This window comes from Nelumbo lutea, chromosome 1, assembly GCF_056320005.1.
Source record: "Nelumbo lutea isolate HS-2025 chromosome 1, American lotus-T2T, whole genome shotgun sequence".
NCBI lineage: Eukaryota > Viridiplantae > Streptophyta > Magnoliopsida > Proteales > Nelumbonaceae > Nelumbo > Nelumbo lutea.
The window spans coordinates 115,598,051-115,670,139 of record NC_142684.1 but is presented as its reverse complement, the minus strand read 5'-3'; the positions used below and the strand labels follow the sequence as shown (position 1 = coordinate 115,670,139).

The following is a 72,089-nucleotide window of genomic DNA, read 5'->3' as shown; positions in this document are numbered from 1 at the left end:
TCAACTTCAGAAAAACAGCTAATTTGAGGGGCTTAGTAAAAACACCAGCAACTTGGTCCTCACTTCTACAATAAACGAGATCAATGACTCCATCCTTTGTGAGATCACGCAAGAAGTGATACCTCACGTCTATGTACTTGCATCTTCCATGAAGAACAGGAGTTTTGGAGAGCTTAATTGCTGAATTATTGTCACAACAAATCTGGGTAGAACCTGGTTGCTCAAACTGCATCTCCTTGAGAATTTTTCTCAACCAAAGTGCTTGACAAGCACAAGAAGCTTCTGCTACAAACTCGACTTCTGTTGTTGACAAAGTAACTAATGGCTGCTTCTTTGATGACCACAAAACAACTGCAGAACCCAACATAAAAACATATTCAGATGTAATTTTTCTATCATCCAAATCTCCAGCATAGTCATTGTCTGTGAATCCAATCAAGCATGATTGTTCACCCTTCTTGTATAAAAGCCCGAGTTCAATAGTACCATGCAAATATTGAAGAATCCTCTTTGCAGCTAGAAGATGAATTTCCTTTGGTTGCTCCATATACCTGCTAATAAGACTTACAACATACATTAAATCAGGTTGTGTTGCTGTCAAGTACATTAAACTTCCAACCATTTGCTTGTAAAGAGTGTTGTCAACTCCTTTTCCTACTAGATTTTTCACAAGCTTCAATCATGTCTCAACTGGTGTAGTGGCTGAGTTATAGTTCTTCATATCAAACCTGTTCAAAATTTCTTGGGCATATTTCTTTTGAGACACAAAAATTCCAGCATTAGATTGTACTACTTCTATGCAAAGAAAGTAATGCATTATCCCAAGATCATACATTTCAAACTCAACCATCATGGATTGTTTAAAGTTTTCAAACATTGCTCTATCATTTCCAGAGTATATCAAATCGTCTACATATAAGCACACAATAAGCATTTTTCCTCAATTTTCATTTTTTTTGTATAAAGTGTATGCTCGTATGGGCATTTTTTGAAACATTCCTATAAAAAACAAGAATCTATACGACAGTACCAAGCTCAAGGTGCTTGTTTTAGTCCGTATAGAGCATTTTTTTAATTTGTAAACTTTATGTTCGCTGTCAAGTTTCACATAACCATGTAAAAATGTAGATTTCACGTCCAATTGGAAAATGGGCCATGAGTTTTGTGCTGCTAATGCAATCATCAATCTGATTGTATCATGTCTAGCTACAGGAGCAAATACTTCTTTGTAGTCCACACCAAACTCTTGCTTATAACCTTTGACCACCAAATGCACCTTATATTTGTCAACTTTGCCATTCTCCTTCAACTTCGTCTTGTAAATCCACTTAACACCAATCATCTTTTATCCCTTTGGAATGTCTGTCAATTCCCAGGTTTTATTTCTTTCAATAGCTGCAATCTCTTCATCCATGGCTTTCTGCCATTTTTCTTCTTTGACAGCAACTTCAAAAGGATCACAATCTGAAAATAGGGCAAAATGTGTAAGTGGATCATCAATATCATTTACGTTGGGTACCTCATAGTCTGACATCCATGCTAGTCTTCTTCTGATACATTGAGAACGAGAACCTATTGTTCATCACAATTTGGAGCATTTTGTTGTTGCTGCTACTGTGTTTCATCTGCATCTCCCTCATCAAAATCTACTGGAAGTTGTTGTCCACCTGTATTGTTGCTCCATAACCATGTCTTTTCTTCATAAAAAATGACGTCATGACTAATAACAATTTTCTTGGTGATAGGATTATATAATTTGTAGGCCTTTGGATGATCACTAAAACCAAGATAAATGCATTTTTTCACCTTTGTCATCTAACTTTCTTCTTCTTTGATTTGGAACATAGGCGTATGCTATACACCCGAACACACGCAGATGATCTAAAGCTCTAACAACACATTCCTCACAGATTTCTGAAGGAGACTCAAATTTGGGAAGGCCTGCCACCATGTTTTTCTACTACAAGGTCTTCAAACCACCAAAACTGAGATGACCAAATCGAAAATGCCATAGCCATTCTGTGTCTTTTAGTTTTACAGCGAGACATTTGTGGGTAATGTGATGGAGATACAAAGGAAACATCCGATTTGCTATCATCTATACTTGGGCAATTAAACCCAACTTGTCATCTTGGATTCGACAAACTCCATCCTTAATTGAGATCTCATATCCCTTTTCTTGAAGCTGGCCAACACTAAGCAGATTAGTTTTTAGATTTGGAACAAATAACACATTGGAAATAGAATGAGACTTTCCTTTGGTTTGAATTATAACACTTCCTTTTCCCAAAACAGATACTCTAGAGTTATCACCAAATTTAACAGTATCTCGGAATGATTCATCCAAATTAGAGAAACTTGATTTGTCTCCACACATATGGTTGTTGCAACCCATATCCAAGTACCATAAATTTGGGTGAGTTTCCTCCATAGTATGACACACCATTAGGAAAGAAACTTCTTCTTCTTTTTCCTTTTCTGCAAAGTTATGCCTTTCTCCTCGATGTTTATTTAAATTTGTACGGCATTCTGAGCGATAGTGACCATACCTGTGACAACGATAACATTCCACCTTGGATTTTTCAGTTGACTTTGGTTTAGAGCCTGTTGAACTCTGAGCATCACGAGCCTTCCAGTTTCCTTGAGAGATTCAACACCTTTCTTGTCTCCTTGTCTTTGGTGTGTATTCTTGCCTTTCCATGTCCTCTTGAGCTTGTTGCTGCCTGTAGAGCTTGTTCTTCATTGTCTTGCTGGGTTATTTTCTGCTCATGAACCAGTAAAGAGTTTTGCAGTTCATCTATTGAAAGAGTATCAATGTCTTTAGACTCTTCAATAGAACAAATCACAAAATTAAACTTGAGTGTCATTGAACGAAGGATCTTTTCAACAATGGTCACATCCTCTAGCTTTTCTCCATGAATCCACATCTTATTTGCAATTGCCATTGTCCTCGAAAAGTACTCTGAAACTGGCTCCCCTGATTTCATTTGAAGAACCTCAAACTCTCTACGAAGAGCTTGGAGTTGCACATGCTTCGCCCTTGCGTTCCCTTGATACTTCTTCTTCATGGAGTCCCATATTTGCTTGGAGGTGTCCTTGCAAAGAATTGTTCCAAGATTGAACGATCAATAGTTTGAAAGAGATGATTTTTTGCCTTCAAATCTTTCAGCTTTTATGCCTCCTGTTTTATCTTTTGTGCATCTGTCAAAACAACTCCAGCTGCTACCTCTTTTATGCCACTTTCAACGACCTGCCAATATTCTTTGGACCTCAAGAAATTCTCCATCAGCAAGCTTCAATGATCATAATGACCATCAAAGCGTGGGATTGCAAGTTGAACAAAATTTTCAGAAGCCATAGAAATTGCTGCTACAATGAAAGAAAGAATTGTTGCTGCACTCTTCCTGTTTCACTCTTCGGCTTTGATACCACTGTTGCAAAAATATAGAGACAATACAGTAGGAAATATTTGGTGAATAAAAACAACTCCACTGCTTAATTTCATTAAGGAATGGCCTTTAAATAGGCACCTACATCAATAGATAGAAGCATAAAAATAAGAACCAGTAACCACTAATAAGCTAAAGATTTGGTAAAATCACAACCACTTAACAAACTTGCTGAAGACTAATTCAGCAATGCTCAAACTAATAACTATCTTCCTAAAAACTAGGACAGCTGACCAACAAATAACAAAATAAAGATTTTTTTTTTTTAACACTTTCCCCCTCTCTTGTTCTTATGCTCTTTCATTCTATTTGCTCCCTTTCCGTTCAATGGCTGCAGGAACCACCAGATTCTTCATCCAACCTCTGTTCACACATTGATTCTTCGGCCGAATTTGAAACACCCCTGTGCAAGCTAGCCTAAACCAATACCTCTGCTATCGACTCTCCATCACCATCACCAGCTCCATCAAACGTGCTGTTGAGGAGCATCGAACAAGTTACAACAGTGTTGGATACTTTTGGTTTTTCAACTTTATAAAGGGGTATTGGTGAAAAGCAAATTTCGTGTACTACATCCGAATGTGCTCGGAAGTAGTTCCATGTCTGAAAAAGCTCTAATATTTTCAACATTCAGATGTCTGTCCAGCTATCGAATGCCACCTAAGTGCTTGGAAGCAGCCACCCAACTTAGCTGAATTTCAGCTCGCATTAGGCATTAGCATTTCGGGATCCAATTCCAAACAACTTTCTACAAACCTAAAATCCAACACGCCAAAACCAAAATATGCAATTAGTGGCTTTTTTCTTTGCGCTTATAAATATCCACCGTTCACTACAAAGTACATACCATACCACACGTCTGCTAAACAATAACCGTCAGTACAATTGGGTCCCACATATTTGATAACAATACTTCAGACGAACGGTATAAGATGTATTTATTTTCTAATGCAATGCTTAAAAGAAAGATTTGTGTTTTCGTTCTTGTGAGTTTATGCTACTCTGGAATTCTTCGCTTTCCCGACAACGACAAGGTGGGATCTGTCTACAAAAAGAGAACCATCATAAAAATGAGACTTATCTATTATGTATGAGATGTGGGGAGAGGGTGTGGGAAGTTTGGAACGTTTTTTTATTGGCAGGTGATCTCGATTCCTACCAAAAGCAATTAGGATCTTCTCTTCATATAGGGCGTCTCACAACAACTTCATAGATGCATTTCACTGGAGACGGGACCTGTTCCTCACAGAGAGTGTTTTACACGCACATTCTACTATGTATTGGAAACATCTCCCCTACTTTTAGGTTATTATTCACGGGAGATGTTTTTAATGCACGGTGGATGTGCATGCAAAGCGCCCAAGTGTGAGGAGCAGATCCTATCTCATTTAACTGTGTATTAAAATTATATATTTCAAATAAATTGTAAATCAGTGTGAGGCATCATACGTGAGGTACAGATCTGATCTCTACCAAAAGATATAGTGATGAAATCTGCTCTCACAAATGGGCACCTCACAGCCACATCCACCATGCATTGAGAACATCTCCCATGAATAATAACTAATAAATAGGAGAGATGTTCTCAGTGCATGATAGGATGTGCGTGTGAAAAGAAGATCTGGTCTCAAAGGCATTTCTGTATGTTTTTTTCTTGGATCCGATCATGTTTGTAGGGCAAAGAGCCCAGAGAATAGAGACTGGATCTCTTGCCCACGCCTACCCATAATACATTATCCCCAGGGGATGAGATGTTCTCCGTATATAATTTTAATAAACGTCCACACGATTCTCATTGTCGTGGGCAGGAGTTCCGATCGATGTCCAGAGAGAATGCATATTTATCAAACCAACTCTACGTTACGCTATTTTACTCACGTCCGGATCGGTTAAGATCCAACTTCCTAAAGTCTTAGGCTTACGGATACAGTTCTGTTGGGCTACCTCCCATTATTCATATAATCGGATCGGGCGGTTTAGGCAGCAATGGGGGAAGAATAAACTACTATTACATCAGTCAATAATCGTAAGTGGTAGTGGTAGACTGAAAATAGAATATAATAATGGTGGGAAAGTGGTCCCCTCAAAATTATGCGGTGGGACCTACAACTTCCGTAGCGAGGCGGCAAACGGTATCGTTAACGAAGACGAGGGGGGCCCCACACGTTACTTTAATTTGGTTTTTATCCTATGGACTCATGGTTCCCTGATTCCAAGGGAAAGCGACATCTAATCAGAAATATCAAAAAAGAAAAAGAAAAAGAAAAAACCGAAAATGGGCTCCTCCTTATTCCTTAAACCAGTAGTACGAGTGCTTGGCTGCTTGCTCGTGCCGTGGAATCGGATCGGATGGGTCATGGGGTGGTCTTTATTATTACAAGGTTGCTCCAACGCTAAAAGGGAAACAAACGGCTCACACTCATTTGCAACGTGGCAGCACTTTGGCCTCTTGACAAGTCTACCTTGAAAAGTCTTCGTCTAGACTCTAGAAGAGCTCTCTCTGTGAACATAATATGATAATAATGCAACTGAATGATAGAGCGCCACCTACGACAGCCACGCGTGTGGCAGTTTTCACCTATCACCCTTTGGTCGACTCACACCCTCTCTCTCTCTCTCTCGCTCATCTATTTATTATTTATTTATCTTTTTAGATGGTGTTTCAGATTTAATTATCTGACTTTTGTTCTTTTCTTATGTTATACACTTATACTGAAACGAATTTTCTCATTTATTAGCAAAGGTGAATCGGATACAAGTTCTGCGTGGTTTACTTTTGGTCAGGTGTGTCTGTCTATATATCCAGCCAATCTGTACAGGTGGAGTGGAGTTTGTTTGGTCCAAACCCTCTCAACTGGAAAAGCCGAGCTTGCAGCGGATGCATGCTTATTTTTGCTGCAACGACATTTTAGCCCAAGTGTCTTGTTTAAGTGTTGCTTTTTTGCATGGTCATAGGGAAGGAAAGCAGATCTGTTACTCATTTAGGGGCCGGGTCTAAATGAATATGGGTTTTTCATTGATGATGAGTATATCCATCCTGGATACATTCTCTTGTGGCCCAACACTCGAATAGACCCCTAAATTAGTGTTCTATTCCATCTGTTTAATCTATTTTTACTTATCAAACAGAAAAAAAATGTGCTGGGAACTTTTTTTATTAACCCATATTTTAATGGTTACGAAACCTGTTTGTTTTGTTTTTTAACTTCTGATCGAGAAGAGATAAATTTCATTGTAATCTTGTGATCATTTCCGTTTTCCTATGAGTTTCTTAGAAATATATCATTTACTAAAAAGAAATATAACTTCATTTACAATCTGTAGCTTCCGACATATTTGTATTTGTATTTGTAGTCTTCCCTCAGTCTGGGAAGAAGACGAATACAAATATATACAATGTAAATACATGGTTTAGAAATTTTGTACTGAATATATTCGTATTGCTACTCTTACCAAAGGGGAATAGTACAAATACAAATACATATTCAATGAAGCCAAAAGAATCAAATAGGGCCATCAGGGTAGAAACTGATGAGAGATAATTTGGCATGTCCAATGATATGATGATATGATGAGCGACGGAATGATGTGGTGACACTTCAACGATCCCAGCTACCTCGGACACCTTGGGTAATCCAGTTAGACTGAGGCTCGAGTAGTTCAGCTATATGCACTGACTTATCGAGGTGCCACATAACCTCCTAGAAGCAAGTCAGTTGTCTCCGATCTCTTCAGGATCACGACATACGTTAACAGATCTTATCTTTCCCCCGCACGATTTGGTCGGACCTGGATAAACCTTATCAGCTTACATGAAGCCCATCTTCGGGTTCAAAAACTAACTCCGAACTAGATGGGCCAACAATATCACACATGCATCATGAGGCCTATGGCAACTTGCCTATATAAAGGCCTTGCCTCCAACCTCACAAGGTACGCACGATTTAGCTATTGAATTCCCTTACAACTACGCTCTCGGCTCTTTGAAATCTCCAAATCGCTAACTTGCCTATATTGAATTCCCTAGATACTCTCATAGCCTTATTTTGCAGCTCGACCAGGCGACATCACTAGTCCGACATCTGAGTTGTCCTCCAGTAGAGAGCTATCAAATCACGCTACATCAATTGGTGATGTCTGTGGAAACACGCAACAAAAAGTCGTATTCTCACTCTACTCTATTACTACAAATTTAATGGCATCATCAAGCAACCAACCCACCACCACCACCACCACCACCAACAACAACCAGATCACAGGGGGGCAAGACAAGCCTGTAGCACATCTTGAAGTCCCCTCTATAACCATTGGGCAGTTCATAGTGCCCCTGACCTTGCTAGGCGTACTAGTAATGCCGAATCCAACCTTTCCCCTACACCAAGTGAATGCGCCTCTCCCACCAATCGAGCCATCGATGGTTCCTGCTGGGATTGATATGTGCCAGTTCAACGGATTGGTGTAGTACGTGCATGGCATGAACTTGCAGAAGAGGATGTGGGAGAAGAGATTTGCCGCCCTGGTAGGAATGCAACAACAGTCACAACAAAACAACAACGGAATCAAAACTAGCAACCATGTAACCAACAATGCGACAACTAGAACTAGGACAAGGTTTCAGACCCTCCTCGTCACACTAACGACTGGAACCAAGTCCCAGTCGAAGAGCACAGCCAATTCACGACACCTATCATAACTGAAGGAAATAGCTCAATCGAGGTGTCGAGGAGAAGGCGTCGTTGAAGTGTACGCTGCAACACTGGAAGAATCCACCCCGCTCCCACCAGCAATGTGGAGGCAGAGAGAAAAGGAGAGGTGATCCATGATCTAAGGACTTTAAAGCCCCGAGCCTAAAATCTTATGATGGAACCACATAGACAGTTCCCAAGTCCTGATGCAGTTACATGGGGCAAATGACGTGAGCATGTGTATGGCCTTCCCGACCATTTTCTGAGGTACAACTCGGATGTGGTACTTGGGGCTGGCCACAGGCTCCATAAAAAGCTAGAACTAGTCGCGAACCTCTTCACGACACACTTCACCACCATTAAGAGATGTCCGAAGTTTGCGACCTGACTTCTGAACGTGGTCCAACAACTAGATGAGACGCTCCAAGACTACATCAAGCGATTCAACTTGAAGTGCCTCCAGATCCCAAATCTCAACCCAACAGTTCAGCTCACTACAATAGTCAACGACATTGCCAACCCGACTTGCGTTGGAAAGTTGAGTTGAACCATCCGTCTTCTATGGAAGAGTTCCTCCACTAGGCCGACAAGTTCACCAAGGTGGAGGAGGTGCTGGGGTCTCGGTTAGAGCAAAGCGGGAAGAGGAAGTGAGCAGAAGAAGAAGCAGGGAGCAGCAAATAGAGGCGCAAGAGTAAGTCATTGAAGAGAAGTAGGTCACCCTACAACGGGCGAAGAAGGTCGCCTAGAAGGAGAAGTAGATCCCCTCACTGGAGTTCTAGATCATCAGGTTGGCATTCAAGGACCCCTCCAATCCAAAACTGGAGTTATACCTCCCTTAATGCAAAGAAAGGGGAAATAATAATGCACATCATGATGACCAAGTATGTTAAGTGGTCACCCAAGATGAGAAGCGACCCTGCCAACAGAAATCCAAACAAATATTGCCACTTCCATCATGACATCGGCCATGATACATAGAACTATCATAACCATAAGGATGAGATCGAAGAGCTAATTTGTCGTGGCTGCCTGAAGTAGTTCGTTAAGCGGGATGATCGGAGCTAACCTGTTGACCAGCCAAGAGAAGTGCCAAAGTCGAGTAGGAACCAGGATCGATATCAACCACCTCAGGACCAACCACCACTAGAGCGGCCCATTTGCGAAGTGATCAATATGATCGCTAGAGGATTGATTGTGGTAGGATGCACCAGTGTGACAGGGAAGAACTCAGTTTGGGCGCTTGAGGACGAGGACGAGAACCCACCAAAGTGCCCTCGTGTGGAGAAAATGCAGCTCAAGAGGAAGGATCTATAGCTAGTCAATGTCCCCTTCATCGGCTTCAGCGGAGATGTGTTGAGACCTCTAGGCCGGAATAAAGTCCCAGTCACAACAAACTCGGAGCTAAACTCAATCCATTTTGAGCATAGCTTCCTAGTGGTCGCGATTCCGTCCCCCAACAATGCCATCTTAGGTCGGCCTTTTCCTACATGCACTTCGGGTGGTAGTGTCGACCTACTACTTGTCGATGAAATTCCCAACAAGGTACAAAGTAGGGAAAATACGAAGTGACCAGCTACGTAATGGTGCTAATTTGAGAAGTAGACAAGGTGCAATGACCTATCTACTATATAAGTAAAATTTTGCATGTAGTTGAGACTAGGTACCTCGACATAGAAAAGTTGGCCTTTACCTTTGTATTGGCAGCTCAGAAGTTGCACCATACTTTCAAGCCCATACTATCGTAGTCCTAACTGATCGACCTCTAAAGTGGAGAATGGGGCGTTAATAGTCGGACTAACATTGACAAAGGAGGTCGGCGCAAAGCACCTCATGATATGTAGTGGTTCTCAACTGGCGATGAACCGAGTGAATGGGCAGTATGAGGCCCGGGAGCCCACCATGTCGTCTTATTTGGACAAGGTGAGAGAGCTCCTACCCAATTTCCATTCCTAGTATATTCAACAAATTCCAAGGATTGAGAACACAGAGTTCGACACTCTTTCAAAGCTGGCCAGTGCAACAAAAGTTACAAGAACAGTCTACATTGAAGACCTGCAGTGACCTAGCTTAGAAAGGGCGACAGAAAAGGTTGCTCCTATTCTGGTAACAGAGCCAAGACGGATGGATCCCCTCATTGACTATTTGCTCCATAGGACCCTACCAATAGACCGCAACGTAGCTCGAATGGTAGACTGGTAGTTAGCGCGCTACATCATTATCGACGAGCAGCTATACTATAGGTCTTTTACGCTCCCCTACCTACGTTGCTTGCATCCTACAAAGGCAAGCCAAGTGTTACATGAGATTCACAAGGGTCTCTGTGGAGGGCATATTGGGGGAGGGCACTTGCCTAGAAAGCGTTAAGGAAAGGATACTACTGGCCTACGATGAAGGAAGATGCACTTGAGCTCATTCGGAGGCGTGATAACTGCCAGAGGCACGCTAACATACCACACTAGCCCGTTATTGACCTATGGTACCTGACCAGCCCATGGCCGTTTGCTTAGTAGGGGATAGACATCCTCGGTCTTGGTCGTGGTAGTTGACTATTTCATAAAGTGGGTTGAAGCCGAGCAACTGGTGTTAATCATAGCCCAAAATGTGTAAATTCTTTTTTGGAGGAATATAGTTTGCAGATTTATACTCCCCAAAGTGCTGATATCGGACAAAAGAAGTAGTTGGAGGACATCGAATTCCAGAATTGGTGTGCTAAGATGGGGATTTAATAGAATTTCTTCTCGGTAGATCATCCCCAAGCAAACGGGCTGGCCAAGGTAATGAATAGGACAATCCTCCGTAGACTTAAAACTCGGCTTTCCCGAGATAAGGCTTTTGGGTAGACGGCTGCCCAACGTTCTTTGGACCTAGTGGACTACAATCAAAATGGCAACTCGAGAGACCCCTTTTAATTTGACGTATGGAATGGAGGCTATCATCCCTACCAAGATCGAGGTGCCCACCTTATGGTTTGAAGCATACGACGAGGAGACCAATGATGATGAGTTACGGACCAACCTCGACCTGGTAGAAGAAGTCCGTGACCTGGTCTATATCTGGACTATAATGCCTGAGTCAAGAGACACCACTTCCGACTTGGCGACATAGTACTTCAAAATGTTATGGTACCTGAGCTCGGTGTAGGTAGGCTAGGACCGAACTAGGAAGTCCCTATAGAGTATAGGGTATTCTGTGAAGAAATGTATGAGCTCGAGACTTTGGAGGGGAGGCAGGTACCCCGTGCCTGGAACATGGATAATCTATGGAGATACTACATTTGAGCTCGAGAATTCATTGTGTGCAACTTCAAAAGTTTTGCCATGTATAAAAAGAGACCACCCGCCTGGGCGACCTAGTCGAGTCGACCCGCACTATGGAGCATATCGGCTAAAATACATCTAAATGGGGACGTTAAGTGACTCTCAGCCTAAAGGGCCCCTGTTCCGACCTGGCGATGACATTAGCAATTCGATATGCCTAGTCGCTTTGGTCCCTAGGCACTTCGAGTCATTATCGCATACTATGCCTACTCGATTTGACACTTAGGAACCTCAGGTTATAATCTTATACTTAGTATATTTTTGTGAAGTTTCAGGTTTAAAAGAAGAAAAACACGAGATATGCAAAAGGGAAATTTCATTGAAGATAAACAATAGTTACGTCGTCATAAAAAAAGAGTTTTCTTAGACTGAGCATGAAGGCTTGGCACTTTACATAGGTATAGGGAGTCCAAGAAAAGAGGCAAAGATGATTCATACGTCTCGGGGCTTCTCGCCCCCATCACCAACCACGTTGGCAACATCCACATTGGATCCAACTGCAGCTCCCTTGCCGACCTCGTCTTCTTCGTCCTCGGAGTTAGGCTCCCGATCAACCCAATCTGTCATCTCATTTGTATAGACCGAGGACTTTATTGGAGAAAGATTGAGCTCGGGGTACACCGACCCCACCAACATCTGGCAGAGTTTGAATCCTTGTGTTCGGCGAAGTGAGTTGTGCCTTGTGTTCGGCGAAGTGAGTGTCCTCCTGCAGTTCTTGCTTGAGCTTCTTGATGTGAAGCTCCAACTCGCCGTTTCAGTTATGCTCAGTGACCAACTTGTCTTTTAGCTCATCGATGAAAGCCACGGCCCGTTCAACTTGAGACTAATACTCGCTTGCCGCCGCCTTGACAGTTTTAGCCCTCGCTAGATGCCGCTCAGATTGGTTAAGGGAGTGGATTACGATGTTCGCCTACAAAGGAAAGCAGGATCTAAATATAGAACACAGATCGGGAATAGCATGACGAAGAGATTGGGAACTTACTATCATGAGGAAGCAGATGACCTTGCCACCATGCTCGCTAGTATACGACTTAGAAAGATCAGCGACCTCATCAAGGAAGATGACCTCCTTGCTCTTGATGAGGGCGGTTCAAAAGTCTATGATGGTCTACCTTCCCTCAAGGATGTCCTCCGCACCCAAACTACCGGTCGTCGGGCCCCTGGGTGGTAGATGTGTGACTCGGATGTCCAGGCTGCCTCAGTCTCAAGTGAGGTCCTCTCCGCTTGATCTTCACTGACTAGGTTGACCACATGGACCTCCTTGGTGGTAGCTGGTGTTGCAAGCTTAGGAGTTGGTGTCCGAGGTGCCTCCTCGTGGACTACCTTTCTTTTATTCCTATTCCTCATGCTTTGAAGAAATCCGGTAGTTGGAATACTTGACATGTCCCCTACACAAGAAGCCCGATATTTAGTTAAATTAAAACAAAGTAAAGAAAGAAAACACCCGAACCAGAGACGACCTACTTGGAAGACTCAGCCCGGCCTAGATTAGCTTTTCCTTGGCCAAGAAGTCACTCAGCATCAGTTGGCGGTACACAAGATTCCACACTCTGGCCTGCACTTGCTCATTCAGATCTTCCCTAATGTCTTTCACCCCCTCTCTCTAGTGCGTCGGGAAGGCAACCACCAGACAACTCAAGGAAGAAGTACTAACTCTCCAGGCCGAGACTTTAGAAGGAAAAACATCCAAGAGCTTGTACCTGGGTCGGTAAGATAGATAGTAGCTAACCTTGCCTAGGGTGCTAGCAGGGTTTTGCTTTATTTGGCAAAGGCCAACAAAGGTCTTAATATCTAAAGGAAGACCTATACGGAAGCAAAGGGAGATTGTATCGACCAAGGTACAGATGGAGTTCAGGTGCAACTGATCAAGGTTGACATTATAATATTTCAAGACCTCGGGAATGAAAGGATGGAGTGGGAACCGGAGACCTGCCTTCAGAGCCTTCTCAAAGATGGCAACCTCATCCTCGTCATGCTCCCAAGGGGACCCCCAATAGGAAAGGAGTAGCCAAAGTGGTCAGGAATCCTATATCTTACCATGAGACCGTGGATCTCATCGGCAGCAAGTTCAGAAGGACCAAAGCGGTTTAACACTCTAGCCCTAGGTGGTCATCGGGAAGACAGAGCCCCTTTGTGGGAACCTCATCAGTCTTGGACCGAGGACCCCTCCTTGGCTTGATCGAGCTACACTCTCTCCTCACCGGACTCACTACTCGACATAATTGAAAAGAAGAAGGGAAAAAGCAAAGGAAGACAACTCACTTAAGGGACAAAATGACCGACCTCGCCAACCTTATTGAAGACACCAATGACATTGTGCTCCGCAAACTCAATATGCACTAAAGCTTAGAAGGGACAAAGGAAATGGGTCCCCAAAGGCCCTATTTATAACCACCTAAGTTGAGCACGGACGATCCAAATCTAACAGATTCGACAATTCCCAGAGGTGCGACTGTTTGTATTTCGAGGCAAAAATAGTTGTGTGTTTTTTATGTTCGTGGAACTTAATCTTCACGTGACGCTTGTGCGTGCCCGAGACGCGACCTTACCCCCCATGGTAAAGCCAGTTGAGTTGATCAGGTCTGAACCGTTGGTTGAATCATGAATGAACCCAAGACATGGCCAAATCTATTCAGCACGACGATACTCCTAACCCGAGTTGACCACGTCGGGCTTCAGAGTGGGGGGCAATTGATGAGGGATAATTTGGCCCGTGCAATGATTTAATGACACATTGAGCGTCGGAATGATGTGGTGACACCTTAGCATCCTCGAACACCTCAGCGATCCCAGTCACCTCGGGCACCTTGAGTAACCCAGTTAGACTGAGGCCCAGGTAGTTTAGCTACATGCACCATCCTGTCGAGGTGCCACGTAACCTCCTAGAATCACGTCAGTTGTTTTTGATCTCCTTGGCATCACGGCATACGTCGATCTTATCTTTCCCCTGCCCAATTCAGATGGACCTGGATAAGCCTTATCAACTTACACGGAATCAATGTTTGGGTGCGAAACTAACTCTGGACTAGACGGGCCGATGAACTCGGACTTGCATCGTGAGGCCCATGGTAACTTGCCTATATAAAGGCCTCGTCTCCAACATCACAAGGTATGTGCGATTTAGCTCTTGAATTCCCTTATAATTACACTCTCGGCTCTCTCAAATCTCCACATTGCTAACTTAAGTATTGGAGTTCCTACACCAGGTAAAGCACCCCAAACACTCTGACAGTCTTGTTTTGCAAGTCGACCAGGCAACATCACTAGCCCAATGCACGAGCTATCATCTAGCAAAGAGATACCAGATTGCGCTACATCAGAAACAAAAGCTCAATTTAAAAGAATTACAAATACAAAAATGTGCGGTGCAAATACATAAAAAATAATATAAAATACAAGGTTTTACACTTATACTCCTTCCAAACTGAACGAAAGAGTCATACTAATTGGGCCTGGGTTGAACCACCTTGTGGAAGTCCGGTGAAGTGGCAGTTGTCAAGTAGAGACAGCATTGCATGTGTAGAGCCGGATGAGCCTGTGAACGATGTGGTGCGACTCCATATGGCTCGAGGGAGAATGTTGGTATATGCCACAACACTCGAACGAAGTGGTGATACGTGGCAAACACTGGAGGAAGTTATCCACGCAACCGAGGTCGGCACCAAAGCCGTTGAGTTCCTTGTGTGGAATGTATGGTGGACACCCCACGGACCTCAGTAATTTACCGCTTCAAAAGCTAACGCATGTCGTATTCGCGAGGAGCACAGCTCCCCAATAAGGCAATGGGTATTTATTATTCAAGGCAATGCTGCCCAAGATGATTTTCTTCCTCTCACTCCTTGACTTTGGAGTTTTCTTCTCTCGGCTACCATAAATTCATCTTAAATAACTTGAATGTTAGAGTCCTTCTCCTTCTGTCAGTGTGCATATATCATCGGATCCAATGTAGCTAGTCAAATTCATTTGCTGCTCGTCCACCTCAACTTACTTGGACATCATCATATGTAAAACATCAAAGATAGGCCTAAGCCACTCATGCCCCCAATCAAAAGAAACAAAGGAATGAAAAACCAATACTAACTAGCTTGAATGAGAATGAACAACGTCCTCAACATCATCATTTAATTTAATTGGTCCTAATTTTTAGTATTGTGATTATCATCAATAGCCAAGTTATTGTAATTTTTTAACTGTAGTTGTTCCCAAGAGAAATCTAGCAGCAAAGCATAATATCGATAAGAATGTCCATACATCGAAGCTACATGACATGGATGACAGATCATGGTCAACAACATGCATGCCAATCCAAAATGTTGTGGTTGTGAATGGAGAATTATATTAAGACATCATACATCACACAAAATGGACTTAACAATAAGGGAATGCTAATTTGAAAATATGTAAACTAATTGATCAGTGGCACGTGCAATAAGAGAAGAGAGAATATAATAGAGACGAAAATAAATGGAGCAAAGTAATTGTGGTCTAGATGTGATCGATGCCAAGGCAAAGCCAAGTATAGCTAGCCTAGCTAGCAGCTTGGGTACAGTCTTTAGTTTGACAGGTCTTATCTAAGGTGTACATGTACAGTCTTTAGGCGACATTGTCGCTATTACAATAACTGAGGATTTTCCTTGGTTGGCAATAAGTTAGGTTAGATTAATAATATATAACGGACGAGTATTGATGCTGAGAACAATTTGATATTCTTGGTTTATTTGGTATAACTTCTTTAGCGTATAAGTCTAATTAATACTCCATCTGAAAATTGAAATTTCATTCATGTTCATGCCTAGCTTCTTGTTCCTTCCATATTAACAATCCTTCCTTACCTTGTACTTATCATTCTGTCTGCAAAGAATGAAATACAAATATGTACAATCTAAATACAAAATTTAGAAATATCGTATACAAAACTGAGGATAGGGTTCTTCAGTTGTGATTGCCACCACGCCCAATCGTTTTCCATTGTAAACATATATAGCATTCATCATAAAGACGGGCATGGGTGATAGTGCTATGAACTGATATATGTTTCAATCTATAATAATTCCAATGTTTGTTTTTGCTTTATAGATGCTGCATTTGCTAGGGGTTTCAAGTCTGTTTGCTAAGAGAAATAATTATAAAGAGAAACAAAAAGAAACAGTAGTAATGCATGAATTGTTTAGGGCAATAAGCATGAAATCTATGAGCACCCTTAAAAGAACCATGAAGGTTTCTGTGCTTTAATTTAGGTTCTATTTGGTATGTTTTTTTGTGCCGTCTGCCAGTTATTTATGAGCTTGGCAGACCATATTTCTGTTTGGTCTGTAGCAGATCTAGCCACTAAAAGTCGATGCAAGAAGTATAAAATGGGCAATTTTTTCTATTCATCTCCATGCGGAAAGACACACCTTAACAAAACTGACTTTAGGCTACTCAGATCTTAATACAAAAGCTTAATATGTCTTTTGATCGTCAGAACTATGAGAATATCTTCCCAAAAAGACTTGCCAAATGGCACTTTAGTGAATACTACAATTCAAACCTATTTTAATTTGCTTCAAATTAATCTGTGTTGCATTTTGCTATAAAGAATGGAGGGTTCCAGTTTTATTTCCTGTTAATTAACTAGTGATTCTCTTTTTTTCCCAAAACTAAACTCCCTTGTTATGGTTGATTTCACTCATGAATGGAACCTAATCTATCCTAACAGTGCCGAGATTCTTAAAAGTTTCTATTTTAAGCTTATGTCATTTCAGCTTCACGAACACTATGCATATGGACTGGTTATTTGCAGGAAGTAAAGATTCTGCACTTTCAATACCCAAAAAAAAGATGTGATCCGTTTCAGTAGATCAATCCTATCTTTCCTTGAAATGAAGGATCATGAGCTCTTCATCTCAGTGCTGAAAGTAATTACCTTTAAAAAACACAATAATTCTTTTTTTTTCCAATTTTTGTGTCTTACCTTTTTTTTTTTGTACAATTTTTTGTTTATCTTATAGGTCATTTCATAACTTAAAGCTGATAATGACGCGATGACTATGGTTCAACTAATCTTGATAATTTGTCATTAATATGTGAGGCTAATTTAATTGCATAAATGGTGAATAAAGTTAATTTGCAATTTGAAATAGTTATTCACTCGGAGCAATTTCGAAACCATGTGGATTGAACTTATTTCATTTACATTTTTCCTAATATTAAATCTTAAATTCATCTACAATGGAATGTCTCTCTAAATATATATTAAGGCTATGTTTGGTTTGAAGGAAAAAGTAGAGAAAGGACCAATATAAGGTATGTAAATGTTTTTTTACCTTTTCTATCTTTTTCCTTCAAACCAATCACAGTCTAAATATAAAATAAAACCAAGTCATTCTAGGATTTTAATAAATGAACTAGTGGAGGGGCCCTACTCTATAGGGGCTGGAATAAAAACGTTGACCCGTTGATCCAATCCCTAGCCAAAAACTGTTGAATCGGTTAACGATCCATTAACCTAAGCGGTTGACCCGTTGACCTGTTCAATGGTTTTTGACTGTTTTTTTTTTTTACTTTTTTTTTAATTGGAAACCATCTAGGTAACCGGTTCCATTTTATCCTAATCTGGGTCCCTGGCCAAAAATCGTTGAATCGGTTAATGACCCATTGACCTGTTCAATGGTTTTTGGTCTTTTTTTTATTTTTTAATTTTTGTTATCAAAACGAGCCATCCATTCTAATTGAACAGTCGAACCATCGACCCAAAAACCGATGGCCAAAATAGTTCCATTTTCAAGTTGTATGATTCACATGCTCGAATGACATAATGTGTTTGGTACTGCTTAATGGACCACACACACTCAATTTTTTGCCTGTAATTTTTTTTTTGTTAGAATGGGTCGTTCGTTTTTTTTTTTTTTTTTTTTAATTGGGAACCGTCCAGGCAACCAGTTCCATTTTACCCCAGTCTTGATCCCTGGCCAAAAACCGTTGAATCAATCAATGACCCATTGACCCAAGTGGTCGAACCGTTAACCCATTGACCCATTGAATGGTTTTTGGTCATTTTTTTTTAATTTTTTTTGTTAGAACGGGCCGCCCATTCGAAACAGATGGTTGAACCATAAACTCGAAAACTGGTGGTCAGAACTGTTCCATTTTCGGGTCATATGAGTCACACGCTTGAATGACATAACCCGTATGATACTGCTTATTATTGGACCTCACAGACTCAATTTTTTGCCTATAATTTTTGTTGACAGAATGGGTCATCCATTTGAACCGAATGATCGAACCGTCGACTAGAAAACCAGTGGTCATAATAGTTCTATAATTTTTTTGCTTATGGTTTTTTGTTGTCAGAATGGGTTGTCCGTTCGAACCAAACGGTCAAACCATCGACCCAAAAACCGGTGGCCATAATAGTTTCATTTTCGGGTCGTATAAGTCACACACTCAAATGACATAACACATATGATACTACTTAATGGACCTCACAAACTCAATTTTTTGCCTATAATTTTTGTTGTTATAACGAACTGTCCGTTCGAACCAGATGATTGAATCATCAACCCGAAAACCGATGGCCAGAATGGTTCCATATTTTTTGCTTGTAATTTTTGTTGTCAGAACAGGCCATCCGTTCGAACCGAACAATCGAATCGTCGGTTGTTAGAACATTATTAACAACATTTATAAATAATAGTAAGTAACTATACTCTTTAATTAAATAATCATTAATGATAGTTTTAATAATATTATTTAGTTATTTTTAATATAACAGTAAATATTAAATTTATGAGTAGGATTTTATTCACAATAATCATTAAATTAATAATTACCAAAATTAAATTAAATTAATAGTATTTATTAGTAATAGTCAGTAATTATAATTTTTTATTAAATAATCAATAACAATACTTTTAATAACAATATTTATATTTTTAATTTAAAGTAAAATTAAAGTAAATATCTATTTATTAACAATATTTATAATAACATTAATTATTAGTTATAATCACTAATTATATATTTATTAAATTAGTGTAATAATCAGTAATTTATTAACAGTACTTTTTAATAACAGTATTTATAATTTTAAAGTAAATATCTAGTTATTAACAATATTTATAATAATAGTAATTATTAATTATAATAACTAATTATATATTTATTAAATTACTGTAATAATCAATAATTTATTAACAATAACAGTAATAATTAAATTACACTAATTAATTACTATAATAATCAGTAATTGCTGTTATTTATAAGGCAGTAATTACTGGATTGCTCTCACGTGGATTGCTCTCACTAGATATTATATAATGGATCTTAAATTTGTAAATTTACAAATAATGGATCTTAAAATTTCAAGTATTAAGAGAAACTGGTATATACATATTTGTACATAATATGAAGCCTTCTTAACTTAGCCAAGCATTTTTCAAGCCAGTTGAGTAGTGGCTCATGTAAAACAATTAAAAATTAAAATGATTAATTTCTTTACCATCTGGAAAAATTGATAGCAATATGGTGAATAAATCTTAAACTAACGAAAATAAACAATAATTCCACCAAAAGTCAAAGAGATTGGTCTACTAAAACTGAATAAAATTTTAAATCCTGTAATTCCTTTTTAAACTTAAAGAAGGGGAAAAGGAATAAAGAGAAGTGGGAAATGGCAAATCACATAGTAAAAGCCACATGTCTTATTTGCTAAACAAAAAGTGATTATTAAAGAATGGGTGGAGAGGGTTAACTACTACCAAAAAAATAAGACATGTATGATATTTTAGCATGGGTGTGGGGTGAAAGAGTAATTGTAGTCATCTTTTTTTATTTAAAAAAATTAAAAGAATTAAGTGGAGTAACGTGTCATGAGAAGGAAGCTTCAAAATTGCCCAAGGTGTTTTTTTTTTTTTCAAACAATCAAACATTTCTCATTATTTATTCTGAAACCTCTCCAATATATCTAAACTTGAACTAAGGTTATGTTTGTTTTGAAGAAATAAGGAAACCTAAGTTCCTTTAAACCAAACACAGCCTAAGGTGAAAAAACTCAACTACATAAATTCATAAACCAAAAAAGATAAATAAATAATAAGAAGTGACACGTGCACAACCGATTTTGCACGTGATAAGCGGATAAGATACTTACTATATAGTAGGCATAGGCAGGCACAATATAATGTTATGACATGGGAAGATCATATAGTGGTCCTGTCCTATCGTGCGTGCGAGCGAGGGAGCGAGAGAGCGAGAGCGAGCGAGAGAGGGTGAGGTTCACGTGACATCACCAAAAAGGCGACAGATCAAAGAAGGTTGGGCTGTCAACTATCAATCCGGTTTGCAGTTGGGAAATTTTCTCTCTCCCTCAGTGAGTGGTATACAAGTATGAAGTTAATAGAGCACTTACAGAAAACAAAAAAAAGGGGCGTACGGAGACCAGATCTACTCCTCACACAAGGCGCCTAACACGCGCCTTCCAAATACATTGAGAATATCTCTTATACTTTTAAATTATTATTTATGGGAGATGTTCTTAATCCATGGTGGATGTACATGTGAGGCGCCCGAGTGTGAGGAGCAAATTTCATTAGGGGTATTTATTGTTGAGGAAAATAGCGCCTTAAAACCCTAAAATTTTAATCAATGTCCAAAAGGCCCAAAACCCAGGAAACTAGTTACATTCTGAACCCGAAACATCAATTCAGAAGCGGTTTTAAGTGCCTTTCACAACTCACAGTCTCACTAATATCAAAAAAAAAAAAAAAAAAGGAAAAAAAGAAAAGCTCACAGTCTCACACAAGACCAAACCACACAGAGATTGCCTTCTCGAATATACTAACCCCATCTCCTGTGTATGTTGATTTCTTCAATTTGTTGGTTTGATTACTTCTATTTTTTAGTTTCTTTATTTGCAGGAAAAAAAAAAAAACCCTGAAAGAATCTGTGCATCATAATAAAATGTCAAAAATGACCACGTCAGTTACCTTTTATTAATATCTTCGATTCTTCTCCCTTGTGGTCTTCGGTGGTTTGATTCGATTGACATCTTAGCTGTTATAGAACTTGCCCCTTTCCCAATTTAAATTTTGCTAGTAGGTTGGTTAGTGAGTGAGGGGCATCTACAAAAACGCAATTTGTGGATGGCAGTTTGGCCATTTCCATATGATGGATGTTTGATTTCTAATTAATTCCTTAACCCAAATTAAAGGTAATAATAAATTTGTGGATGGCAGTTTTGGCAAATTTTAAAGAGCAGTTGAGGTTGAGGGGCTTTATTTCAAAATTCTACTCACACAAATGCCCTCCTTTTGTTCACATCTACATGACTTAGGTGGGGAATTTTCAGTCATTTACCACTTCATTTCTGTCATCCTTAGATAAAGCCAGGGACCTTATTTTTTATTTTTTATTTTGGTGAATTGTCTTGGTTTATTTCTCTTTCTTCATCACTTTTTTCCCCTCTCCTCTTTGATATGTAATATATACATATACTGAAATAAATAATAAAATTTTAGTGTGTGATGATCAGGATTCAGGAAGTGGAAGAGGAAGAATATCGACCTTTTCTCTTCTCTTCTCTTCTCTTCTCTCTCTTTCTCTTCTGGTTCCGCGTTGTCTGAGAGAGATCAATTCCGAGTTTGGATTTATTTTATACTTCTTATTTTCGTGATTCTTTCTTTTTTCTTTTCAGAAGCCGGTTATAAACCACTAACTGCAAAGAAAAACAAAGGGGGGAAAAAGGAGGGAAAGAAAGAGAGCAGAATTCAGCAAGTATTCAATCCCACGGAAGGAAAGGAAAACGATGTCTGAGAGATTTGCATCGTTTCAATTCCTGCAACTCTAAGAGGTGAAATAAACAAACACTAAAAAATAGTGCCTGACTGCCTGTCTTTCTTCTTTCTGGTTCTTTTTTTTTTCTCCCCCCACCCCCCTCTCTCTACTATTACTACTACTACTACTACGACAACTACTCTTTAATTTAATCGTTGATTGCTTATATTTCATCTCCGTTCTCTCTGTGATTACACTTGTATCAACCTACTTATTCAAATCGATCTGTGGTAACAAGAGTAGCTAGCGGCGGCAACAAGAGAAAGCGGTACTGGTGGGCCGAAGAAGAAAGAGATGATGAAGAAGAACACACTGATATGGGAGTAGCAACACCACAGCCAGCGCCTCTCTTGTTTCACTTGAAGAATCACCTCCCAATTCTAGTTTCCAAGACTGCATCGGCCTCCCAAGACAAACCTAGTTGTGTAAATTCTATGTCCCAAAGCTTCCATCAGGGGATCTTTGGTTTCTCAAATGGCTTCGACAGATCGACGACGGCACAACAAGCGCAACACATCGCCCAGCAAAGCCGGAGGGATAAATTAAGGGTGCAAGGGTTCGAACCACCTTCGCCTTTAGTGGGCATAGAAGCGGAAGAGTCCGGGGGGCTGCCGGGTTATGAGACGGGCGGGATGTTGTCTGAGATGTTCAATTTCCAGCCGGATACCCCCGTGGCTGCGGAGCTCCTAGAAAATCAGATCGCGTCCAATTACCGACTGCCGCGACCACCGCCCACGGTGGCGGCATCGGCAGCGAATGAGTGGTACGGGAACAGACAAGGGATAGTGAGCGGGTTGGGTCACTGGGGAGATGCAAAGCACCCAAACAATAATAACCGTGACAGTCATGGAATAGGCGCTCAGCAGCATCAGATTTCAAGCATAAATGCGGACTCAGCAGCTGCCATGCAGCTTTTTCTTATGAACCCACAACCAAGGTCACCTTCTCCTCCTCCTCCTCCCCCATCGTCGTCTACTCCCCTTCATATGCTGCTTCCAAATCCAACTACTACAAGTACAAGCCATCTACAAGGATTTCACTCTTCGGGTTCAGGGGCTGCACCTGCAGCCGGAGTGGGCTTGGGTAGTAGCGCAATACATCCAGCTCAATTCACGTGGGTCCCAGGTAGCGGGGGAGGGGATAACACGGGCAAAATTGGGGGTATTGTGGAGAGTCAAGGGCTATCGTTGTCGTTGGCGTCGTCGTTGCAGCACTTGGAAGCGGCCAAGGCCGAGGAAATTAGGATGGGTGATGGTGGGATGTTCTATTACAGTAGTCATGGGGGAGGCGCTTCTTCGGCTGGTTCATACCCATGGAAGAATTTGGGGAGTCATCACCAACCGTTGCATTTACAAGGAGTGGGACAGAACCACCAGGTCCATGTTGGGTTCGGATCGTCCTTAGCGGCAGTGAATGTCTTGAGGCATTCCAAGTATGCCAAGGCTGCTCAAGAATTGTTGGAAGAGTTTTGCAGTGTCGGGAGGGGACAATTCAAGAATAACAGGCTTGGAAAGCATCATGGAACCAGCGCTAACCCTAATCACAGTAACAGTGCAGCTGGTGGTGGGTCTCCATCTTCTTCCAAGGAGCAACTTCCCTTATCAGCTACCGATAGGATTGATTACCAGAGGAGGAAGGTCAAGCTGATGTCCATGCTTGATGAGGCATGTAATCTCTCTCTCTCTCTCTCTCTCTCTCTCTCTCTCTCTCGTGCTGTGTGCCTGCTTTCATTTCTTTCTCTGATTCTCTCCTCTCCAAGCCTTTCTTTTCATTCAGTGTTCTCTCCCTCCGTGAGGCATGCATATCAGGCACGAACTATAAACACAGACCCGTCCCTTTTTTATCTTTTCTCCTGTCTGGAATTGATTTTTCAGACCACCGGAGAAAACAGAAATTCCGGCAAGTGTCTGGGATTTTTGAATTGTGGCTTCCAACGCTCCATGGAATAAGATGATTGAGTTTTAGAATTCTATGTTCTATTCTATTTTACTGATGAATTTGATTGATGGGTTGGGTGCTTCTGTACTTTGGACTTTTGTAATTGTAAGGAGAAAGAAAATGAAAGTTACTATTAAGGCGGATCTCTCCAATAAGAAAAGACATTCCTTGATTGGGAAGATCACCAATAGTCTATATAATACGTAGAAGTTGTTCAGAAGGCTTTTGCTCCAAGAGATCCATACCCATCATAGTAACTGCACAGAAAGCCATTGATTTCTTTCCCAGTTGACCTTAGACGATAAATTTTTTTCATCTTCTTTATTTTATTCCTCTTTAATTAGTATAAGAATACCCACCTATTGAAGATCGATAACAATCATTTTACTGTTTCAAGTTTTGATTCATCCATTCGTCAAGTCTATTTTTTGTCTTTCCATTAAGACAACAGCAAAGCTTCCGTTGCCCACTTTCTCCATTTTAAAATCTTGACTTCTTAAAGAAGAGAACCTCTCCTACCCTACATTGTCACCAACTTCTCTTTGTTCACTTACCCACGCACCTTTTATCAAAATTAAGATCAAATGCCATGACCCAAATTTTCTCTCTTCTTTCTTTTCCGAAAAAAAAAAATCTTTCTTTTCTTTGTGTTGTCCATGTACTACATGGTTATTAGCTAAAATATGCTTGTGAGTTGTGAATATATATACTTTTTCTTTTTTTTTTCTCCTTCCCCCCTTTTGCCTCATTATCAGCATCTTATTCTTCTTCACCCAGTTCTTAGGGACAAAGAACCCCCTTTCACCATCTCTTACAGGCTACTTGTAGAATCATGATTATTGATCTCTTCTCTTCCTGTAATTCCATCTTTTGGTAATTTAACCTTGGAACTCGAACAGCGGAACAAACAAAAGTACTGCGGCTTTTCTATTTTACTATTCACATTTTTGACAGGCCTCGTGCACAAGGGTTTGATGAATTGGATTGAATAATTCTTCTAATACTTGTCCGTTATCAGGTTGATAGAAGATACAACCATTACTGCGAGCAAATGCAAATGGTCGTAAACTCCTTTGACTCAGTTATGGGTTTTGGGGCGGCAACTCCTTACACAGCGCTTGCCCAGAAAGCAATGTCGCGTCATTTCCGATGTTTAAAGGATGCAATAGCAGCACAATTGAAACACATTTGTGAGCTACTGGGAGAGAAGGAAGCGGGGGCTTCAGGAATAACGAAAGGAGAGACTCCAAGACTTCGGTTGCTTGAACAAAGCCTCAGACAGCAAAGAGCCTTTCACCAGATGGGGATGATGGAGCAAGAAGCTTGGAGGCCTCAGAGGGGCTTGCCTGAACGCTCCGTCAACATTTTGAGATCTTGGCTTTTTGAGCATTTTCTTCACCCGTACGTTCTCTCTCTTGGTTGCATATTCATTTTCATATCTTCAACCAACAAAGATAAGCAGAAAGAAAAGACAACACTATTATTTATTACAAAATAATACTTTTATAATCCTTCACTCTCTGTGTCTCCCATAAATTATCGGATCTAATATATCTTGATCACCCTTTTCTGTTTTAGTGTTTAAGAAAACAGTAATGCAGTGTCCTTGTGTGTTGTCTCCACAGCAAAAAGCTGAAGAAAAGCTTCTTCCCATGCTCTTTTTGCATATTTTCTCTCTGAGACTTCACAGCTGAAAGCAGTCTCTCTCTCTCTTTATCTCTGACCTACCTGAAGTTAGTTATCAAATACATTGAAAAGAATTAACAAAATGAAAGCCCATCTCCCTCTCTTTTTCTCATATTGATATTGTTTTAATCAATCAATACTCATTAAAAAAAGCAATACATGTAATAGGATAATAAAGCAGAGATCAGTAGGAGCAGTTTTTCTTCTGATGCTGCTTGTTCTGTTCTCCTCTCTTAGATTTCCACGCCTTAACAGGGAAAGAATCGTTCTATCCCATCTACCGGTACATAAAGCTCGCGGTCTCTTTATACGGTTTGGGTAGGGACGCTGATGTCATTTTCTGGTCTTTTCTGTCCAGGTACCCAAGTGATGCAGATAAGCATTTGTTGGCGCGGCAGACTGGTTTATCGAGAAATCAGGTTCGTCCTATTCTCTCTCGAATCCCCCATAAAACAGAAAGATGAACAGAAGAGGAAACAATGAAAGAGTCTTCATTTTTTGGGTCTCCATTCAAAAACCAGCAAGAGAATAGAAATCCCAGAAGACGAACAGCAAGTTCAGTTTTATGTGCATGGTTTAGGGTTTCATTTTTCACCTGCATTAACTTTTTATTATAAGTTAAAGGCCATTTCCTCCTTTTTTCTCTTCCTTCCTTCCCGATAGAAATGGCAAAGGGGAAATAACTACTAAATTTACAGCAGAAACAAAGTACGGAAGAAATGGGACATGAGATACATTACAGTTTTGAATTTATTTTCTTTCTTCCTTTTAGCTAAACTTCTCAGTTTGGTTACAACGTACAACACGGACACCGTGTTAAGAGCCTTACAATAGTAAATGCACTGTGTATTTATGCCTGGTCTTCATATTCCAAACTTAACATCTCTCTCTATCTCTCTATCTATCTATTTCTTTCATCTTCTTGGTTAGAGAAGAGAACTATGCCAAGATTATGGACAACTTTAGTTTTGTATACTAGAATTTACTGGGTTACTTTTATTTCGAACTCTAACAGATCCATGTAACTTGAAAGGAACAGAAGAAATATACATTACTTCTTTTGCATTAAGAAACGGAGTAGAGAACCGATGTAGGTTAGGAAAATACATTGAAGCATAGGATAACTGCACCAAGCAAACAAAAAATAATAATAATAAAGGATATCAATTATATTTTTTGTATTCTTGTAATTTTATCATTTAACAGCCTTAACTGCAGCTTAATAGACACAATTAGTACTAACAATAATAGCATAGTGACAAAGAAGACTACAGTGCTTGCAGTAACGAGATTATGAAATGTGCATTAAATCAACCAATCAAATCAGTCAGAGAGAGATGTAGATATATGTCTGGGCTTGTTTCTTTGCTTATTTTTTTTTTCTTTTTCTCTGTGGAACGCAATGTCCACACAGATATTTAATATTTTATTGCTTCTATCCTTGTACAAGAGTCCAATCTAATCTTCCTACTTTTAACGTCTGTTTTATTTTTGTTTACGTTTCGAGCAGGTTTCGAACTGGTTCATTAATGCCAGGGTTCGATTGTGGAAACCCATGGTGGAAGAGATGTACCAACAAGAGGCCAAGGAAGAAGTAGAGGATAGAGATAAAGAAAGAAGCCAACAAGGCCAAAGTAGCGGCTCTGCACAAACACCAACGCCTACAACAGCAACAGCAGCAGCAGGTGCAGCAGCAGCTGCTGCAATAGCAACAACAACATCATCCCCAACAACTACAACAGCAGGCAAAAGATCCGAAATCAATGCCATCGACAACGACCCCTCACTCAACGCAATCAATAGACAATGCTTCTCGGAAAACCAAGCAAGCCAATCTACCCAAACCATGGCCACCACCATCACCTCACACAACGATATGTCACCTCTCGTACCCCAACGTTTTCCGGCGACCCATGAACCCAATACGCATCACCGGTTGGCTGTTGATGACACGCGTCGATACAATGGTGGCATAATTTCTGCGGACTACGGGACCACCACTGCCAATACCAAATTAGGGGCCACACTTGTAAGGTTTGGGACCACATCCGGCGACGTATCCCTCACACTGGGGCTTCAACACGCCGGAAACCTGCCAGAAAAGAGCCGGTTTTCCGTAAGAGACTTCGGGGGATGTTGAGATTTGAGGTTCCCATTCCTCACCCTCTCTGTCTCTCTTCTTTATGTTTTTTTTTTTTTTTTTTCCTATTCTGATTTTTCTCGTTGAGAATATATATATATATATATATGCATGAGAAGCGTAGCGTGAAATTAGCTGGCTAGTTGTCCAAGATTAGTCTTAAACTTAATTGTATAGTAGATTGTTTTGCGTTTGCCTCATTTTCTTTCTTTTGTAAATTTAAGGTTTTGTACCTTATTACTCCTACCTTGTTAGAAAACTTGATATTTAAAAAGGAAGGAAAAGGGAGCAATAACACGAATATGATTTAATTGCGCTTGTTTACTTTTTTTTTGCATGATTCGCAGGAGAAGTCTATGGAACAGCTATGTAACCCGTATGATTGCATATTAAAAACACCACTGAGACATAAGATAACACATTTTATGACATTCTCTTATCATGGCACATCCTACTAATAATGCAGAAAAACTGATCAATATATAACAGGTTCCAGCAAAAGGTTTGCTGCATGCTCTTAACACTGGTCTTGGACCTAACTGGGTGACACTGAAAACTGTTGCTTTTTACATAGTACTAAAAACACAATTAAATATCATGTTGAATATGTTCTGCTCAGTAAGTATTTTACTTGTCAGGTTCTATTTGATGAAATGGTTAGTGCAGTGACATTTTAGCTGATTTATTGGGTGGATGGTGAAACATTGTTGTTATCCATGTTATATATATTCCATCGGTTTTATATGGTTTTTAATTAACCTCATACACCAATCTCTCTAGTGTTGCTTCAAGTCTAAAACAATATTGAGAAAGCCGTGTCACTATCTTCCACCCAATTTTCTGCTTGAATTTGACAAAAAGAAAGAAAAAAATAAAATTGTAAGTTTGTGACCTACCAATAGAAGTGATACATTAAATTAAATTCTCTAAATGTAAAAAAAGTGTCCTACTTGTCAAACTTGTTTTACAACGTTTCAGTACAACTGTAGAAATAGAATTGGGTGCTTGGGTCTTCCTTGACTACATGGTTTTACTCAGATTTTATTTCAGGAAGAAATTAAATAATACTATTATTAACGCTATTTTTGTTTCGATGTACAAGGGGCTAAAAAATATTTGCTTTGAAATCATTTAGAATCTGTTTACCTTTAACGTTTATGAATACGGAGCCTAATTGAGTAGAAGGTAGATTTTCCTTTTTATTTATTTATTTTTTTTACGAAGAAAAAACAAGTGACAATGTGGTACAGGTATTGACCCATTCTTGACATGGTAGTTCTTTTTTATGCTGTTTGCTGAATGCCACACCACAGGAAAGAAGAAAGATTCACAGCCACCAGAGAGAAAAAGAGAGAGAGAAATATAACAATTTCTTAGGAATAGAACTTTGAACTTTCTTGTTCCTCCTTGGTATATCAGCAGTTGCATGCATAATTAGGTTTTTGAGGACCAGACATGTTGGAGAGTGAGCGTAAGCTAAGTAGGATGGAATGGGATTGTGAAATAATCCAAATTCCAAACTGGTTGTTTGGGTTTGCTTGTAACAATCTATAAGTAACAAATTAACAATACTGACGAGAAGAAACAAACAACAAAACCAACCAAAACGTCCTTCACCGCCATTTCACTGCGCTTAAACGCTTTAATAACGGGGGTGGAATTACTTTTCCTTGGTTTCCTCAACCTCTCTATGTGCACTCACAACAGCGAGTGGCCCAGTTGTAGGTGGCCGTGGTTCCCACTTCCCACCCCCCACCTATTTGTTGAGGAAAGTCATCCCCGAAGTATACTCATATACTGTATGTCCGGGTCCGGCCGTTCTACCAAATATATAGCAGCTGCTCCGCCTTCATTGCTTATTGCCGGCCGGAGACGGGAGATCTCCTACCCTCCCTTTTGAGTTCTGTCCGGGTTTCTCCTGGGGGGTTCCACTGGGTCAAAGAATGGCCCAAGATGAGAGAATGAACTCCATATATGTTAATTGAACTGAACGAGGTTTTCCGGTTGAAATTGAGAAATAGTTTAGAAAATAATCAAGAGAACCAAAAAGGTTTTTAGTTTCGTAGAGGCATTTAATTGTGTGGTAGACGAAATGAAGTTATACATCCTCAATTTCATTTACCATCGGTTAAATTTAAATCAACTTTGTAACGAATTGAATATTCTTCATTATTGATTTAATATGTATATATTATATTTTGTATCATTTATTTTATGAATGCAGAGAGGTGTAATTTAAAACAAATATCAGGCAGATAAAGTGAAGGATGAGAAGATTAAGAAGAGTGACAAGAGTTGTTATCAAAGATTGTTAAATGAGTACAGGTTCAGAACATTTTTTTTTTTTTGGGGTGGGGGAGGGGGGGTGGGGTAATCAAGGATTCAAGGCTCAAAACTCTACTGAGGAAGAATTAGGTTGTTGAATTAAAGAGTTTAAATACTATGCAAATTAACTTATTATGAAAAGTTGAAAACATGCAGGCAGTACTTATTAATAGAGCGATAAACATCGTGACACAGTAAAGAAGAAAAAGTGGGTAACTTGGCTCTATGACATGGGAATGAAAGCACTGAATCTGTTACTTACCGACAGAGAAAACTTCTTTTGTTGGTGGGAACTGGGAAGGAAGGCGCTTACCGGTTACGCAGTTGGTTAGCAATAAAGTGACTAGGTTTACAGAGCAAATCTGCAACACTTTCATGGAGGACTGGGTCTGGGTCGGACTCGGACACGCTGATATCAAAATGACAAAATGGTCATCATTGGCAAAATCTTGATTGATGGGACTGAAGTACTAGGAGGAGATGCTTTATGTAATCAAAAGACTCAAAATATACTATATACTAGCAGAAGAAAATTTTTACTCTTTTCTCCATAAAGTTGGAGCGTTTCCAGTGGAGATGATAGAAGAACCCCTTTAATTATTACTCAAGTATTTTATGGCCTATGTCCTTCCCATGAATTCCAATTCCAATCTGCTGATTGTTTAAACAAAACATACACCTACCTCATTAATTGTAGCTTTGTCTCTTCTAATTTCATATAGGTTGCTTAACCAGAGTCCGGATTCAGTGATCCTTCCGTTTACGGGGCGCGTGAACCCTCACACTATTCGGGGATTGTTATATCTTATTCCGTTAATGTTGTCAGCCCGGTTCAACCGGTTAGATAAAAACAAAATCCGACCTTATCTTTTCCCCTCATTCGTTTGAACTCTCTTTCCGCTGTTTCATTTTCGCCAGAGCCCTAGCTCAAGAGCAAGAGGGTGGAGTGCAGCGATTTCAACGTCTGATGAAGTGGATCAACCGGCGGTAAACATCCATTCTCCTCATTTTCCTTCCAAACCTGTTATTCCTCTCCGATATAATATTCTTCCTTTCTACAAACTACTGATGGCGATTTCTCTATTTCATTGAGCTCTAACGCCACGGAATCAACCAGAGACAAGTGTAAACCAGCAGTTGGGTTGGAGCGTTTATCGCCGGCTATCCGACATCACAAGCTTTGACCCAATTGCATCCTTGTTTGGATCAATTTACGTGATGGACAACCGCGCACAGCCACACCCAATATAAATTCAACCCTAATGGGGCTTGCTCAGGGGCTCTACGCCATGTCTTCACAACAGAACAAGTACTTCAGCCTTCTGATGACTCTCATCTATGTATTTGTCAGCTGACCAATCTTGAAATGAAGAGAGATACCAATCATCGGAGGCACGGGAGTTTTCCGGATTGCGTGTGGGTATTGCTTGGCAAAGACACACTCCACGGCAGTATTTGATGCAGTAATTAGATATAATGCGACCCTGATACATTAATTAATGGAGTTGTTATTTTTGTATTCACATTTTATTTGGATCGTCCGGCCTTCTATGAGATTTTCTATTGTGAATAAATAAAGAGTTTACTTTAATTACCCATGGAGTAATTTAGATGGTTTCTCTCTCTCTCTGAATCGGGAAAACAATAATATAGTTTCGATTTCCAACTGTGTGTTAAGTTGTTCTTGCAATTCAAGTTCAAAGTTCCAACATACAGATTGCACTGGGATAGGAGTGGAAGTCATGTGAGTTGTGAAGATGCCAGAATCAAATAACCCACATCTTGGGAAGAACAAGGTCCGATTTATGGGTCTTCACGTTGTCGTAGATTGATCAAAAGCTTGACATGTTCGGTCTATCTATCAAAACAAGTATTCCTATCCAATAATAGCTTGTTCTCTCCATTTTTTTTATCAAACCTTTTATCTTTGTGTTAAGGAAATACAGTTGAGACAAAAGTTATTAGATTTTCAATGTTAGAACTTATAACAATTAAGACTGACAAGTACAACCGGTTTACACTTGTTGCTGATTGATTTCACACGGTCGGAGCTCAGTGAAACAGAGAAATTTCCACTAATGGTGGTCTGTACTCTGTAGAAAAGAAGAATATCATATTTTGAAAGGAAAATGAAGAGGGTGGATGCTTACCGCAGGTTGATTCTTTTCTACAGTGGTGGTCTGTAGAAAAGAAGAATATCGCCGCTGGTGGCCTCTTGCTCTTGAGCTAGGGCTCGAGTGAAAATAAAACTAGGGAAAGAGATTTCAAATGAATGAGGAGGAAAGAAAGGGGCTCGGGTTTAGTTTTTACCGAACCGGTTGAACCGGACTGACAACCTTAACAGACTCATTACATCGATGGATAGCAATTCACACGCCCGTGAACCGAAGGGTCCACTGAATCCGAACTCGCCTAAGTAAGATCCGACCCAAAATGACTTCTCCTATTATGATATATATTTCAAACTCATAGACTGACCATGTGTCAAATTCAGATCAGCAGGGTACTTTCTAGCTAGCTAGACTGTTCGTGTGTTCAATGCCCTAGCTAGCTAGTACTAGATCTCCATTAGTTTTTTAACTTCGCCTTGCAATATTGGTAATTAATATATAGCATACATCCACTGAAATCTGATCCATGGAGAAAGCTTGAGTGGTTTACCGATTCATCTCAAGCCGACCAGTTCAGCTGGATTGGGCCAGATTGTGGTTGATTCTTTTTCCTTCTTTTTTGGTAATAATCAAGCTGATTCTCTGCTGGGTTTTAATTTCTTAATGAGAGAGGACTGATTTTTTATGGCCACCAAAAGGGTTTAAAGAGCCAAGGAGATACAAATTAGAAAGCTGATTATTGAAGGAGATTCTAAAGTGGTGATGAACTAATTAGAAAAGGATAACTCAAAGATACGAAAGTACATCAATGAAAAACGAAAATAAAGTGGCTGGCTAAGGATATTGAAATTCAGTACAAATGGGTTAAAAGAATTGCAAATTCATGGCAGATGGTTTAACGAGGCAAGGGGTTAATAGAAACTCTTTGTTTTGGGGTTTATTGTAATTGCATTTGCTGTTCATAAACTGTTTTAGGGAGTTAAGATTGTTTAGTTCCCTTGCTTTATAATTCTTTTTAAATTTAATGAATACATATAAAAAAGAATGTGGGATGACTAATTTGTAAGACAACAAATGCGCATATTGCTTTTGAAGGTTGTACTTGTAAGTAGTAACGTGATTAAAGCTGCAAGGCGCCAATGCAGTTTCGTGAAACCACACCCCTCTATTTGCTGCAACTTTTTCTAGTCCACTGATTTTAAAGATCAGTGGAATATTGGAGCGAGGAGGAGGAGAAATTAATTAATCTACTAAACAACGAGTTTATGAAACTGTTAGCTGCAGAATCCCCTACATAACATACACGAGAGATCCAAGAAAAGACGCTATAAAAAAACATCCAACCCCACCTCTCTGTCTGTCTGAAACTCTGAATTGCAATATTATTCAAAAAAAAAAAAAAAACTCGCTTACTAGGGTTCCTTTTTATTGTCTCAAAAGAGAAAAAGAGATGTACTTTTCTGTAGTTAGAATTTAGAAATGCTCACAGCGTAAATTAACAAAGTTTGATCTCATTTGTTTATGCGACACTAGAGACTTCAATATACAGAAAGGGTGGGGCCAATGAAAGGACACGGTAGAAGATAAAGTTGGACATACATGTCTTTTAATGCATACCACCTTGTCTCCATGGCCAACAAATGGACGACGCGAGTTGCGAGTTGCATATACAGAGACTCTTTTATTCGCCAGCATCCCTCCACCTTTTACTCAAGTGTAGAATTAGTTAATTCAATAAAAGGGGAACTAATGGGTCGGTTATTGGTTTATATTTGAACAAACTAATTTCAATTTGATCATATATAATTGCTTAAATTAGATGATGAAGTCACTAAGACTTTGTGAATTGCCTCTTTTGGGTCGATTCCCAAGTTGGATAGTAAAAATTAAATAAGGATTATACTTTTATCAACCAATCAAATTAATATCCCTAGCTTGTATGAAGATCTGAAAAATCAAATAGAAAATTACCAAGGCTTACTCCCTAAATACCGGATCAAGCAGGAAACCACCAATAACTTTTTCAAAATCCTTAGTCAATAACGGTGATTGAGTGATTTTTCAAGGTGATCCACATAAATCTTATGTCCCTATTCTCTACAATATGAGTGTTCATTATGACTCTGGATCCCTGTCCACAAGAATTCTGTTCCTACAAAACATTACCTCTGTGTATTGACAATATCTCCCATGCATATATATAACTAGCTGTAGGCGGAATCGTTGCGGATAAGAAATCCGGACTCGTTCATTACACAATTTAGTCTGCCGAACTGGGTATATTAAAATTGGCAGTTTGGTCTCATCTTGATTTAGAAACGGTTTTATTCGGTTTAGGATAATTTCAATTTTTGGTTTACAGTTTTGATTCAGTTTTCTAATTTATAAAATACGAGAGGTCTGTGCGATGCACGAGCTAAATTGGTTGTGGCCTTGTGGGTGAACTTAAACAACTTGATTTCAATAAATAAATAAATAAATAGCCCCATATTTAACTATTTTTAAAAATTCAAAAAAAAAAAAAAAACACAAAATTCGATAGGGTAAGAAACATCTAGGCTTTCTACATACCAATCTCCTTTACAACCCTTTTTAATCTTATATAATAATGCAATGGTGTTGCATGCGAGGTATATAATAATGTTTTGGTATTATTTAATCTAGTCTTACTAATCCGATTTTTTTTAGATTCTGCCCATCTTTAGACTCTTCTCAAAGCATACCAAATCTTCATAAAACATAATCATCATCTAATCCTTGTCCCAACTATACTCCTCACAATCCTACCTAGCTTATTAGTAGTTAAATATAAATTATGAAATACAAACAAACTCTTGATGAGGAAAAAAGTGTGATCAAAATAGTTTTTTAAATAGATCTTATTTTTTTAAGGAAAATCTTGAAAACTGATGAGGGCAGATTGGCCCTCCATTGACATCATGACACATGGCATCTCAGAACAAATAGATGACACCTCAAAACCACATAGATGACAGCTTTCCTTAGCCAAAATGATAGAGTCCCAACTGGCGACCTGGCGACTTGCCTCCGTCGACGACTTGACAACCTACCTCTGCCGCCGACCTGGTGACCTGCCTCTACCACCGTCGACTTGACAACCTACCTCTGCCGCCGACCTGGTGACCTGCCTCTACCACCGTCGACTTGACGACCTACCTCTGCCGTCGACCTGGCGACCTGCCTCCACCGCTGACCTGGCGACCTACCTCCACCGCTGACCTGGCGACCTGCCTCCTCCACCAACCTGGTGGAAACCTATCTGGCAACCTCGTCCACAACTCAGGGTGCCTAGCAGCACCTCGTCCAGGGTTAACCTGTGGTACCTCGTCAGTACCGGCCGAAGCAACCTTGACATGAGGAGTAACCTCCCTCGAGGGCTTGTCGACTTGATTAAGGTCTAGGTGGCGACCTGCGAGATGTGCTTGCTGACAAATTTTGCATGGATCCCATCACTCTCGGGTCTCTTGGAAGTCAACTCTCACACCCAGTAAGGTGTAAAAATTGGCCTACGTGCACGACTACCTCTGAGGACTTCGGAGCAGTTAGGCACGTCTTGCTGGAGATCCCAGACGCGTTGTGTGATGCCCATGCCAAACAATGCCTATATAAAGGTCTTACCTCCAACCTCAGAAGGGACATGCACAATTTAGTTCTCAAAGCTCTTTAGCTCTCAAAAAATCTCCGCATTCACTGACTTAAGCATTGGAGTGGCCACCCCGGGAAGGAAACCCAAGCACTCTAACACTGTTTCCTTGCAGGTCACATCAGAACAACCTCTCTAGCTCGTCACCATTCATCCAAGCATTAGAGTCACCTCTCCAGCTCATCACCATTCAGTTAAGCATCAGAGCCACCTCTCCAGCTCGTCACCATACAGCCAAGCATCAGAGTCACCTCTCTAGCTCATCACCATTCAGTTAGGCAACTGAGTCACCTCTCCAGCTCGTCACCATTCAGTTAGGCAACTGAGTCACCTCTCCAGCTCGTTACCATTCAATTAGGCATCAAAGTCACATCTCCAGCTCATCACCATTCAGTTAGACAACAGAGCCACCTATCCAACTCGTCATCATTCAGCTAGGCATCCAAGCCACCTTCCAGGTAGGAACGATTCAGCTAGGCGTCCAAGGCACATTCCAGGTAGGGATTATTCAGCTAGGCATCTGAATCACCAGCTAGCCGGGAGCTGCCAAAACGCCCATCATCATAGTTACTGATATAAATAGTCAAAATATAGGGAAGAACTTATAATTATAGTTTCTAGACAAACTCCTCTTTGACAATGTTTGCACATGAGCTTCATTAGTTAAATAGATCTGGTGAAATAATTTTCCCTAGAAAACACCCTTTTTTTCTCCACTTAAGGAGAGAATGCTACCATGAACCCTTGAACACACTTAACCCAATTCGGATTACGTAGGCATAACGTTGTAAGCACATTCAATGATGATCTAATACGGTATTCGGACCAACTAGATAAATATTTACAAAATTGGTTTTCAAATACCCATCTTAGTACGTATGGGGGGATGGTGATGCATAAGGAAGCTAATAAGTCCTATGCAAATTGGGACCGCTATAAAACATGTAAGAAGCAGTGATGACACCACCAACCCAACTTGGTAAATATTTATCGAGATAGAATCATTGCGGAATTTCTTTTTGTATTCATAATTACCAAGTTGGTGTTACAACGAGATTTTCGAATTTGTATTCAATTAGAACTTTTTTTAAAAGATTTAGTAGGATTATAATAAGGAGTTTCATTAGATTAAGAAACTTCTTTGTATGAGGCATAAGGGTGTAAAGAAGTCTATATCAAGAATAGATAGGGGAGTTTTTTGTTGATTTTCCCTGAAGTATTCAACGAAGAGTTGTTCTTCTTGTTTATTTTGGCTTTGGTCCTCTTCAAAGCTTCTCTGAATGTGATTTATTTTTTGAACTACACCATTTGGTATTAGAACACAAGTTTGATCATTCTTTGGATTATAGCTCCTAAGAAGAAACTAGTGGCTCACACCATGGACCAAGAACTCAACAACAAAACACAAAAAGATGTGGTAGAGTTGAGAAGACAAATCGATGCACTTTCTCAAGAGTTGAGATCACTACATTCTCATTCCAAAATAGGGAACAACAGCTCCGATGCAAGTGCCTCCACTTGTTCCTTTTCATCATCAAGGCAAGCATCTAGATCGACTGCAATTGCGGGTGGGGACCAGAAACAATGGAAAATGGGTTTCAATATTGAGATCCCAAAATTTATAGTGGTTTCTCTACTCAACAAGCAACCAAAGTGGTTGTAGTTATGAGTAGTGAATAGAAGCAATGGGAAACAGATCTCAAGTTTGAGTTCTCTAAGTTTCATGGAGGTATAGCCCTAAATAAATTCATGAAATAGAGTTTCATGGAGGAGTTATCAAGTTTAGAGTTTAAAGGTAAAATCAAATCTTATGACTTTATTGATTGCTTTGATATTATTGAGGATTGCAACGAAAATGTGTGGTCATTCTCTTCAACAATATCTATTGAAAAGAAACTTGTTGATTGGAACAAACCTCCAATCTTTGATGAAAAGTCAATTGCTAAGGAGGAATCTTCCATCATTCATAGTGAATTTCAAAATGATGGGGACAATATCGATCATCTTGGGGGTTATGATCACATTGTTTTCATGCATGTCTATGAAGATCCTAATTGGCAAACAATTTTGCAATGTTAAGAATAGTTATTAAAAAAAATACATCTTATGTGAAATGCAAAGTATATATTTCAAAATATAAAATATATGGTGAAAATATTTCAATTCGTATTGGAGTTTTACATCACCAATTATCTATTAGAGGGTTAGAAATGAAGAAACATAGCAAAAGTGCAACGATATATTCTAGCAGTCTCTCAGATGGTAACTGAATCCAATGTCGGATTCTCTCCAACTCGGGGAGGATGATACAATATGGGATTTGGACAAACTGAATAAATATTTACAAAGTTGATTTTCTAAGACCCATCTTAGGGAGGAAGATGATGCAAAATGATGCTAATAAGTTCTATACAAGTTGGAACCACTACAAGACACATAAAAAGTAGGGATGGCACCACCGAACCAACTTAGTAAATATTTAATGAGATAGCATCATCACAGAATTTCTATCTTAGTTCGTGTTTATCAAGCTGACGTCAATTTCTATTTTAATTCGTAATTACCAAGTTAGCGTTACAGTGAGATTTTTGAATTTGTATTAAATTAGAATTTTTTTAAGAGATTTAGTTGGATTATAATAAGGAGTGCTTTATTAAATTAAGAAACTTCTTTGTACGAGGCATAAGGGTGTAAAGAATTTTATATAAAGAGTAGATAGGGGAGTTTTTTTTGTTGATTTTCTCTTAAGTATTCAGTGAAAAGTTGTTCTTCCTATTTATTTTGGGTTTGATTCTTTTCTTTGAAGCTTCTCTGAACATGATTTATTTTCCCAACTACACCAAACGAGCACTTAGAAAATCACCTGGAATAAACCCATTTCTTGTTGCCCCAAAAAAATAATGTAATTGAATTGGTTTTAAGTTGTTGAAAAGTTGATCACTCCAATGTTTTATTGTGTATCAAAAAATCAATGGCCAATGCTTCAGTTTTAGGTGTTGAACCAAAGCTATAATATGCAAGAAAAAATACAATAAATCTATTTCATTTCTAGTGGAAACCCAAACAGGTTACCAAGGGATGAGTAGGATGCAATCTTCCCAAAGTGCTAGGAGGTTTATTGGGTAAATTAATGCTGCAGGAACAAGATTTTTGCCATGCAAAAATTTGGGTATTGAATTCTGTCATCTGTTGTAGAGGAAGAATTTACATTGAATGGCATACGCTCACGGGATCCCCAAAAAATTAACAGATGCTGAAGCCAGACCTATCCTAGTTGCACCAGTGTCAGTCTTATCAAATGAATCAATGACAAGCGAAGGACAATCCTGAGTTCTCTTCTCAGATGCATCTCATAACGACCCAATGAAAACTACCAGCAGACAATCCTGGGTATCGGACTGGCTCTTGGGGTTCCACTTGATATTGCTTTTCTAGGGTTCTAGCATGTTTTTCGTGGACTGCACCATTTCTGTAGTACGTACGTTGAGACTGCAACTAGCAAAGCTGCTTACTAGCAATCCTATTCTTATCCCTATAGAAGAAGATAGTGATGGTAAACATCGAGTTTAATCACCTCTTGAAAACTTCAATCCTAGCTTTTCATGAAGGGACCCGTGAAACGACACTAAAAGACAAAGTGGAACATGTCTTTTCTTGGGTCCCATCTTATCTGTGTTGAGCGAATAAACCCAAGAATAGCTCTTTTACCAGCGAGTTATAATAACTGGGGCCGACTGATAACGGCTGAACTGGGTGACTGAATAATTTTTTATTTGCACCTAAAGACAAAGAATTATTAAGTCATTCAGTTTAACTTCAGCTATTATCAAACAATACGCCCTTAATCTAATCTAGTACAGAGTAAAAGGAAATCAAGAGATTGGCAATGCTACATTACCAATGCTTTCAGAAACTATGGCAATATAAAGGCAGTCTCTCCCACAACAGAGGGAAGGGAGTTACATTAATTTGAATGAGGAAAGCCCAACTGTTTAATTTAATCTTTATGAGTTCCATGGAACGACCTTGGTATCTCATCAGCGACCTCCAGTGGTGATCCCAGAGATTTTCTTCCCTCCTTTGCATGGCAACATTTTATCTCAATTAAATAATATATAATGAGCTCCATGGAATGGACCATATATATGGTTTCTCAAACAATGGAGCGTACGTAATTAATTCTCCCTAGTTCATCTACTGGATTTGTCGGAGGGGATATGATCACTCGGGTATCAATATTTGTGACCGACCATTAATAAAATTCTTCAACAAAGATCGATCCAGTGCTTAAAACATGGCTTTGGTCCTAAGTCTCCATTTATTGGTTACGTAAATAGGAATTGCAGAGAAGAGAAATGATTCTTTCTAATCTTAGCTTCATGATATGAGTGTTTCCTGAAAATGGATGGCCATGCCTTTTGATTCAGATCTTCATGACATCTGCATGTGTCTCAACCATCTAAGTATATATACTTTCCAGATTACACCAAAATACCAGCAATCAAGGCAAAAAATAAAAAATAAAAACTCTAATTCTCTACTCTCATTAATTGTAGGTGTTCACATGGCATAACTGTAAAGTCTCTGATCGCTTAGAGTAATCATTTATTGAATATTGCCACTTTGAAAGTTGGCCTTTCGATTGAGGACAACCTTCAATGGATAGAAAACGCATGTGTCGTTCTCTTCCTACAGCTATGCAGCTCAGGAACTGCTTAAATGGATCCCAGCAGGCAGCAGCGCTGAGGGAAATCCTTTGATAGTCAGTTTAAAGCAGCAGTCTTTTATCTCTGTATAAACTTCATCTGGTTGTGTAGTCAATTGCACTTGCCTGTACGGTTGTTAGAGGAGATCCAGTGATTTTTTTTTTTAATTTTTTTTGGTAAAAGAGCTCCAGTGATAGATGTGAACGAAAGCCTTCAAAATTAACTTTATTCTTTGCAATGGCCATGCATCCTTGGAAGTTGGAAAAGCAATATTTCAGATATCCATCGGTAAATTAGATGCATGCTTTGATCATGAAGGTCGCTGCTTCCCTGGTTCTAAGATTGTCTCCTCTTGTCTTAAAAGTTGTCCATTTGATTTTCCTACTTGTCCGTTGCCATTTCTCCTCTCATTTTACCACCCCAGGAGCCACCAAGTCCAGGTGGTTTAAAATTTTAAATAAATCTCTTGGTATTGGTTTGATAATGGTGATGATTAATTAGTTGTCATAATCTCCATTAACTGTTATTTATCGTACCATTCAAGAATTGCACACTGAACTCAACCTCTCAGACTCTTCTTAATCCCAACTTCTCAAGAAATTGTATAATTCTGATAATGTTCTGTCATTTTGTTCTCAAATAGAATACCAAATAAATTCTGATAATAAATTAAGGAACTAATTCAATGATATAAGGAACTTTACATGGGTAACGAAGCCTTTCTTTTTTGGTGTACATTTGATAATCATCAGATAAGCAAATTACAGGGGGTTGGGGGGAACACAAATAGACTATTTACAATAAAAATAAGTTCAGTAACCAAGAGTCAGCTCGATTGGACAGAGCATCAAGGAAAATTTTTTGTCCTTGCTTCCTGTGGTACAATGGATCATATATGGAGAGAGAGAGAGAGAAGACATATTCATCTCTTCGTCAGCAGTTAGAGAACCGGTTAGCTAGGGGTAGATTGTTCTAGTTTTTGAACCTTTAAACAGAGATGAGCTTTCACTGGTTTATGATCTGAACTATGGATGTTGTCCATTGACTCATAAGAGTGTAAAGATGCATCGACGTTTCCAAACTCCTCTATCTTGAACAAGATCCTATCAGTCCAAGAAGGTACTCGTACCTGAGAAAAAAGAAAACTTACAATAACTCAAAAGGGAATTTACATTAAAAAAAAAGTGAAGAGTATATAAGAATCTTGAAGAACATGATATTGATACCTTGTAACTTGTATCATAGTTGTTAGTTCCGATATTATATTTATAAGTTGGCTTGAATGCCAGGGTCCCCTCGCTGTATCCATTGAATATTTGTCCCCTTTCAGCCTCTTGTAGCAGTTGATCTTTGCTAGTAAGCATCTGTATTTGTTACAGAAAAATGCAACAATAGTCTCATCAATTAATTTTCAATATAAAATCAATGTTTGTAAAATTAGTAACCGAGATTAATGTAGAGCACATTACAAATGGTTGCACTGATGTAGAAACTATCCTGTATTTATGTATTTATGTATTTATGGACAGATTTTGTGGCATGAGGTCTCCGCCGCCTATGAGTAGGTAGGATAAATTTTGTACAGAAGAAAAGAGATAACATAAACACAGTTTCAACTGTTCATATCTGCTCAAAACTAAAATGTTTTAACAAGATTTAATTTTTTTCTCTATTGTTGTTATTGGATTTAAACTTGAATGGTTTCAAATGAATCTAACTGTTATCTTTCACCATTTTACTATAATGGCTGCATGGAATACATGTTTTTTTTTTTTTTTTCTTGTTGGAATAAATGTCTAGCGGCAGAGTTTTTATTTATCAGGATGGAGGTTTGCAATGGTTGCATCCTCCAAAATAGCAGTAACAACACAAGCATGAGATTAAGTAAACCAGGATTGATTTAGAGACATTGTTTCTGCTTCTCTTGCTAGAGGATGAGTTACACGAGTAGTAATTTTGGAGAGTATTTTGCATCCTCCAAAATAGCAGTAACAACACAAGCATGAGATTAAGTTTTGGAGGTTTCTGTTGTCACCTGAACTGGCCAGTGACATAGGTTCAACTACTGTGACTTGGGGGTTGAATCCTAATTGGCAAGTATAATACATGATATCTTTCTATTATGGAGTATATGTTAATTGAAATTCTTTGAGATATCCAGACAATATGTCTTATGGGTTATTAAAAGCCATAGGTTATATCTCATAGACCTTTCAATTACTTCTCAAAACGAGTCTTTTCTGGGTCAATCAGAACAGCCAAACCTCTATGCAATATGAAGTGTGATTATTACCAAGTGGGTTTGTCTAAGAATCACTAATGGTGGTAGATTTTAGAGTTTTCATTGTATTTTTTTTCCTATTGGATTCTGTAAAAGTTATATGAAAGATGATATGTAACACAAGTTACAAGTGCATTATTTTCCTCTTATATGTAAAGCCATATTGAGGGATGAGTTTTGGGAGAACAGAAGAGAATGGGTTCCTGATAAGTCTTCATTGTTGTTTAACTCAATCTGTATCCATAAGATGCTCTTTCTGGACCTAAACTGAACACAAAGTGAGAGGGTTTTGGTGTCCCAAATGGAGGTCTAAATTTTCCCGCCAAGTACACCGGCAATAGCATTTAGGTTGGCTACAAGAAAGAGGAGGAATAACTAAAGCGTCCTTTTACCAATACTCAATATAAATTTGTCATAACATATCAGAATGTGTCTATATGGTAAATATTATCTGCCGTTAGTTTGGACTTCGTATTTAAAACTAGAAAAACATGCCAATTGATCCATTAACAATAAAGAAAAAGTATGGCATATGAACTTACACCATGAAGATTCTTTTTTATCAATCCTTTTGCTGGAAGCATGTCAATCCCATGTATTCTGTAGTTGAGATCCCCCAGCCACACTGTAATGTGAGATGGTCTTGCATAAGGATTCTGATTCTTGGAGAAGAGGGAGTGTGATATGTGCCTGAACTGAGAATTCCTCACCTCCACATTATGTGCATGAGCTGCATACACATACAATACATGGTGTCACTGCAACAAAAATGCTACTTAAAAGGAAAATTTTCCATACAATTGAAGACTCTGGTGCTTAATGCATGGCATCACATCTCAGTGTTCCTACATGTTAGAGGGACTGAATCCTAGTTCAAAAATCACAATCACCAAAAGAAAAGGGGGGTACTGATGGTCTATGTCAATAATTAAGTGCATTGATTGAGTGTTTAGGATGCACTGATGAAGACAGGAGAGGAATCAACAGTCCTCTGGCTGTAGTGTGTTGATTGGACTGTTAGCATGGTCTGTAGGATATACAGAGCAATAAGGGCTACAATATGGGCCAGACCAAAGGCAATCTCAATCTCAGCACTTCCTAATCATGGTTTCGGGCTGGCTCCATTGCAACATTACAATATATAAACATTGCAGAGTTTACAGCAGTGGCACTTCCTACTACTAGCATTTGGGCTTATATTGGACAAACAAACACATGCAGGTGGAAATGGTGAAAGAGAATTTTGCCAAAGAAAATGTATGGGCCGGATACACAAGGTGGAGATGGTGAAAGAGAATTCACATATGGGGCCATTAATGAAGAAAGCGAGGTAGTTTCTGGTAGTTTGATTCATTTGAAGCAGACCCAGTTCAGGGCAGATATATACCAGCAACTTTGTAAAACATCCGTTGGACTGGCTTGGGACTTTGTCGCCATCATTGCTCGAGCACAAATTGGGCCAAGTGCCAAAATTTTGCTGGCCGTCGCTATTGACGGCCCTATTAAGTAAGCCATAATTCATTAACTATGTTCTAATTTGTTCAAACAACAACAGAACTCAATGAAGGGAAATACAAATTAAAGCAGACCTGAAAGATGGCAGGATATGAAAACCATGCGGATTCCTTTGTAGCTCAAACTGACTGCCACTGCCCCCTTCTTTCGCCTGATCAATCCTCCAAATCCCCCAAGAGCATGCTTATCAACCTTTATGCCTACATCTTGAAACAAAAACAAAAGAAACAAATGTAAGTCTCAAGATTTGGATCAAAATGGACGGAGATTGTGGAAACGCAACTCACCATTGATGAAGTGCTCGGAATTCTTAGGCCCAAACACAAATAGTTGCAGAGATTGCATAATGGCTTTTCCTAGAATACTTTATGGTTTCATGAGATAATAACAATTAACAACAGTTAGTAACAGTAGGGACAAGAACCAAACAATATTATATATAGCCTAATCAACCTGACGAAGTTGAGAGAGATCTGCGAGGAAACAAGTATATAAAGGTGGTCTGGTATACCTGTGTGTTTCAGCCAAAGTTTCTTGCAGTAATTGAGCAACATTGCATCGTGGTACTTCTTGCAGGCCAACCACAAGAAGATCAAACTTCCTGTTATCACCCACGAGCTCTGCTAAATCCTCGTCGGAGACCTTCGTCACACAAGAACATCAAAATAAGCACCACCAATTCTCACTAGCTAAGAGCAGATAGTACTACTGTCTTTTCTTCTTTAAGCAAATTAAGAGAAAAAAAAAAAGGAAAAGTGATGAAATAAAAACTAGCTGAAATAATTCTTGCTTATTCGTCTCTGAAGACATGAAATCTATTTGCACCTTCCCGTTCATGTTCCAAGTCACTATGCTCATGCAAAGAACTGAATTACCCGAGAAGTCGCAAAGCTGCTCTACCCCAACTGTCTTTATTCCTCCATGCGTTGCAACTTGGGTGGTGTCCATGGCCTCGTCTACTCTTTCCTTCACCACGGAACGTCCTCTGCACAGTCAAAAGAACCTTCATACTATCACCTCCATGATTCTACTACTAATTATAGAAGCAACATAATTAGTGGTTGATACCGTTGGTCAGTGCATTCTGCATTTTAATTAAGTTTTCAACAACTGATTATTTGTATTAATAAAATAACTAGAGATGGAAGAGGAGGATTAAATAAACAAACAAAACCCATTTAAAAATTAGAAAAAGAAAGAAGAAATTGATTAAAAATACCTTCTACCACCATCACCAACAACAGTGCTCAAGTTTCCCATTTTGCTATCGATCTTATTATTGTTTATCTTGTTTACGATATCAGCAGCTCCTTTATCTGTCTAAACGGAAACCGACTAATGTCAGGGGAAGACTAGACCAATCTCTTTAAGCTTACAAGGAAACCAAAGCAGACTTGAGAATGATTTAAATTAACGTGTATCTTTTGACGGGTGTCACCAATGGCTGCGCTTTGAAATCTTTTTGGTTGCCCTCGTCTCCCTCCTTTTGGGTGTTACGTGTAGGATTAAAACCGTGGCCAACAGCGCTCTGACGTGCAACCCTTTTGAACAGTCGTCAAACTTCCACGTGTCAACTGCTACAAATCCGGCGACTGTAACCATAAAAGAGTCAAAATGCCACGTCAGGAGTGGGGAAACTTGTGCATTTTGGCGGTGAAGCAACCCCAAGGAAAAGTCAACCCACAAAAGAGGCCTATTTCTAACTTCTGTTAGTGTTAGGTTTGAGCATTGACACGGGACAAAAGGATTTTGGATCGATGTTGAAAATTACCACCTCATCCATAACCATTAACTTCGCCATCGACTCCATGGATGGATGACTTGCTTTACGAGGCTTGATGAATATGAGTGAGATAGAAAGAGAAAGAGGTGCATTGTCTTAGATACAAGTAGTTCGCTCAAATATGCAATTACTAGAATTTGTTAACTTTTAATTTTGATTTGAGTCAGGCTTCAGAAGTTGAGTGAAAATCTTATTTATCCCAGTACAGCTCGTTTGTCTCAGAAACACTTTCGGATGAAATCCGATCCACTGATACTTTCATGTAGTTTAGGTAGGTGTAGGTCGATAGTAGGCAGATTATCTTGCGTGGTTTGATTCGATACTGACGTACTGTCTAAGAGTATGGAGGAGAAGACAGATATCGCAAGCCTCCCCGGATCATCGATCCCACCAGCGTTTTCTCATAACTTGTTCACATCAAATTGTTCATGGCAACTCGCGAGGTCAATCCTCAATTTCATGTTCTCAAGGCAAAGCAGACTCCGTCGTCTCTGTCTTGATTTCATTCACACTTCATGTTTACACTAGAAGAAAGAAAGGCTTCGGGCCGGCTTGTGATTGTAAAGGAAGATTTCTAAGAGTTCTTAATCAAGTGTCATAATCTCTAACAAAAATTTTCTTGATAAGACCTTTTCAGTGGGGACCCAATTGATGTTTCACTTCCAACAATGTGATATGTTTGTCCCGCCTTCCTTACATTACATCAATCCTTTGTCTTTTTATTTATTTATTTATTTATTTTGAACAATCTTAATATGTCCGATTCAGAAGTGTGCATCAGAAAAAGGCAGGCACCACATATTAAAGACGAACTTCTCTTTTGGTTTTTAATAATCAACCAAAAAGAGGTTTCTTGGACCAAGGAGAAGGAACCACTCCACATAAATGCTCCAGAACCAGTAGGTTGCTACAATAGTCACCATCTAAGACGAGAAACCTCAATAGAAAATCAAAATTAAAAAACCCACCAAGCTTTCTAAAATGCTTAATTTGCAGATGGTTGGAATTTATTTTATTTAATCTGTCTTTGTTAACTATTTTACTCTATCCTTTCACGCTGAGTAAGCCAAGGCTGGATTCTGGAATTATTGTATACATATTTGAATGAAACCCATGTGTTAAAAAAAAAGTGCAGTAGCATGCCTAGGATGGGAGATGTTGACCAGTAACTGCAAAACATTTGGCAGATTCTACAACGGGGACCAACTTGACCTGGGACACGCTTCATTATTAGCACCCATCATCATCGGAAAGAAACGCAAGGCTAACAACCTCCCATTAATGGATGAGATATTTGCAGTTTGCTCGTGAACATTGACCTGTATCAAAAGAGAGAAAAGACCAGCCATGTGCAATTGAGCAGTGCATGGACCATTTTGGTTTTATGGTGCAAATCTGAAGAAACGGCGAGATTCCTAAGGCAAGAGATTTTTTTCAATTTTCAGTCATGCAGGGAGAGCCCTGTTGGTAGTCCAGGCTGTCCAAGTTCGACAGTCAAATTTTTCATGGAAAAGAAACCAGAAACCAATCAATCTTACAGGATTACATGTTTCATTGTGATAAAGGTGTTTTCTTCACACACTGTTTTGTCGGCGTATAAAATAGTAGATACCCTGATGCCTGTTTGGAAAGCTCATACAACATTTACTCAAGAAAAAAATAATATTTTATATATAAGCAATTCCAATGAAGAATTCACAGATCAATTTCAAGAAAGACACACGTTGAAGATGCATACATGGCTACAGTTAGCACCAATCCACAAGAAATTACACAAGAAGGAAGCACCCACCCAATATTAGTCCTTGAAGAAGTTCCTGATGAAGCAACCAACCCAGAATTAGATCTTTGTCCTTCACTTTCACACTGTAAGACAATCTCTTGGAAATTTACATACGTCAGTGCCCCCATGACCACCACAGATTTTTATGATAAAACGTCCGTATTTGATGCCACTGAGTTTTCTGACTGAACAAGGTCTCCTTGCGTTTCTGTGAATGGCTTGATGAAAGTCCGCCTCCACCAGACCTCAAAGGCCCTCTGAAGATTGGGGCAACTATCCCCTGCTTTGAGGAAACTTCCCAACCATGAAAGTAAGATACTCTGCTGGTCTTCTAGTGGCAGTGTCAGTATTGTCCGCCCCATTCCTTCCTCCACCACTTTCCTATCAAATGACCTGCAACCATGCTGTAACCAGTTGTAGTCATCAATCAATGGCTGTAACCATGTCTGTAGCAACAGCAGTCTAGTATCCTTAGATGGAAGGATCTCCCCTCTTCCAATTCCAACAAATAACCTTGCCGTGATGCAGCTAATAAGGTGGCGAGACACTGTTGGCAGCCTTGAATGCAAGGTTGCCAATTCTTGCTGGCTGGCCCATATCAATGCAAATTCATCAGCCGCTTGCCTATCAGCTAATATTTCAAGCAACCATAGAAGATTATCAGCCTCTAGAGCTATCTGCTTCACAACAGAACCTTTCCCATCCATGGATTTATCAGTAAATCCTGGATCTGCAGCTTGCCTAAAAAGAAGCAACAAAGAATCTAAGCAGTTTCGGCATGAATTATATATATTTACGTTGCAAATGTCAGCTATACCACCACTATTAACAGGAAGCTTGTTATTCTCCCTGAGGAGCCTTAATACTAAGGATTTCATCTCACGCCGACCTCTCTCCTCATTGCTTTTGAGAACAAGTTCCATTATGTGTGCTAGTGTATCATTAGGGGGGTTGGAGATATCAGAAGACACCCTTTTCAATACTGGGGTGACTTTGATACCATCACTGCGGAGTCGTGAGACTGATGAGACCACCTTTTCCTCTTCTTCTTCTCCAATCCAAGGAACAGCTTCCAAGTATTCCAAACATGACTTTACACACATGTGGAAACCAAGGAATTCTGCAACCTGCAAAATTTATTCATGAATGGTAATCTAATAGCAAGTTTGTTAACATTTCCGATGCCTCATAAGCATCCAATTTTAGCAGTGTAGAAAAGAAACGTTGTCTGATTATACAAAAGCAAAATAAAGAAAGCTCTCCTTGGTTATTACCTACAAAGGACTAAAGAACTGGCTCATTGTGACTTCTCTTATTAATAATCCTTAAGATTGGTTAAGAGATTAGGCAATAAGCACTCAGGAAACTTCTGCAGTGCATGTGTAATCATCCATAAAAAATACTTCACTCAATCAGGGGAGGGATACAAGACAGGTTGCCTGATTTGAAGAATTTCAATTATACTGGGCTTGGACCCGTTGGCATTTTGACAAATGTCCAACCTAACCTGAATCAGGTTGCACCTGAACATTCTTAACAAGTGAGTGGATCAAGGTACAACATCATCATCATCCATGCCTTATCCCAACTATATGGAGTTGGCTACATGAATCCTGTTTCACCACTCCGTTCTATTTAAAACCATATTCACTGTTAAATTGTTAGTGCTTAAATCATTTCTTACTACTTCTACCCATATCCTTTTCGGGTACAGCTTATAAAGTTTAAAACTATAATACCTAGATAACTGTGCATGCCTGGTGTACTGGAATCCAATAAAATGCATACTATATCACACTGGATACTACATGCACACTTTCTAGACTCTAGAGTAGAGTTTATAGCATTAATACTTCTAAAATATGTCAAACGGTATATATTAACACATTACATAAAAATCAGTATGAGTTAGCAGTTTAATTAACTGTCAAGATATAGATATTAAGAAATGATACTTGCTTCAAATACTAGCAAGGTTTAAAACGGACTGGACAAGGAACCGTTCTGGGGTCTGGTTCCAGGGTCGAACAGTCCGAACAGATGGCCTGCTCTGACAAAAAAATTAAAAAAAAAAAATAAAAGACAAAAAAAGGCCAAAAACCATTTTCCAAATCGACGGTTCGACCACCCGGGTTGGCTGTTTGCTGACCAAATCAACGGTTTTTGGCCAAAAAACGGTTTTGGGGTGAAACGGAACCAGTCACCTGACCGGTTCCCAGTTTTTCCAGTCCGACCGTCCGGTCCAGTTTTAAAAACACTGAATACTAGATATAAAATCCTGATATAATCATACTAATTGGGAACACATACCCATATCAGAATAGAGGATTCTAGAAAATGGAGATTCATATCTTGTTTCCTGTATCTGTAACCTGTCAATATCCATATCTGGCCATCATAGGTTTAAAATTCTCAGGGGTGACCATTCAGTCTTTCACAGAACTCTTGGGAGAGGTCAATTATTTTGCTCAGTTCTTGTTCATCCAAACTTGTAACATGATTCCATAACTAAATATCCCAACTTCTAGGAAAGAGCATCATCCCTCAGTATAATCAAAAAAGAACACAAAGCAAGCCCAGATGCAGAAGTGCAAAAAGGCGCAGTAGCAAATGTCAGGGTGATGCTGATGAGGCACTAATTACCATGATCCGGCATGTTATACAATGCATTCTGCAGGTTAACTTACCATGATCTTTTTTTTTTTTTTTTGCATATTTATAATCCATGCACACTTTGCACTTATAGATTTTAATTTATGTAGGTTTACTTGGTTGTTATTTTGTTAAAAATATAAATATCAAATAGATGGGTTGAACACAATAGCCCTCCATGACCTTGCACCCCATTCTAAAAGCATAAACAACTATAAAATGAAGCAGCATATCCAGGAAATGAATTTACAAACTAAAACCATCTTGTTATTAGCACAATGCTTTAGCCCAATTCCTTTGTCATCTCAGGTATTTCTCAAATTACCCTTTAGACAAAAAAATAATTATGCTTCCATTAAGAGTAACTCCTAGTTCTGTTGCTCTTCAAGCCTTGGGCAACAGGAGGATCCATCATGTTGGGTACACTTTGCAACTGTACTGTATCCTGGTTGACATTACTTGATCTCCAGACAAAGTTCATTCGCCTTAACAAAGAAATTTTATAGGTAATTCTAATAAGTGGATCCTGTATTCTTAACTGGACAAAGTAACAGGGCTTCCAGAAAATTGTTCTGAATAATAATAGAGCAACTCTGCACAGTGCATGTAAGCAGGCACACGTGTGAGTATATGAGTTATGCAACTTTTGGGTGGGAAAGTTATGCCAAGTGTCATAATGATAAAAAATATTTTAATCGGAACTCACGAAAGAGCTTCACCATGACCTAAGACTCCAAAGGAACTAAAAATTAAGTATAGCATGAATGTTATCTTAATCAGAATTCTGTTAAACTTCTATTGCATTCTCTATATAATTTTATAAGCTTCTACAAATACATAATCATTTTTTCTTTCTTTTCATGTTTTTAATTCCGATCATTTATAAGCACGTATGGTTACTCCATTAAGACTTCAATGCCCACACCATGTTATGCCTAGAGACCTAGAGTTTGCCTCATCAAGCCCAACGGCCTTGATTACAAATTTATCCTTCAGAAGGATAGTTAGAAAGCTACATAATATTACCTGTATGCTATGTATGCATAAAAAGATAATTGAGGGATAGAAAGATAATTTATATTTCCATCAGGAGGGGGGGACTTTTATGATAAAGCAGCTTCGTTTACATTCCAAATTAGCCTTGACTTTGCTTTTTAATCACTGATTAAATTCCATATCGTTGGCAGTATTCATCATTCCCCAAATAACAAAATAACATGTGTCTGATCCTTTTACTAATTCAGAAGTTAATACTTCCAGGAAGGTAAAAAGCCGCTGCAGTTCTCTTAAAATGATAAGAATATTTAAGGTCCTCTAAGCATGCTTCAAAAATTTTATTTTGGATTGATAATTCTACAGAATCATCAAATATATGATATTATGCTTCATGGGTCCCCCAGCATCATCTATCAGTCAAGAAACACCACTAAATGGTCCCGGCTCCATTTCCGTTAACCTTGATCCACTCACCATTCACTCAGGGGATCATAGTTGTGTATAGGAAACTCATCTCTTCAAAATTCAAAAGAAAAAAAAAAAAAAAAAAAAACTATAACTTTCCTCCTCCATCCTCACCCCAATGCATACACATGTGCACAGGTGGTATTGCTGGTTAGTTTTGGAAACTTCATAGAAAGTTCAAATTGAACTATAACTTTCTTCCCCCATCCTCAACCCAATGCATACACATGTGCAGGTGGTATTGTTGGTTAGCTTTGGAAACTTCTTAGAAAGACTTGTTAGAAAAACAACCAATTTTACCTTTTCAGGCTTGAGTTTCCAGTGTAGATTTGATCAATTTAGAGAATTGATGCTTCTAATCATCTAATACACTTTTACCATATAGGAAAGAAAAATATTTCAAATTTAATAGATGTATAGAAATGCACTAGCACTGTTGAGATGATGTATGATTAGAAATGAAGCCAAAGAAAGTGAAAAGATAATCATAGTTGTTCCAGTAACAGCCTCATACATGTACTTCCAGAAGATATATCACATGAAATGTTGAATTTCTCTTGCAAAATCCTAATCTAACGGCTTCATACATGTTGAATTTATCTTCCAATAACTAATCTTTTTTTCTTTTATCCTTTTTGCTGATCATTAATACACAGATTGATTCAGTATAAGAATGATAAAATGTCCTATATAAATAGGAGTTAATAGAAGTATACTACTACAAGCAGATGCCCTTCAAGGATTTTATTAGTTTTTGTTTCCATTAAAAGATCCAGTGCACTCATTTTAACAGAACAGAAGCGCTTAAAATTTCAAAAGTGAATAGTGGTGGTAACAGGTCAATCAACAATAACTTTTCCAAAATTATGGTATTTCACTTGAACTCAAAAAACAGAAGAAAGATTAAATGAACTTTGGTTATGGAAAGGAAGATAATAGCATGAAAGCTCAAATTTTTATGCAAAGATAGAAAGAGGGTTCACTGAAAGGTTTGTTTGTAGAGTACCTTGAGAATACGGAGTACTCGTGAAACGCTTTGCTTGATTAACCTCTGTTTCATTTCTTTGCAGTACATCAACCCCACAGTCTCCACATAGATCTCCACATCTTCACAGTCACCAAGTTCAAGGCAGGTCAAAGGAGACTCTTGTTGAGACAACTTCTCAGCAAAGAAACTGCTATTTTCCACAAGCACATTCTTGTGAACACTCATTTTCACAGAAAATCCCTGCTTCCCAGATAAAACCACCTTCAAATCACTGGTTGCAGGTTCACCAAACTCAACTGCTACCTTCCGTTGCAAAGTCTCGGTATTGGGTTTTGGCACTCTCTCAATAACCACAGGTGGACTAGCAACAGCAGTATCAGAGCTTACAGTTCTTTGATCATCAGAAACTGTTTTTGATCTTGATGGAGTAGCCGATTTTCTCTCGGTAAGAGGCGTTTGTTTCTTCTGAACAGAGGTTTTGGGTGGTTGAGGGGAGGGTTTGGGTTTGTTTTGAGGATTTTGTGCTTTGAGGGTCTTCTGGAACACGACGGGAGAAGGGCAGCACCAAAAACCTTCTGGTGTTACGGCAATGGGGACATTCCTAATCTTGGCATGACCTTGTTCAACTCTTGCAACTCTAAATTCGGCCATATTCAACAAGTGTTTATGACAGCGTAGACGACAAACAACATTAAGAATGAAATCAAGGATATCGAGCCCAAAATTACTCGACTTCCCTTATAACCATCACTTAGTTTCCTCACTATGTGTAATTTGTAAATATCAAGATTCAGAACCAGGATACAGAGCTCACAAGCAATGTCGTCTCCTCTCTAATCCCCAATTGGGTGCCTCACAAAATGCAGAAACCTATAGAAACTTTAAAAGAGACCAAGTCTAAACTGGGTTGCCATTAAAAGCATAAAAGATATCAAAACCAGAAGACCCAAATCCAAAATGCACTAATATCTCTGCAACAAGAAAGCGAAGATGAAAATTATGAACTTTGCCGAAAAATAAAAACAGTGCAGTTTCAAAAATTAAAAAAAAAAAAAAATCTAAAAAGTTCTACGAAACCTTTCACCCACTGTCTAAGACAGCAACTTGGACATTCAAAAAACGGTAGAGAAGGCATTCAAATTCAGAAACAACTTATTTCCTCTCTTCCCCATAATCGACTTTAATAGGGTATCTCACAAAATCTCATGAAAAGAGAATGACAGAGAGAAGGAACCGAGACGCAGATATGTAGAACCAGTTAACTATGAAATGGGTCTTCTAAATACCCGAACCAAGGATCTGGAAACCCATAGCAACAACAGCTTAAGAAATTCCATCCATTATATTCTCCACGAGTGTCTCTAATGATTGAATCGAGCTCCGATGTCAAGCATCAAGGAAACCAAGAATGGAGATTTTACAGAGATACATTGATGAGTGCTGTTTTATTTTTTATTTTTAATTCTTGTAAAAAGCAAACTGGAGAAAAAGTAAAGGCGGGTTGTGGGGGTGGTTTTAACTTTACCAGCTTGGAATGTTTCTGCTTTATTGGGGCGAGTCTTCAAAAAAAGTCCCTCGCTCCGCACAAAATTCTCCTCTCACTCATCTATCCAGTATCCACGCCCTCTCTGTCTCTCTCAGATTCCCCATTTTTCGGTTTTTCGCTATTTACAGTTTAGTTTGTTTTTTCCACCTCCCTTCCCGGCATCAGAAGCTTCCTGTTTCATTCGTGATGCCGTGATGGTGTCCAAGTCCAACTGAGAATAAAGTAGTTTTAGGCCGTAAGATTGGAATCTTACAGTTTACTAATGCAAGCAGAAATATACACGATTCAAATGACAAAAATACCCTCAGTCTTTACCAAATTAGGTTTGAAGTTAAAAAGATGGTGGTTGGGACTTGGGATGTTCATATCATAACTTAAGCATTCAGATGTTTTTGCCTTTTGGGCACATACCACAGCCCACAGGGATAATTTTGGCTGTTGGGGGCCAACCGACCAACAGCATATGCTGTTACGGTGTTACCTGTTACAGAGCGTTTTTGGGTTTTGGTCAAAAAGAAATAAGGGCAATTACTATTTTCCTCACTCTTATGGTAATATTCCAGAAAAGTTCTCAGTAATATAGCCTTATTTTTTTTGGGAGAATCACCAATCAGCCTATATCAGAATTTTATAGCCCCCAAAGTACGGGGGAATGCATCCTGACCGTGAATTAATGCTAAATTCACGGGCTGGATGTGGTTTATAGGGGGTGGTTAGCAGAAGGGGGGGCTAGAATTCAGAATTCTGCATCCTAACAGCCAAAGTTTTTCCCATACCACATGACATGAAGGAAGAGTCATATAGGGCTATTCATGGTTCGGTTGGTAGATCTATTTTTTAAATCAAATTGGTAGTACTAGTTTTTGAATAAACAATAACCAAAACTGAACCCAAGTCAATTGGTTAATTGGCTGATTATTTCGGTTCAATGATTTTTTGGTTTTTTTATTTTTATAATATATTATAAATAAATATATAAATATATGATAAAAGATGAGAAATATATATAATATTATATTTATAAATAAATAAATAATATATTGTATATTATAAATATATTTATATATAATATATATGTATTCATTTATAATATATATATATATATATATGTATACCTATCAGTTTTCGATTAACCATTGGTTTTTTATATTGATTAACCGAACCAAATTAGTACCTTTGGTTTTTCAAAAATACTGAGCTGATCGATTCAATTAATCGAAATTTTTAATTCAGTCTCATCGATGAGAGAGAGAGAGAGATTTTATTAAAGTGATGCAGTTTTCTTTTTTTTTTTTCTCTTTTCACTTTTAAGTTTTTAGAAGGCTCCATTTCGTTGCACCTAAAATGAAGGAAAACAAAACAAATGATACGGTGAAATTTTCTATTTTTATGGTGTTTGGTTGTCCTTAACATAGATATGGGAAAAGATTTTAAAAAAAGTAAGTACCAATGCGAGAGCCTTGTGCGCCAACCATTCCGCTGCTTGATTTGCTTCGCAAAAGGTCCTATGGTAAGCAACGTCTCCCTACATGGGGGCTCCACCTTCTTTTTTAAACAAGAAATAATCACCAGGAATTCTTTGGAATTCAAAGCCAAATTGTGGGCTTTCCAAGCAATCCACACTTCCACTAGATGAGGAATTAATTTCCTAATTTGTAGGCTTTATAATCCAACACTCTCTCAATATAATCTTTAGCAATGGCAGCACCCGAGCACATTTTATTTGAGTTATAAGTAGCATCAATACCCGAATTCGAAGGTATATAATATCTAACATATGATTTGTGTAGGTTCGGTACCCTTTATTTCTTGGAGGCTTTGTTTTTAAGTTAGAAAACAAGCTGAGGCTCTTTCAAGAATAATGGGAGGTGGGCTCCTCTATTATCAAAAACCTTACTGTTCTATTTTTCCAGATTGTACTGTAAGATATACGATTTTTTTCTTATTCTGCATTTGGTAATAATATAAATAGAGTGTAAATACGGGTTCAGGATAAATTTATACTTTAGTTCACTTTTGTCTTGACAACATTACATTTATGTTACATAACAATACATCGGTCATGATTTACCCTTCTAATTCTGCAACTTTTTGAGCAGGACATTGAAAAAGTTAGTAAGAAACAATCTTTTTAAAATCTGATCCAGATGTTGAACCATTAATCTTCTTCATCTAGGTTAAATAGGTCAATTCATAAACGTCAGAACTCTCAAGTAGTGTTGGTTTTAAAATGGAGGAACAATCAAGACATCCACACAACAACTCCAGAATTTCAAATGCTTGACAACACACAATGATAATAGCAAACACAGTTGTAAGTTGCAACAACTCATGTTGCCGAATTCCCCCCTTACGACTATATATTTTGTATATAGGCCATTGGGTTATGACTTATGAATGTATTAATGTAGCGTTGTTAGGTATGTCCATGAATTTATATTTATATTTCTATAGGCTTGCGTTGGCAGAAATTAATGAAACTGTGTAAAATATAACCTATTATATATAGTAGATTAAAAAAAAAATAGAAAAGATGAAAATAGAAAAATTGAAGGGGTGCAACCAAGATTTAGGAACAACGATGCAGCTGCGCTAGTGGAGGAGCTAAAAAGGCGCACATGGGGTGCAATAAACAAGTGATCGAATAGAATCATGCAAATGAATTGAAAGAGGGGACATTCAAACTGTTTTTTATTTTATTTGGAAAATTTGCTTCCAATAGATCAACCCTATCTTGTAGGAGTGTCAATTGGATCGGATTTGGTCCAATATGAATCCATTGTAGATGGATCAGGTCTAATTCAATCTGATGATGAATACTTAGGACCATTGACACTTGTATTCTTATCTTTTATCAATGAATTAGATATCGGTTCAATCCGACTCAACCCAATATAAATCCATTAAATATGAACCATGTTTGATCCAATCTATTAAATTAAATACTTTGGACCATTAATCTGAACTGATCCAATTCAATATCTTATTTTGATTTAAATGGATCTAACCCAAAACCGGTCCATTTCCTGTTTAGTGTTTACATATGACACAGCTAGTTGGCTGGCTAAGTCCTGCTTCCATTTTCCTCCGGATTGCACAAGGCCACAACTTCCTGGTTTAGTTTCAAAACCCCCCATCATGATACATGCACGCACTAACTAGTCACTAGTCACTACTACTTTGAAAAGAAGGCTGAGGCGTTCACCCATCTCATCATAACATAAACCTTCACCTCGATCCCCTTCTCTTCAGTCTGCACTAAAACCTAGTGCTCCACCCACTGGCTATTACTTCCCCATCCATTACCAATTGAAAGGAACCCGAGAAAACTGGGCCAATTATGATATACCACGTCAGATTGATACATGGGACCCACTTCCACATGTACGTACGTAAAGAGCTGACGCAACGATGATTCAAACCTCTTTCCCATGGTATATATGGTTATATTCAGGAAGCTATCTAGTTTTGCCGACCTGAGGGATGGATGATCCTAAATCATTCCATCTCATAAACAGTCGACGTCGTCGAGATCAATAAGCTCATTTCAAACCCATATGTGTATGTCGGGGCGTATAGGTTTAGGGAGCATCTGCATCAGCTCACCTCCTCCTCGTGGACCTCGTCTCTCTCTCTCTCTGCACGGGGCACCACCGCTAATGTTATGAAGTAGCAACTAACTAGTAAAGGGAAAGCATCGAAATTCTTTTGACTTATTGCTTTTCTTTAATAATGAATGCTGGTTGCTGGGTAGTGTGAGTTGGTCCCAATAACAGGCCCTGCTAATGATACTTCCATGGAAGGCAGTAAACAACTCTGTAATCTAAATTCCATATATTTTCATGGTACGAGCCAGAAAAGGAGGAGGGTGGTGCTGGAAGTTAAAAGGTAAAAAGGCAAAGCAAAGAAGAAACAGTTGAAAGTGTCTAAAACGTGTCGTCATCGAATTGAAATGCAATTCTAAGAGGTAAGCAGCCTTTGTTTTTACCGTATAGATGGATCATAGCTAGATAGCTGAGGCAAAGGCTAATATAATTTCAATTGTCACTAGCTCGATCCCACTTTGAAAGGTGTGGCGTGTCTCAATTAATGGACAGTGGTAGTCCTTTCTTCCACCTTCACCTCCACTTGGGTTTAGCGAGAGATCTTTATTCTATCCTTACGGTTAGAGGCCTGCAAAACTGCAAAGCCCAGTACCGGCCGACAGGTCTTTTTGGTTTTAGGCTTTACAGTTTACACAGGACCCCCCTTGGCCTCTTTAGCTAGTTTTTACCAAAAGCACGGCATGATGGATTGATGGGATTTCTATTAGCCTTGGCCTTCTGCTCGAGTTTTAGTTCCCCCACACCCAGTAGTCAGGCCCCAGTGAATGCAGTCATTCAACTCTGGCTGAGTCAAGATGGGTTGTCATTCAACTCTAACGGGTCCCGGTCATCAGAAAATGAGACTCACACTCGACAGTTGTAGGACCCAAAGTTCATATCATCCAAGACCCAAACAGTACATGACTACGGTGTAAATATTAAAACATGCACACATATACTAGGAAATTTCAAATGCATTAATAATATCTACAGTTTTGGGTTTGGTGGTACTTTCTTTGTGAAATGTTGGGATATTGTCCATAACGATGTTTGCAATACTATCTCAGAGATTTTCTGTTATACTTCTACCTTTATTGTTTTGATTCCGAAGAAAGAGAACCCCTAAGGTCTTTCTCCGGCCTATCAATTTATGTAAGTTCTGCTATAAGATTTTTTCGAAATTATTAACAGAGACACTCTCAATTATTTTACCAAAATTGGTTTCATCTGAACAAGGTGCTTATGTTAAAGGTAGAAATATAAGTGACAGTATTATATTGGGGTAGTTCAAGAAGTGGCGATTGATCTAAAGAGAAAAGTTAAAGGAGGAAATGTAAAATTTAAACAGGATATATGGCTAAGGCCTGCGACAAAATGAACTGAATTTCATGAATGTGTAATTGTTGGTTCTCTGGTTGACAGTTCTCGATCCCTCAGGCTATTTTCATTCTTGCAGAAGAGGTATTCAGTCGAGGGCTGAAAGCTATTTTCAACAATGGTTATGTCTCTTACTATGCCCTCTCTCAAGGGTGTTTGAAAGTTACCCATAGTCTTTATGCAGATGATACAGTCATTTTTGCTAAAGGAGATAAGAGAGGTGATGAGGGGCATTTTGGTCAATCCACTTGACGGAGGACACGTAGACGCTGTCAGCAACAGAGCGTCCAACTCAGTAAAACAACTCGCCAGATCAGCATGTGGCAGCTTATAACAGGAGCACAACCGAGCTGAGGTGAGCTCAGCCCACCAACAATGACAGCTCGCCGAAACCGTCCCACGCACCATCTAGCACCATTACCGAAACTACAAAAACAGTTCACCGAATCATGCACCACGAGACCCGCGGGCGACCTGTAACTGCCGTGCGAATTTAGTGACTAACAGCCCAACATTCCCTCAAACTATGGAAACAGCTCCACAAAAAGCTCAAAAATGTTGGTCAATGATACCTGTATGCCCAGTAACTATAAAAAGAACCCAGGGACACTCAGAAAAGTATGCACACTAGAACTCTTGAACTCCCTCAAAGATTCTCATTAAATCCCCTCTCTGACTTAAACATCAGAGTGTTTTCCTGGGTAAAATATACCCAGGCACTCTAATCTTTCTCTCTTTACAGAATTTCTCAGCTCAAACTCCCAGCTCGGCACCATAGCTCGTCGTTGTTAGACCTGGACTCAGTTTGAGAGACCTCATTAGACACGAGAGAGTGAGTGAATTGTGCATCATCAATTGGCATCATCTTTGGGAAACATAACAAAAAGCTAGTGTTTTCTTTCATTCATCTCTTCATCTCTTTCAATTCTCCTCAAAGAAACCTTTCAATGGTATCTTCTGGCAATGCTTCTGCCAACAACATCAACGGCCAAATGCCAACAATCACAATAGGCCAAATCGGCGTTCCTTTACCACCAGCTGATGTACAATACAATTTGAACATGCCACCCCCACCTCCTGTGGCACCTTCCGCAGTAGTAGACATACAACAGTTTAATGATTCGGTACGATACGTCCACAACATGATAGAACAAATGCGACCGTGGGAGAACAAATTTGTAATCATTACTGGACAACAACAACAACCAATCCAGCAATGACAACGATCGCAAGCTCAACAGCAACAGCAATAGCAACCTCTTCAACAGCAGCAACAACAACGCCATCAACCGCATCCTGTAGTACCAGATCAATCGGTTTAGTAGGACAATCAACAAATACCGAGAGGAAGTCAACCTCGCGACAGCCAACAACCTTCTTGTCATATCTCAAATCATGAAAACCCACCTCCCCAGCAAATGCAAAGCCAATTTTAGGTCCCCGATAAAGAAGAAGCGGCGGTCTAGAATGAACAAGTACCAACAGAGAGTCAAGCAGATGCACCGACCAGGTCCAATGCAACTTCCGTCAAGTATACCAAGAAAAAGAAATGGACCCACCGTGCAGGAAAGAAAATACATCTCACTCGGCCAAAAGGTGTGATACCACTTGGAGAATGCAGCATTGCAACTGGTAAAATGGTCTCCCTCTTAGAATAGCATAGCTTAACCTGTGAGACTCCCCTGGCACCCAAAATTCTCAAAGCACCATGGCCCAAAAACTTCCAGGCCCCCGCCCTCGAATCCTACTAGGGAAAGACAGACCCTGTAGAGCATGCAAATAGCTTTCAAGCTCTTATGCTCCTCCATGGAGAAAATGACGCCAATATGTGCATTGCGTTTCCCACCACTTTGAAGGAAGAAGCATGGCTCTGGTATTCAGGATTGGCCCAGGGTCTATTAAGAACTAGGACTAGTTCCCTAGACTCTTTATCAATCAGTTTGTCACCAGCAAGTGGCATTCAAAATCGGCTACATGTCTATTCAACATCATGCAAAAGCCCAATGAGACACCGGGGGACTACATTTGACGATTCAACATGGAACTGCAGCAAATTCGGGACCTGGATCCCTCTATACAACTCATTACAGCCAAGAAAGGAGTTAAACACTGTGAGTTGAAGTGGAAAATTGAATTGCTTCCCCCGACTACCATGGAGAAATTCCTTGAAGTAGCCAACGATTTCATCAGAGCAGAAGAAGCAATAGGCACAGAATGTGAGACAACCAAAAGGACGTAGCTGACGAAGAAGCAAGCACGAGCATAACTAGGCGAAGAAGCAGGTTGCCCAGAAAGAGCAAATCCCCGAGGAGAAGATATAGCAGCTCGCCATGCCAAAAAAGCAAGTCGTCGGTTAGAAGGACAGGGCAACGAGCAGCAACACCACCGGCATACATGAGGGTGTTTACCCAGTTGAACACCAGGAGGAAGAAAATCATAATGCAAATTCAGTCCAATGATTACGTAAAGTGGCCTCCCAAGATGAAGGGAGACCCCAACACTTGGAACCTAAATAAATATTGTCATTTTCACAAGGATTTTGGACATAACAAAGAGCATTGTTGGAATTTAAAGAATGAAATAGAAGACCTCATCAAACGAGGTTACCTAAAATGCTTCATTAAGGATGAACGATAGCCCGAAGCAGGAACCAGCAAGGAGGCAACTCAGGTCAACAGGCAGTAGGATCAAACTACGCAAAGTAAGCAAACACAAGAAATGCTGGTTCAAGGGATCATAAATGTAATTACTGGGGGCTCAATAATAGCGGGTTGTACCACATCAGCCAGGAAGAACGCAATGCGAGAATTGAAGCAAGAGGACATCCAGCCATGTAAGTGCCCACGAAAGGAGGAAGTCATCTATTTTATAGAAGACAATATGTGAGGGGTTCAATACCCCAATGATGACGCCATAGTGGTGAAACTACTCATCAATGATTTCAAAGTGAAAAGGATCCTGGTGGACTCAAGCAGTTTGGAAAATGTTTTGTTCGTAAAAGCTTTTAACAAGATGGAACTTAGCAAAGGTGACCTACAACCTGCTGACGTACCCTTAGTAGGATTCAATGATGAGGTGGTTTGCTCGATTGGCAAAGTTAGGCTGCTAGTTGAGGTGGGCTAGCCACCCCACACAGTACATTTTGAACATGATTTTCTAGTGGTTGTCGCATCACTAATATTGCATGCACTGTGAGTTGTGATCTCAGCGTACCACCTCGCACTAAAATTTCCAACAGATACGGGGGTAGAAGTGTTACGAGGTGACCAACTAGAATCCCGAAAATGTTATGTGGCTTTGTTGAAAGCCAAAGGCAAAATGATAATTGATATAGATTTGGAGCCACCACCGGAGGAGGAAGAAAGAGCTCGCCCAATTGAAGAAACAGTAGTGGTACAGGTCTCCAAAACTGAGCTTGAGAAAGTACTCTAGATAGGAGCCCTCCTAAAGGAGCCGTTGCAATCTGAATTGGTAAGTTTTCTATTAAATAATTTAGACATTTTCACCTGGTCAGGTGCTAAAATGCCTGATATAGACCCTAGTTTGATAACTCATAAGCTTAATGTGGACCCTACAGTCAAACCAATCCCGCAGAGGAAGAGAAACCTTGCCTCGAAAAGGTGGAACATAGTAAACAAGGAAATGGGAAAGTTGTTAGCAGATGACTTCATTAAGGAAGTCTAGTACCCAAGCTGGGTTGCCAATCCGGTCTTAGTAAAAAAAGCAAGCAGCAAATGGTAGATGTGCATAGATTTTATAGACCTGAACCGAGCCTGCCCAAAAGATAGCTCCCCCTACCCAATGTAGATCGCTTGGTAGATGCGACCTCAAGCTATGAACTACTCAGTTTCATGGATGTCTATTCAGGCTACATCAAATTCTAATGGACCCAGAAGACAGCGAAAAGATCGCTTTCACCACCGAGACAGGCTTATACTACCACAAGGTCATGTCATTCAGTTTGAAAAATGCTAGGGCGACTTATCAGCGTTTAGTAAACTTTGTTTTTTCTGAGTTGATTAGCAATAAAGCTGAATATTATGTTGACGACATGGTTGTAAAAATGCTTTTTTCAAAAGATCTAGTTTCCGATTTAAAACTTGTGTTTGATGTTCTACGTAAAGATAACTTAAAATTAAACCCAAACAAATGCGCTTTTGGTGTAACCTCTAGCAAATTCCTGGGTTACATCGTCAGCCAACGTGGTATAGAGGCCAACCCCGAGAAGATTCAAGCTATCCTAGACATGAGACCACCTAGTTCAGTTAAAGAAACCCAGAGACTAACAGGACAAATAGCAGCCTTGAACCAATTGATGTCTAAATCAGTTGGGAAGTGCCTTCCCTTTTCAAGGCCATAAAAAAGAACCAGGCCTTTGAGTGGACTGAAGAGTGTCAGCTCACCTTCGACAAATTGAAACGATACCTTAGCTCGCCCCCCTATTGACCAAGCCAAAGGAAGGAGACGAGCTCAAGCTCTACCTCTCTACAAGTGACGAGGTGATAAGCTCAGTCCTTGTGAGGGAAGTAGACAAAGTACAGCCACATGTGTATTATGTTAGCAGGGTTCTCCACGCCGCTGAGACAAGGTACCCCAATATAGAGAAGCTCGCCTTTGCATTGGTACTAGTCGCGCGAAAGTTAAGGCCCTATTTCCAAGCCCACACCATAGTGGTGCAAACTGACAAACCCCTGAAGCAAGTCCTCCTGAAGCTTGAGGTCTTAGGAAGGCTCACTAAATGGTCAATCAAGCTCAACGAATACGATATCCAATTTGAACCGTGTGCGGTAATAAAAGTGCAGGTCCTAGTAGACTTCCATGTCGAGTGTACCTTCAGGTCACCGTTGCCCGGACAGTCATCCAGCTTGATACCCCCACCTCATAAGATAGCAAGCTGGGATACAGAGCCTTGGATACTTCATGTAGACAACTCATCCAACTAGGGTAGGAGGGGAGCTGGATTAATTCTAGATGGACCTTGCAAGACAAAGCTAGAATACGCGCTCTGATTTCAATTCTGAGCATTGAATAACAAGGCTGAATATGAGGCCCTACTAGCAGGCTTAGCACTGGCAAAAGAAGTGAGAGCTTGACACATAATTATATGTAGTGATTCATTGCTTGCCGTAAACCAGGTAAATGGGGATTACGAAGCACAGGAACCCTCCATGGCAGCATACCAAGCCTAAAGTAAGAGAGCCACTCCCCAGTTTCAACTCTTGGTATCTCCAACAAATTCTGAGATCGAAAAACACAGGGGTTGATGCCCTTTCTAAACTTGCGAGCACAATTGACTCGAAAAACTGAACTATCTACAAAGAAGAATTACCTCACTCTTCGATAGAAAAGGGCAGGTGAGGAAATCACCAACATCGCAAACACAGAGCCGAGCCAGATCGACCCAATCTACAACTACCTAAAACTTGGAATGCTACCAACAGAAAGAAATGCAACTCAGCGAATAGAGCGACAGGCAGCCCACTATGTGATAGTAAGCGAGCTGCTCTGCAGGAGATCCTTCACATTGCCCTACTTGTGATGCCTAAGGCGAGTGAGGCGAGCCAAGTTCTACACGAGATCCATGAGGGCCTTTGTAGAGGACACCTAGGAAGCAGGGCCCTTGCCCAGAAAGGCTTACGACAAGGATACTATTGGCCCACCATGAAAGTTGACGTAGCCGAGCTGGTCCAACGGTGCGATAAATGTCACTGACACACAAACATCCTACATCAACCTGCTGTCAACCTAAGATACCTGATCAGCCCGTGATCGTTCGCGCAATGGGGCACAGATTTGTTGGGGCCCTTTCCACCAACTAAACGATAGAGTAAATTTTTGGTAGTAGTCGTGGATTAATTCACCAAATCGGTGACTTTAACTTGCCCATTGGCTTGGGGGTGTGCTACCGACGTGAATTTCTGCCTTATTCCCATTTGTTCGCACCAATATTGAAACTTAATGTCTTCAAACTATTTTTCATTGTCGAAGACTAGTACTCTTGGTAAGCCAAACCTACACACTATACTCCGCTAGAAAAAAAAATTGAATGCTACGAGCTGTTATTGTTACTAAAGGTTCCGAACATGGAACATTTGATTCTAATCATCTGATAGTTGAATGTAAGGGCCAAATTTTCTTGCATTACATAATTATCCAATAATACTTTAACACAAGTATGAAAACAAGGTAAACATTATACTAGGAGATTCCAGCGCTCTTTGGGTAGAGCGTGGCAATATGATAGAAATATCATCTATAGATGTTGAAATACATTCCATTCTTTAAGATTAGGTAAACAAAATGATTTGAAGTTAATTAAACATTGAAATATGCCTCAGTTCATTATTTAAGGTGGGGAGAATGGTATATATAGTCACACCAAAATGCCCTTGATAACATAATCTGCAATAGATACTGTTTTGGTAAAGTTCTTGATGTTGCAATTGCAACAAAATGCTCATGCTTGTATAATTAGGACCATTCAAACACCAGATTCAATAAGGAATATTTCTTTGGCATTTGGCTATAGACTATTGCTTCTCTGAAGTGTGTGGTGTTTGTGCAGTAGTAACATATACATGTTACATAGAACAAGAATAGATGATATGCTTTTGAAGTGTGCTTCATGATTTTTATCATGTTAGAAAAATGAATATTTTATTGTCTTCGGAATACACGGTCATGGCTTGTTATCGAAATTCAATCTCTTTCTAGCATATGCACTTATGTAGGATAACCTTTGAGTTCACTTATTGCAGGTGCCACAGGTGGGCTGGCTGATTTCTGGATCTAGCGAGCTATTTGAATCCCCATTTTAGGCATAATACCGGCACAGGTTGTCTATGTTCTACGCCTGGGGAACCATTTTGCTTTCAAGTGTCTCAAGTTCATATGCATTTCCTCCGAAAATTTTAAAGACTCTATAGGGACCTTCCCAGTTTAGACTGAGCTCTCCTACTCCATGTTCAGGCATCATGATTTTCCTGAGTACTAGGTCGCCAACTATGAAGTTACACTTTCTAACTTTAGCGTTATAGTATCGCGCAATACGCTATTAGTATGTTGCAGTCCGAATGTGAGCAAGTTCTCTGGTTTCTTTTAATAGGTCGAGGTTAACTCGTAGCTCTTTTTCATTTGATTTTTCGGTGTATACTGCAGATTGCAAGGTTGGAGTTTCTATTTCTATTGGTATCACAACTTCAAATCCATAGGTTAGATTGAACGAGTAGGCAATACAGGAACCCGGAACAACACAACACAACTAAGTCACACAGGAAAGACAAGCACGGAACATTGAAAGAAACAAACTCCTTTATTACTAAAAGAAGGAAAAAGGGGAGCCGAAATTATCCCCCCTACAAGAGGCAGGCCAAGTGACCGCCTAAAAAAAATGGTTTCATGAGTTTGAACAATACAGAGCACACAGGCCCCAAGATCTTAATAGGAGTGTAAAGCCCCCGGAACAACTGAGAAGAATCACTAAAGATTACTACAGATTCATCGGCCAAGCTGAGAAGTAGGCTACTCGTCACCACCAACATCATCTTGAGCCTCCTCGCCAGCATTTCCCCCTTCAAACCCCTCTTTGCCGTCTTCCTCTTCCACTGACAGGGTCAATGGCTCCTTGTCCACCTAAGTGACAAGCTCAAACGGCACCTTTCGAGAAGTAACGGAGCTGTTGTCGATGTTAGGAAAAAGAGACTTAAGATAGCAGGGACACAACTTGAAACCCTTTTTCATCGAAAGGATATTGTCCAATGCCCGCTAGTTCTCTTTGCCTACTATGTAGTGACTCGAGAGTGGGGGGCAATTGATGAGGGGCATTTTGGTCAATCCACTTGACGGTGGACACGTGGACGCTGGTAGCAACACAACGTCCAACTCAGCAAAATGACTCACCAAATCAGCATGTGGCGGCTTATAACAGGAGCACGAACAAGCTGAGGCAAGCTCGTCCCACCGATAATGGCAGCTTGCCTGAAACCGTCTTGCACACCATCTAGCACCGTTACTGAAACTATAGAAACAGCTCACTGAACTATGCACCACGAGACCCGCAGGAGACCTGTAACTGTCGCGCGAATTTAGTAACTAACGGCCCAACATTCCCTCAAACTGCGGGAATAGCTCCGTAGAAAGCTCAAAGACGTTGGTCAATGATACCTGAATGCCCAATAACTATAAAAAGAACTCAGGGACACTCTGAAAGGTATGTGCACTAGAGCTCTTGAGCTCCCTCAAAGATTCTCATCAAATCCCCTCTTTGACTTAAGCATCAGAGTGTTTTCCTGGACAAAATATACCTAGGCACTCTAACCTTTCTCTCTTCACAAAATTTCTCAGATCGGCACCACAGCTCACCGTTGTCAGACCTGGACTTAGTTCGAGCCACCTCATCAAAGACGAGAGAGTGAGCGAATTGTGCATCATCAAGAGGCATCACAAATCTCATGGCTGTCCTGAATGTGTATGAAAGAGCGTCCGACCAGCTAATGAGCAAAGAGAAGTCCTTTATTGTTCATCATAAAGTGCAGCTTTCTACGGTAAATATGATCAAGAACATTACTAGTTTTAAACAGAAACATCCTCATTTTACTTATTTAGGAGATCCAATTGGTGTGGGTAAGCTGAAAACTGCTGATTTTGGACCCATCATTGCAAAAATTCAAAAGAGGATAGAAGGTTGGAAAGCTAAACTTCTCTCCATAGGTGGCAGGTCGATGCTTATAAGGCACGTTCTTCAATCCATACCAATTCATATTCTAAGTGTCATTTGCCCTCTAAAGCAGTAATTAATAGAATTGATCAGTTGTTTACAAATTTCTTTAGGGGTTCTACTGAATTTGGCAAGAGAACCATTGGATTGGTTGGCATAAAATTTGCATGCCTTGAAATGAAGGAGGTTTGGGCATTAGATCTCTTTTTGACATTTCAAAAGTTTCAAATTAAAGAACCGGTTCAAACTTCTCCAAAAGAGTTGTTTTTGGGTTGAGTTGATGAATTCAAAATATGTAAAACAATCACCATTTGCTTTGTTAGAAAAGAAAAGAAATGGATGCAAAAATTAGAATGAATTGTGGGAGGTTAAAGAAATGGCGATGCAACATTGTGTTTGGGTTGTGGGGAAAGGTGACAACTCATTTTGGTATGATTCTCAATCTCACCAGCTTATTAAAAACCACCCCTTGTAAATTATTGTGGATGATTTGGAAAGAACGATGCGAGGATGCTCTCGAAGGTCTGAAAGGAAGGAAAGGGTTTCTCTACTTTGACTCTTATAAAGAAAATTGAGAGGTGGTTGCGGGAAATTAATTAATCTGGATTATGGTAAGGCTTCATATCTAGATAGCACTCCTCTAATTTTACAGGCCAGTTTTGAATATTCCTATTTTGCCAATCAAAGGAAAAGAAAATCTATTGGCACTTCCCTTCTCAATTCCAATTTAAAATTAATGTTGACAGAGCATGTCACGGCAACCCAAGAGACAGTGTTGGTGGAGGGATTGTTCGAGATTGTAATGGTATTTTCTACAATTTCTATGGTCATGGCACTTCTCTTAGAGCCGAATGCATGGCTATCCATGAAGGGCTTAAGCTTTGTTTTGAAAAGGTATGAAGGATGTGGAAGTGGATTGTGATCGATAATGAAGGTCTACTTTTTAAGAGAGATTACAGGTCTGTTTAACTTTATGAGAATCAAATTTTCTCATACGCTTCGGGAAAGGAACAGATGTGCAAACTTCCTTGTTAATTTAGGAATTATGCAAAGAAGTATACATGTGTTTAACTCTTCTCGGGATCTCTTGAACTTCATGAAGGAAGACTATATGCGGCTCCCAGTCCCTCGGTTAGGTTGATGCTTTATCTGATTTGAACTTCATGGATTGATGCTAAGCTCACGAATTAATATAAATTTTGTTAATATTTATAAATATTAATTTTAACGGTTAATTAATTTTTGAAAAAAGAAATTGATAGAGATGCATTGAAATTTGAGAAGAGAAATTTTCTAAAATTTAAAATTTATAAACAATGAAATTATAATAGTTAAGTGAAGCATGGTGTAACTGTAGGCTTGCTGATTCAACTTGTATGCATAGGTTTGAACCATCTTATTTGCAGTTTTTTTATAACAAAAAATTTGGGATCCTACAAATACGCTTTTGGACATATCTCTAATATTATATAATATATATTAATCATATTAAATAAAAATATATGTGATGTTAAATAAGAATTATTTTTATTAATAAAGTACAAAATTAAAAATGGTTAAATAATTGCTTTTCTATCTAGGTTGTGTGCCAACGGTCCAAACTTTTGGATCAAATTGGTCCACCTAGGGATGTCAACAGGTTGGATTTGGTATGGGCTTGCCTCAGTCCTAACTCAACCCTCCAGTGTCCCAACCCAAACCCGAACTAGTCCAAATCAAAATGTATAATAAACAAACCCAACATGATCCTATAGGATCTAACATGACACCAGCCCAACATGATCCGTAGCATTTCAATTGTAATTTTTAACATGTTTTAGAAACCTAAAACCCATTAATTTATATTACGAATTTAGTTTTAAAGATTCTAAGGTGTCACTTTCTCCATTTAAAAAAAAAAAAAAAGAATACAAGAATACAATGTATATATGCATGGGTATCATGACCTAGTAGAACAGGTAATCCGAAACTTGAATCCAGCTCGGGTCAAAGAATCAAAAACCCTAACCCGACCATAAAGTTGAATATGCCTGACCCTAAGCCGATAGTATCAAGTCAAGCTAGTTTTACCATTTAACCCAACCCATCGATATCCCTTGGTCCACCCATGTCATAATTAAACAATGAAAATTTAAATTAGATAAAAATATAAAAAGTTATAATAAATATAAAAATTGCTACATCTCTAATGTAACATATTCAACATATTAAAAAGTAACTTGAAAAATAGGAATTGTTTCTACTAATAATGGAAATGGAATACAAAATTTAGGGGGAAAAAGAGAATTAAGGTCTAATTTGTGACCCCATTGACCAAGTAAAGTGGTCCAGTGGTTAAATTAGCTAGGTCACCATATTAATCAATGGAATTTTTGCAAATAAGCATTTTTTCTATTAAATGGACCCAGAATCCTTTAAGGTGATAGATTGACTTGTCAAACCACTTGATTTGACCATGGGATAAAATACTAACAAAAACCAATGTTCTAAAAATCAGTTGTAACAATATTTCCCTCCCAATCAAACAAGTTAATTTGTGATGCCATAAATCAATAAAAAATAAAAAAGAATGTGAGAATGTCTTTAACATTATATATTTATTGTATTAAACAAAAAAAGTGTGAAAAGTTATAATTATTCTTCTTAATAGCAATAGAGCTTGCGTGGTTCACAAGAATAAGGGTTTGGAATTAGAATTGGAATAGGTTATTATGTTCCAGTTGTTTGGTTGGGCATAATCGGAATCTCATTCCCATTCCTACTGAAATGGTCATTCTCTCACCCTCTCTTGTCCATTTTATTTCAATTTCGATTCTGATTCGCTTTTGAACCAAATAGACTATGGAAATAGAACATTCCAATTTCAATTCCAAGGTATTTTGATTCCAATTCCCATGGTTTTAAAACCATCATTGACCTGGATGGTCGGATTGTTCAGCTCAGAAACTGGTCAAGGTACCAGTTCCATTTAAGTGTTGAACTATTATTTTTACTAAAAAACATTGAATTGGTCAACAAACTATTGACCCGCACGGTCTAACCATTGAACTATTCGACCCAAGCAACAATTTGCAGTCTAATATACTTTATTTAAACTTTTCCAAAAAAAAACAAAAAATAGAGAAAAAAACAAAGAGAAACAATGATCGATCTCAGATATTCCATACATGAGATATGAGAGAGAGAGAGAGAGAGAGAGATCTAAGAGAGAGATTCAATGCCACTATAGGTCACCGTTGTCATTGTCGCTAAAGGTCACCCTGTCGTCGCTGCTACAGGTCACCCACACGTCTTTTTCTTCTTCCATTCTCTTTCTTTCTCTCAACCTTCCTTTTCTTCCCTTCTCTGAGATGACAGACTCTCCTCTCACTCTCATTCTTATCCCCTTTTCTCATAACATTTATATCCATCGTACCCTAATATTCTAATCCAAAGGGTAGGACGAGATGTCTTATCCATGACTCATTGACCTAGTCAAATAAGTTAACAATTAAACCAATAAGATCATCTAGCTAGTTAACCAAGCCAGTGGTTTATTGCAATCAAGTGTTAAAATCATATCCCCTCTAT

At 39.2% G+C, this 72,089-nt stretch overlaps 4 protein-coding genes and 1 long non-coding RNA gene across 7 annotated transcripts; 2 read left to right on the top strand and 3 right to left on the bottom strand.

The window, feature by feature from the left end:
- Positions 1-2,621: 2,621 nt before the first annotated feature.
- LOC148876953 (uncharacterized) lies at positions 2,622-3,068 on the bottom strand. The gene has a single exon (XM_088968291.1). The coding sequence runs from the start codon at positions 3,066-3,068 to the stop codon at positions 2,622-2,624; it is 447 nt and encodes a 148-aa protein (XP_088824417.1).
- Positions 3,069-21,764: 18,696 nt separating this feature from the next.
- On the top strand, positions 21,765-28,351 carry LOC148876952 (BEL1-like homeodomain protein 2). Of its 2 annotated transcripts, none has more exons than XM_088979095.1 (5): positions 21,765-22,279; positions 22,507-23,927; positions 25,220-25,602; positions 26,246-26,306; positions 27,398-28,351. In XM_088979095.1, exons 2-5 carry the CDS (start codon positions 22,581-22,583, stop codon positions 28,025-28,027), a joined length of 2,421 nt encoding a protein of 806 aa, XP_088835221.1. In that variant the 5' UTR covers positions 21,765-22,279; positions 22,507-22,580; the 3' UTR covers positions 28,028-28,351. The 2 variants fall into 2 exon arrangements, with proteins under 2 accessions (XP_088835221.1, XP_088835230.1); XM_088979104.1 differs by having other exon boundaries at positions 21,828-22,279; positions 22,502-23,927.
- Positions 28,352-31,072: 2,721 nt separating this feature from the next.
- On the top strand, positions 31,073-31,946 carry LOC148876951 (uncharacterized). The gene is made up of 2 exons (XR_016110958.1): positions 31,073-31,339; positions 31,446-31,946. It is a non-coding gene; the product is annotated as an uncharacterized LOC148876951 (long non-coding RNA).
- Positions 31,947-41,512: 9,566 nt separating this feature from the next.
- On the bottom strand, positions 41,513-46,103 carry 5PTASE11 (inositol polyphosphate 5-phosphatase 11). Its single transcript, XM_088965826.1, has 8 exons — positions 45,849-46,103; positions 45,455-45,614; positions 45,141-45,271; positions 44,917-44,993; positions 44,704-44,835; positions 43,657-43,844; positions 42,060-42,197; positions 41,513-41,962 (listed from the first exon to the last, which is right to left on the bottom strand). The coding sequence occupies exons 1-8, from the start codon at positions 45,887-45,889 to the stop codon at positions 41,786-41,788; spliced, it is 1,044 nt and encodes a 347-aa protein (XP_088821952.1). The 5' UTR covers positions 45,890-46,103; the 3' UTR covers positions 41,513-41,785.
- Positions 46,104-48,055: 1,952 nt separating this feature from the next.
- On the bottom strand, positions 48,056-54,945 carry LOC148876949 (BTB/POZ domain-containing protein At3g50780-like). Of its 2 annotated transcripts, none has more exons than XM_088979067.1 (3): positions 54,822-54,945; positions 53,315-54,267; positions 48,056-49,322 (listed from the first exon to the last, which is right to left on the bottom strand). In XM_088979067.1, the coding sequence occupies exons 2-3, from the start codon at positions 53,945-53,947 to the stop codon at positions 48,339-48,341; spliced, it is 1,617 nt and encodes a 538-aa protein (XP_088835193.1). In that variant the 5' UTR covers positions 53,948-54,267; positions 54,822-54,945; the 3' UTR covers positions 48,056-48,338. The 2 variants fall into 2 exon arrangements, with proteins under 2 accessions (XP_088835193.1, XP_088835186.1); XM_088979060.1 differs by lacking the exon at positions 54,822-54,945 and adding an exon at positions 54,374-54,546.
- Positions 54,946-72,089: the final 17,144 nt, after the last annotated feature.

What these genes read in the sequence shown, in the direction of transcription:
- 5PTASE11 (XM_088965826.1), bottom strand. Translation starts at nt 45,889, where the DNA reads ATGGGAAACTTGAGCACTGTTGTTGGTGATGGTGGTAGAAG. An exon ending in GTTGGTGATGGTGGTAGAAG is followed by an intron (nt 45,615 to 45,848) that starts GTATTTTTAATC and finishes TTGACTGTGCAG; the next exon opens with AGGACGTTCCGTGGTGAAGG. An exon ending in CTTGGAACATGAACGGGAAG is followed by an intron (nt 45,272 to 45,454) that starts GTGCAAATAGAT and finishes TGTGTGACGAAG; the next exon opens with GTCTCCGACGAGGATTTAGC.
- LOC148876953 (XM_088968291.1), bottom strand. Translation starts at nt 3,068, where the DNA reads ATGAAGAAGAAGTATCAAGGGAACGCAAGGGCGAAGCATGTGCAACTC.
- LOC148876949 (XM_088979067.1), bottom strand. Translation starts at nt 53,947, where the DNA reads ATGGCCGAATTTAGAGTTGCAAGAGTTGAACAAGGTCATGCCAAGATT. An exon ending in GAGTACTCCGTATTCTCAAG is followed by an intron (nt 49,323 to 53,314) that starts GTACTCTACAAA and finishes TAAATTTTGCAG; the next exon opens with GTTGCAGAATTCCTTGGTTT.
- LOC148876952 (XM_088979095.1), top strand. Translation starts at nt 22,581, where the DNA reads ATGGGAGTAGCAACACCACAGCCAGCGCCTCTCTTGTTTCACTTGAAG. An exon ending in TGATGTCCATGCTTGATGAG is followed by an intron (nt 23,928 to 25,219) that starts GCATGTAATCTC and finishes GTCCGTTATCAG; the next exon opens with GTTGATAGAAGATACAACCA. An exon ending in TTTGAGCATTTTCTTCACCC is followed by an intron (nt 25,603 to 26,245) that starts GTACGTTCTCTC and finishes TTTTCTGTCCAG; the next exon opens with GTACCCAAGTGATGCAGATA.